Below are 72089 nucleotides of genomic sequence, written 5' to 3'. Positions count from 1 at the left end.
GTCGCAGTGACATAAAAGAAACCGAAGTCTTAAAAAATTTTGTACTCAAAAAAACTCAGGTGTCTCATAATTTTTTTTGTCGCCACGGCTTACCTGGTGTCCGGAATTTGTCTAACCTTGATTTTTACAATAGGTAAAACGCGTCTAGATATTTTGGAATTAACAAATGAAAAAATATAAATGCCAGCACAAACTTAAAATAGAACAAATTATGTGTGCATTCTTTACGAGTCTCTATATATTACAATCAATGACTGTAAACATTTTAACTGTTTCGAATGTTTTTTTTTTCTTTTTGATAAAATATATTCTCTTCTTTCCTATAGACGTACTCGCTACAGAATTTTTCTATTGCAACATTCATTTCCAACCATCTAGCTTAGTTTTGTTTTCGTATGTTCACTGAGCAGCAGCCCTGAACTAAGTTGCGTTGGATGCCGCCGAAAAATACTCTCTACATACCTACACTATTGTGGGTTGTTTAAGTAACCAAGCGTAGCACTCTAGTCATCACTTACGTAATTTCGCAGCTGCTGGCAATCTTTGAATCCACGTAGGCCTATGTCTGCGAACAATTTTGTTCTAAAATGAACTTGTACACGTCTAACGACCCATAATCTTATAACTGCGTTACGTTATGTAGGTCTAGTAATAATATTCATCCTAATATAGACAGACTAATCGTGTTCAAACAGTATACACGATGTAGAGGTTATAAGTGATTATTTATAATGAGTGTTAAGCCATAGTGGTCATTATTATGAATGTTATGTTATGCATTTACTTGATATGAAATGTTAATACAAGAACATGCCACATTAATTTTGTACATTCCTAAACGGAGGGGAAGCCAAATTCATGTAGTTACCCGTTGATGTAAACACAGCAACTACATCCAAAATATTGTGCAAAGAATGAAATCTATAATTTATATCTCTCTTCCCTTATACCTACGTCAGGATTAAAGGGATGACTAAAAGGATAAAAGTAGCTAAAGTGAAGATTTTAAGAGCTGTTGCTGGTTTAACCTATAGACTGGCTCAGAAATAAAGCAATAAAAATATTGTAAAGGCTTGAATAATTTTAACCTCTTATTTTTTAGTAGGTTATTTTACGACGCTTTATCAACATCTACGTATTTAGCCTCTGAATGAGATGAAGGTGATAATGCCGGTGAAATGAGTCCGGGGCCCAGCACCGATAGTTACCCAGCATTTGCTCGTAATGGGTTGAGGGAAAACCCCGGAAAAAATCTCAACCAGGTAACTTGCCCCGGCCGGGAATCGAACCTGGTCCACCTGGTTTTGCGCCCAGACGCGCTAACAGTTACTCCACAGGTGTGGACTTTAGCCTCTTAAAAATATGCGAATTACAGAACAAAGTAGTGGAATCATGTCCATAGAATGAACAAAGAAAGAACTCTGTTACAAGCGATAAGCTAGACTAAAAATCTAGAATCATAGAAGCCGAAAGACCGATTAAAACATGGACTGATTAGCTAGGCCTGTAACTTAAATTGTATTAGGAGCCAGAAGCGATTTTTAAGCCTAATCCTTGATTCGAGGTGGTAATTAGACCCCGATGATGATGATGATGATGATGATGATGATGATGATGATGATGATTTTGGTGGTGGTGGTGGTTGTAATACTGGTTATGGAATCCGTAAATCCTCTTAAAAGTGAATGAAATAAAAATTTATGAAAGAAAAAAACAATGACAATAATATATTCGTATATGCTTGATTCACCATAAAAGCAAATCTAAATTCAGTAGAGAAGACAAGATCTATCCTGTGACCTTATCATGTGCCGTAGCTGTATCACTAATGCTTGTGGAGGGGAAAGACAGGTTTTAGTCTGAGATGAACTTCCATGTCGGTAGATTGGTGTAATATGAACCATCATGAAACAAACTCTCCTTCTGATGGCTCAGTCTTTCCCCTCTCGAACAGCTCAGATGCCAGGTCTTGCCTCCGCATCTATACTCACGATTAGTAAATGTTGGCATTGTCCTTAATAGACTTCACCTTTACAATATTATTCTACGAACAAACTGGCGTAAGACTTTCTACTGCTGAGGTACAACGTAAGAACGGTAAACAGTGTATAGTACACTTGCCGAACAACCTTTAAGTGCAGCGATGCCAGATTTCCCTGACGGTTCCGTCACACTGTAAATGCGTTTTTAGTCAGTTCATTTTATACGTTATTACTAGTGATGAAACCTCTCCTTCCGACACGAGGTTGCCTACGCTTCAACCACACAGTGTGGGTGCTTCTGATCTCTGCACAGAGGTCAGATGTAAAAAAGAGCAGGTTTCAGACATACAGACAGAATATACGGTGGAATATAAACGTTGCGTACTACCTGTTCGGAACATTTGGAGTGAAATATAATCAATGTAAAGTTGTTACTCTTGGAGTGTATACAATTCAACTAAAGCCTACATATTATATTAAAATGACTTATTGTAGCCTATAGGCTAAAGCAGGTATGCTCATTCTCTGACTCCCGATTTACGTTCTGTAATCACAACCTTCCAATGTAGAGCGTGCTGTTCCTCGTTCGAAGCTCGACGGATGGCTGCGGATGGCAGTTCAGTAAACGCACGAACAGTGAGGGACAATGACACAGTCAAAACCTTCTGTAAGCAAACGATCATTCCGTACAGTGTGGGAGGAAGACTATTTTTGTTGTGAAAACGTAAAGTGTTTACTATGTTGTATTGTCAGGAATGCTACTGAGCAACATAAAACATTATACGCTCTGCCATCCAGAACATGCCGAAGTGAGAGGGAAGCTGTTTTCTGTGTTATGTATTCATATATCAACATTATTATTATTATTATTATTATTATTATTATTATTATTATTATTATTATTATTATTACAATTATTGTTATTGTGGTGATTTTATTCCAACAGAATTACGTGTTATTATAAAATAATTTTTCAGGGGTGCAACGTGCACTACAGTTTCAAGAATTGAAAGCATTTCATGATAGGCCAAACATTGAAGAGAGTCTAACAATTCAGAGTCTATGTTTAGGAGTAAGTTATGTAGTATGTTGGGAATTAGCTAAGGTATTAAAAATCCTTCACGGATGGTGAACTTGTAAAGAGATGTATGGTGCCTGAACAAAATATAGTTAATTACATCTCTGTACTGGAACAGCTCAAATGTGAATTCACAGAACATAGGTTTAATGATTTTAGACGTATGGAAAGTGATATTAATCTTTTTGTTAATCCTTTCATAGTAAATTTAGTACAATCCGCGAGAGTGCAGTTCCAGGACGAGTTAATTGATTTGCAAAGTCACGTAGAATTCAGAACTGAATGCGGAGAATATGACTTGCCAAGCATAGAAGTATTCAAAAATGAACAAAACGAAATATCCCAAGATGAGCTTATTCGCTGTCACTCGAAATATGTGTGCAAAGAATTATTTTCGAGAATGAAGGTTGCTAAATCCAAAAATCCAAACATAGATCCCGATTAACAGATGAGAATCTTTTGTGCATTGCAGTAAATTCGTTGGAATATATTTCCGATTACTTGCAGAAAAGAATACACATGTTGAATGTGTAATATGAAAATAACATTATCTATGATATAATAGTATCATAACTATATAAAATATAATAAATAATTAATAACTAAATATTACAGTGTATACTCTTTCCTTTTTAAAATTCAGTTTATTCTCCGTATTTGTAAGACAGAGCGATGCCACAGGGGGTGCTGCAAAGTAGTTGTGGAGCCCAATTCGTACACTGTGTGTGTTATGCAGTGCAGCATCATCCGTGTAATCGGCGCTTTTACAATTTTGAGCATACCTGGGCTGAAGTAATGACAATGAGTACTCACGTGTTAGGTGGTGACTTCATCTTTATCATCTGATGAGTTGCAATGTACAATGAGATATATTTTTTTAAATGTGCCAAAAGTGAATCTTTTTCTTTCCCCGAAACAATATTTATATCTTGAAAAACTTCTCTCGACGTCACATGAAGAAATTGGTGCAAATTTAAAACACAGCACATCATTATTCAATATAGAATGCCTTTTTTGCAACTCTGTAAAACATTTCTTATAGCCTACTACAAATTGCAGAATAAACAGGATTTTTCTCTAAGGCAATTTTTAATTTACGCTGCACTTTATCTAAAACTGGTCCTAAAAACTGTTCTCTTCATTTTTACAGACACCTCATCTACAAGTTTTAGGGCATTTGACAGTAAAATATTTGTTGATTCCAGTTGAGCAATAGTATTCTATAAAATCTGAAAATTATTTGCAACAAATGTAAGATCGTCCTCAAGTTCTTTGGCAACAAGGGATTTTTCGTGTTCCAACTTATTAACTGCACTACAGGTTAGAAGTCGACTCGCTCACTTACTACCGCACTGAACACGTAGCACCACGGTTCAGGACTGCTGCTGTAACAGACGGTACAGAAAACAATTCTAACCCCCTTCCCTCTGACGTCATGTACAATATTTGAGTCAAATATAAGTTGGTATCGTGTTTACGAAGGAGTTGTTTCATCTCTAGTTATTACACAAATGAAGCGTTTTCTGAAGAAATGACAGAGGAATATTTTTTCAGCTTGTTCTTCGCGTTGATATCTTACAGCTCATACGTCTCAATATCCAATAGTTTTACTAAAAGCAGGATTCAAACTTCAGACACAATTCTTTTACGGCTAAACCGTTATTCAAATACCAAATTTGACTTTTAGGTTACTTACAACCTAAAGATTATGTTCTTAAAATTAATGCAGTTATACTTGTTTCACTCTATTGGGATTTCACTGTCTTTGACATCTTCCAATTGGCCTTCTCCATTCTTCTCTATCTCGTCATAGATCATCTTGCAAATTTTGTTGGACAATAATGATTTAGACATAATTTTCCATTTAATAATTCATTTTCCATTTTATATGTTTATTATATTTACCGAAAATATGACGTACGAATCATTATCTCAACAGGTAGGCTATAACTTTAATACGCAGTTCACTGTACCGTGAATCACTCGCTTTTATCTTTCGTCGAATTTGGCAATTATTTCCGAATTCTTGTAACTTACTGCAAGAGACCTCACAATGATGTCTACCTTTCCAGCGAATGATATATCCGCATTCCTCTTGTTTATGTCACAATATCTTATACTATGAAGTTGTACTGAAAACCAGAACTAAAATGATGGAAAGAAAAATGTCGATGAAGAGAGATACAGAATGTTCGAAACGTTTCGCACCGTATAACAAAGCATAGAATGCCTGAACGATAACTTTCCCCTTTGAATGTGATCGCAGAGGTCCCGTCGATTGGGATTCCACGCTCGCCGACTTGAATCTCCTGGACTTTACTTTCTGGGCATATAAAGTCACCCGTCTACAGCGTAAGGGTTAGAGACATGGAATATCGAGCATGAGTGCAACGCCATATCACCCGACTGCATGACCTGTGTTTTATACAAAATGCTGTTTAGCCTCCAGACATGTGTGGGGCTTCACGGAACACAGACAAAACACAAGCTCTGATAGTCTAAGGTGAGAGACTTTTCGGACACTATAGGAATATTTAAAAAAAGGTTACGTCTGCGAATTTCGTGTTCTTACGAATATGGTCTTAACACTGATTCAGTATCAACATAATAAAATACTCGTATATGCAGTAAGCTACATTAATATGTTGGGAATGGGAATATCATGGAAAAAATTGTGGACTTTTACCTGGTATAGGAGTAGTTCGTCCTACTGTATTATTGTTCAAACATAGCCACATTTTTAAACATGTTCAACTGTATATAATTTACTTTGTATAGGCTACATACTGCATTATTGCCACATTTTAACGAAGACGTGGAAGTACTAAGCCTGTGGAAATTGGAAAGGGAATACGGCTGTGGTTTATAACATGTATGTAGGCCTACTTATAGTGTCCCGCGCCGTGGCGTCGTGGTCTAAGGCATCCTGCCTAGGACTCGCGTTACAGAATGCGCGCTGGTTCGGGTTCTCATGGGGGAAGAAATTTTCTCACGAAATTTCGGTCAGTGTATGGGACCGGTGCCCACCCAGCATCGTGATGCACTTGGGGAGCTACGACAGGTAGCGAAATCCGGTTGCGAATGCCAGCTATAACAGCTGGGGGGATCATCGTGCTAACCACACGACACCTCCATTCTGGTTGGATGATCGTCCACCTCTGCTTCACCATGTGAGCGTGAGGCCAGCAGTCGGCTGGTCAGTCTAGGCCTCTCACGGGCTGTAGCGCCACGGATTATTATTATTATTATTATTAGAACGGCCCCGAGATTCACTCAGCCTCCTATAAAATTGAGTACCGGGTCTTTCCCGGGGTTAAAAGGCGGTCAGAGCGTGGTGCCGACCACACCACCTCATTCTAATGCCGAGGTCATGGAAAGCATGGGGCTCTACCTCCATGCCCCCCAAATGCCTTCGTGGCATATTACGGGAATACCTTTACCATTATTATTATTATTATTATTATTATTATTATTATTATTATTATTATTATTATTATTTATTTATAGTTAAGGAGCCAGTGTATGGGACCGGTGCCCAACCAGCATCGTGATGCACTTGGGGAGCTACGATAGGTAGCGAAATCCGGTTACGCAAACCAGCTATAACGGCTGGGGTGCTCATCGTGCTAACCACACGATACCGCCATTCTGGTTGGATAATCGTCCACCTCTGTTTCGACATGTGGGCGTGAGGCCAGCAGCCGGCTGGTCGGTCTTAGCCTTTCGTGGGCCTTAGCGCCACGGATTATTATTATTATTATTATTATTATTATTATTATTATTATTATTATTATTATTATTATTATTATCATTATTATTAAATCCACTGTCACTAACCTGGTCACATATCTAAATAAAATTGTACCAATAATTGAAACGCAGGGACAAACTGATTCAATATATTTTGATTTCAGCAAAGCTTTTGATGTAGTTCCGCACTATATCCTTCTTCATAAGTTAGGAAATATTGGCCTTTCTGTAAGCTACGTAAAGTGGTTCGAAAATTATTTAAGTAATAGAGTTTCATGTGTTAGACTGTTTAATATACACTCTTATTCTTATAATATAAATTGCGGAGTCCCGCAGGGATCTACTTTAGGACCTCTCCTATTTATTATATTCATAGATGATATATGTAAAAGAATAAGTTCTGACTGTTTATTATTTGCAGACGATTTAAGAATTTTTCGCACAATCAAAAGTAGTACTGACTGTCAATCACTTCAATGTGACATTAATTCAGTCGCTAAATGGTCGGAAGACAATGGTATGAAAATTAACGTATCCAAAACTAATGTAATAACCTTTTCTAGAAAAACTTCTTCACTGAAATTTAATTATTATCTAAATAATGTACTAATTAACAGAACAGATTGCGTAAAAGATTTGGGAATATTCTTTGACAGTAAATTGTATTTTCATAGTCACGTTGATTACATTTACAATCACGCAATCAGAATGCTAGGAATAATACGGTCAATAACTTATTCTTTTTCCACGCCCGATTCTCTTTTAATGCTATACTATACATTGGTGCGATCGAAACTCGAATATGCATCTGTAGTTTGGAACTCGATTACAACTACGGACTCGGCTAAATTAGAAAATATACAAAGAAAATTTATATCCTTATGTTCATTCAGATTTCTGCCCATTAATTCCGGGTATAGTTATGAGAGAAAATGTGAATATTTTAATTGTCAAAATCTATATGCTAGACGCCATGAGCTAGATTATCTGTTCTTTTGTAAAGTCCTAAAAGGTGATATATCCTGTGACTCTTTCTTAAACAATATTACCTTACGTATTCCAACAAAAGATATGAGAGCCCACAAACTTTTCTATATTAGAAATTCGAAATTTCTTTCACCAGTCTCCAGATGCATTAAAAATGCCAACATGCGTGGCTGCGAATTCGATCCCTTCAATGTATAGACTTAGTTTGCTCTTGGCAACGATTTATCATTTATGTATTATTTTAGGCATTATACTCAATTAACATTGTCTCATAGTATTCTTAGTTATCCATTCATCGTCATTATTGTAATTAATTGCAATTATATTTATGTGTAATAATTATTTTTGTTTTATGTTTTTGTTATATTTGTGCTGAACTGTAATTGGCCACTGGCTGTTGTGCAGCACATTAAATAAATAAATAAATAAATAAATAAATAAATAAATAAATAAATAAGTAAATAAATAAATAAATTATTATTATTATTATTATTTTTTACTTATAGTTAAGGAAGTCATTGTTTTGCTAATAAATGCTTCGAACCATGTCATGGACACCCCTGATTTACCTGACATGTGTTCCTGAGGTCTGTTGCAAATGTTTTCTCAAAACTAGCAGCACGTATTGCAAACGGGTTGCTTTTTCACGCAAAAGGGTCAAGTTTCTTGCAAATTACCGCAAACGTGATTCCCCACCACCGTCACCTGGGATTGAACATAGATCCTTTCATTACGTAACCAGTTGCTCTGCTAACTGAGCTACCCGGACGTCCAATAAATTTCCTATTATTCCCTGCTTGATATGAGTTACAGATAAGTAGTAGGCTTAATAGAAGCTGGTCATTAACTGATTTGGCGGTGATTTATTACGTCACAAGAGTTGCCTTTCGCATTACGAGTTATAAAAAGAGAGAGATAGAAGGGACGCACAAATACTGCTACCCGGAAACCGTATAATCCGCGGACGAATAGTCGGGAGTTTATTGTATACAGAAGGAGATATCAGTATTGGAGCAGTACAATGTGTTGCAGCTATCGAATGTTACCAGTTACTACAAAAGCAATAAAAGATACGCGATAGGCCTACTGTACGATAAAGATAAAGTAATGTAAGACTTATCGTTACTTTTTTCTTCTAAATCTATAGACGAAATTTAAAAGAACTACCTTAGACTCACTGGACATATACAACAAGTAGGCCTGTAAGTATTTGAATGAATGCATAAGCAAGCATATCATAAACAAAAATTGTATTCTTTTTTATTTATCCCGTTTACACGTCATGACACCCTCGCCGTAGCGTTGTGATATAAGGCACCTGCATAGTGCTATGTACAGTAGGTACTCGTTTTACGAAATGAGCGATAGTTTGAGTACTCATTAAGTTTCGGTCAGTAATTATATGAGATCGGTACCCACCAGCATCGTGATAAATTTGAGAAGGTACGATATGTAGCGAAATCCGGTTTCAAAAACCAGCTGACCACACGTTAATCCCGCTCTGGTTAGGTGATCATTCACCTCTGCTGAGGCATGAGGACATTAAGCCAACAGTATGATCGGCCTTGGTCCTTCCTGGATCGTTGCGCGGATTATTAGCCTATTATAACGAACGAGTGCAGAGATAGCTGAATGAGTGAACACTTTGTATTCACGGCGGAGTCTACTCAATTTTTTATTTAAGGTTTAATTTCACAAACTTACAGTTAGGATGGGTAGCTCCTATTTTACTTTAAATTGTCTATCGGTTGTGCAGATCTTTACGCAGTTTGAGTAACGGTTTTGGCATCAGATCATTAATTGCATAACCGAATGAAAAAAAAAATCTTGTTCGATTATTTTGTATCGTTTTATTATTCGATTATATCGATTATTTAAGGAACCGATTATTTTTCTAATGAAAGAAAACTATTCTTTTTCGGATAAAAGTAAACGAAGAGATTGTGCATAGTGATGGGCTGATAGCTCTTATACTGTGCTTTCATGTCACGCTGTAATCATTCACCTTTAGCACCCGAAAAGTAATAGTTTTCTTTCATTAGGAAAATAATTGGTTCTTTAAATAATTGAGTAGTTTTTTATATAGCCTAACCGATTGTTCATATATAATTATAAAGAATTTTGACTCTTAACTGAAACTGCAAGAATAACCTGATGCGATTTAAGTGACCGCCGGGTAGAGCAACTGTCTACGGCAGTGATGTCAAAGCAAGCGCATTTTTCTGAACTTGACGTCGTGCGCGGGCAGCAAGCGCTAAGCATGGAAAGAGGAAGGGTTGTGTATATGAATAAGCAACCTGTTGGATAAAGAAAACAGTGGGGCACAAACTTCAAACGGAGCGTGAAATTTTATGTCGTTATTTTTATATGGCTTCTTTCTGTTTAATATTATCTATATTGTCTGTAAAACAAAAGTACTAATACTGATTTCTTAATATTGCACTTGTGCTTTAAATCTTAATAACATAATAGAGAGTTAAGAAGGAATATTTACTTAAACTCCATAGTAGTATAATATTATACTGTATTAAGTGGAGAAACACATCATTCATAAAGAAAGTGATATTCTAAAGAAAGAGATTGAGTATGACACGATAAGTTGGAATTTATATTGATGGTATCTTTAGCCTTACAAAAGTAATCAATAAACTTATCAAAACAATATTACAGTACAAAGCAAACTTATCTAGGTATACCTTATTTTATTTCAAGGAGTGCAGTTCGGTGTTCAAATAAGCCACCGAACTGCACTCCTTGAAATAAAATAAGGTATACTGTATCTGTTTTAAGTGTAACTAATATTACATAACAAAACTCTTATCGCATTATGCTTTTAAGGTGATATTTGTGAGCAACTTCCTATCATCAGAATATTAAATTATTTTCTCGAAATGTGCTGAAGCTATAGAGCTGACATTTTTACAACACATGGGCACGTATCTTTTGCTTATGATGTAACAGTAGTTGCTTTGTTAATTCATTTCCTTACAAAGAATTTCCATGCGAATATTTTCAAAATTTTCAATACACTATCTTCAGTAATACGGTAATTAGATTTAAGAAAACATTCTATAAGGCTACTAAATAAATAGGCCTATACCTGAAAATTTCACTTTTCTATACGAAAAGTTGAGAAAATATTTCTTTTGAATAAAAAGATCAAACTTGTGAAAAATGAGCATTAAAATTAAAACTTACATTCTTACAATGCACTTATACTTCTCAGGCAAATATAAAAATTAACATGGATACAGTTTTAATAAGTTCTCTTTCCTTTATCTATTGAATGAGTGCTGGCCATCCCTGAATATAGCTCGACCAAGCGGCATATACCACCTCTTTCGTCTGTCTCTTTCCTTTCCGCTGTAAAGCGCTCAGGCTCTCCTGGACTCTAGAGCGCGCGCTTGCTCCTGTGGGCATCAATTGACATGCCTGGTCTACGGAATGAAAGGGCCGAGATGGTGACGGACCCCGCGCTCTGCAACGTAATTGTGGTACCACTGGATTACGTGATGATTTCGTGATTTCTAAAAAAATTAGTAGGCCTATATAAGAAATGAAAGTGAACTTATAACTTTTGCAGTCGTCACCAGGCTTCGCATGTTTGTCACAAGAGCTATACTGGATGGAGTAGTTTCTCCTGGTACATTAATGATGTCAGTCAAAAGCACAAGCAGGTTACATGACCTCTATGAGTTCTGACTTGTGTTATGTAGAAACGCATGTTGTACGTCGATGAATTCACTGTGATCCCGCTCAGTCATAGAGGAGGTGCACCAGGAGACAAATGCCTCCACCAATAGGCCTATCTACATTGCAGTTGTTTAGGCCTATTTCGAAATTTGGAAATGATTATTTCTGTATAAGGAATGGTAACATATTCTTAGGATGTATAGGCCTATTTTTTGTCATTGTAATAGTAGTTAGTTCAATAAATATGTGCAAATTATCGTTTGTATATATGTATAAAACTTCTGTTGTATATTTATTATCAGATTATTAATTTTGAAATTCAATTGTAGTCAATGGCGTTCAATCATATTTGTTCAAAACGTTTCGATTGTGCAAATCATTAAAATTAAGTTGCAGTGTTGTCATGATATGCTCCATTGTATTTTACATTCACCGTAAGCCTACTGTACCGCCACTTATGCAGTGATTGCCAGACATTTGAACTCTCTCAGTACAAGGCTATATTACTCGATAAATTCAGCGTGACAAAAATGCGAAGCCTGGTGATCACATCTTGACTTTAGAGTGGTGTGCTACAATTCTGTGCTTAATTTCAATTATTTAAGTAGGCCTACTTTCTTTTTTCTCTCATGTGTTGTGCGTAGCGGGATTGAAGATTCATCGAAATGAATCGCATACTTCTTTCCTTAGTTCAGCACTCCCTGTCTACATATAGACCTAGTTTCAAGAGACACTACTGTTACATGTACTGTACATAAATTTTTCTACCACCTTACCGACTACAAATAATTTTACCTCATGACGAAGCGTTGTTAAAAAATCAAGGGAATCACAAATAAACACAAAGTCCTCCGATAACACCAGCGACTTTCAGTGGAGACTGTATAATTTGCGTCATGCATCTGCTTAAGTGGAAAGACCACTTCAGTCTTGTTGACATACCTCTTTGATACGCTTTACTGATCGCTGTACAATGGCTGCTTAAATGCGAGTAATTCCATTTCAACGGCGACACCACGTCTGGTGTTTCGGGTGAGTCCAAGTGCCGGTTTGTTCAGGAGTTCAGAGCAATTCGTATACAAGTGGAATGTGACCAGGGTTGAGAAGTTACGCGTTAAAAGTTAATTACTACACTACACGTGAAATACACGTAAAATGCAGTGGCGGCTCGTGAACTTGTGGATTGGGAGAGCTGCAGTAGATTTTGGTACATACAAATTTCACTTCTTGAAACTATTACTAATAAGTATAGGACAAAAATAAATGCACTACATATCGAAAAACCAAAACTTCCTTACTTAGTTGGGAGATGTCTGTGGCATCATTTGCTTTAAAAAAAAAAAAAAAAATACCATCGATTTCAGTCTGAATTTCAGGTCGGCAGACAATCAACTTGCAATCTACCAGTGAATTTTGAATTGTCATAGAATTACCTTTCAACAGTGGCATATTCCAAATGATTTTTGAGAGGCTCATTTAGATTACTCGCGAACTGTAACAACCCTTGAAATACACCAGGGTTCTTCGAATCGTTTTTTCATCATGTCCCCTAATAGAAAGTTCATATTGGCCACAAAATTTGATACAATCAATATTTTTTAAACATAATTTCACGATTTTTTCTCCCTTCTTGATTATGTTTGAGAATGTTTGTTCTGTTCGTTTCACTTAATTGCACAGTAATATTAGTTTTGCCTAACATAGCCAATGAAACAACATTTTTCAGGTGAGACTGCGAAGGTTCGCGGATTTTGCTTTTTAGGGGCAGATGTCCTAAATGTGTTACACCACTCCTAGTCCATGCAGCATCACCACCGAAGAGAAGGCAAGGAAAACAAAATACAGATTTTTTTTTTTGTTCACATCCACGTAACCACAAATGCTTAGCGTAAATTTCATTGTTATACTTCCTTACATATATGCACTATTTCGGATGGATGAAGCTTGAGTAAGATTTAAGTCGGTTAACGGACGCCCCTTTAATTTCACTTCATTACATCAATCTTCTCCGCAAGGGAAAGTTGAGAAAAATAAAATTAATATTCTGTAATTCACACACACTCATGCTTGCAAATTTGCACTGGTTAAGTTACGGTACTAAGACGTCACACCAAAGCAACCTGATATACTAATGGTCAACAATTTTCTAAAACTGGAAAAGAAGTCTCTTTCGTATTTTACATGTTATATCAAAAGGATTCTACTCGTGCAATCATTTTGAGTTAAGGCAAATATTAGGTTCTGCTGGAGGCTGGATTTATACGTAACAATAAGGCAAAAGAGAATATTAATTTCGTTATATTAACTCGATAAGATTCTACAACAATACGTATGTGAAAAGAAAATAAAAATTTTGTCATTAAGTTTCAAAGGAATAGAGAATCCATTTGGCGCAGCATTACAATAGCGGTGTGGGAAGGGAGGAAAGATCTTCCCTTGTAGCCTGGCTCTGCAAGCCGCTGCAGCGAAATATGCGTTTTAAACAGCGGCAGTTTCCCTCTGCTTCCTTTCACCTCTCTACCCCCTGACCTTCAAGACACACTCTCTACGAGCTGCCCACCCTGCAGATCCCAGGACGACTTTGAATGCAGTGTCAATTCCAATACAGTCGACGCGCAAAAAGATTATGCATAAGATAATAGTACATATTCCCGACCAGATGAAATATAAAGCAACTTACCAATACAAGCTGTACAATTCTTCTACAAATTAAAATAAATATTATTTTTATTTTCCTGTCAAAGCAGGGAGTGCTGCAGCTCCGCAGCTCTTATGGACGAGCCGCCCCTGGTAAAATGTGTAATTTGCCACAAACGTAAAAATGTAATACATTCATAACTTTCTGTAATAATTATACAAACAAAATGTTAAATTGCTAATCCAGTTCCCAGGCTACGTAGGCCTAAGCGTATTACTTGCGATAGGCTAATTCATTCGAGTCCTTCATTTCCTCTATCCTTTAAAAAAAACCCCTGCGGTGGCTGAGTGGTCAGACCTTCATTCTGTCACATATGCGGCTCGGGGTTTCAATAAAAAATCCATAGTGACACTTGTGGCAGACAAGGTCGCAGTTGAGGTTTTTCTCGGGGTTCTCCCGTTTTTTCCCCATATTAGGCATCTACATCTTTCCGTCACAATTTCTCCATTTCGTCATCATTCCATAGCATTCCCCGATTACCGGCTGACCACGCCGTGGGGAGCTGGCCTAGGGACGAGGGGGGTTTCTGTTCGAAACCTGGTATGGGCCGAATCTTAATGTAGTCAGCCTGTGTGGGTTTGTGGATGCGCATAGCTTGAGGGTTAGCGCAATAGATCGAACAAGTCGCAGTGCTGAGCCATAGTGCCCCCCGCCCTTTCGTAAATTCCATTCCATCCTTTGAAAAGAGTCATTTAGCTACTCCTCGCACTGATAGGCCTACATAGGCTATCTCTCCCAGAGTTTACTAGTCATCAAAGTTATATTATTAGGATATGCGTAAAATAATCACTTAGTGATTTAAGACGGCGCTTACTCCGTCGGAACCCGGCCAGTTAGTCACTCATAACGAGTGCACCTCTGCATATGTATGGACATTGTGCCATTGTCATTCATATACAGGGACATCAGTTTATTTTTACCAACATTTTTAACATTAACCTGGCTATACTCGGAAACACTGTTGCCCCCTTCCATTACAGGAGTTTGATGTTGCTAGTGCAATATGTAAACAAATCATTTTACTAGGTATAGGAGGGGAGAAAAGTAGTGTATCCATTTATGTTGTAGGGAAATACGATATTACGATTTTCAGTTTGATCATCACTTTTATGGAATTTATCAAAATACAGTAGAGTAGTAACATTTTTTTTTTTCAAAAACTCAACTTTTCAGGCGGCTATGTTCATTATGTAATATCTACTTTATTTAGTATAATTAATTATTATTAACATACAATATAGAGAGTGCATTTAAATTGAGGGGCTCATAAGTAAAGGGCTGTAAGTGCACTTAAGTTACTTTTGAGAAAATGGGGTTTAAATATTTAAGCTTTCGTAAAATCGGTGAAATCTTTTATTTAAATTTTAATGTGTGATGAGATTTAAATATCCCTTTGCCGCTAAACTCATGTTATTACAAATTTCACTAGCATTCCTTTGCTTCTAGCCACCTCAATTCAAAATAAGCTAATCTGAATTTTTAAACAAGTTGCTGAAAATGATTGCCGTTCATTACAATGCAGGCTTCAATTCTTTACGCATATTATTAAAAACATTTTGAAGCATATTCTCTGAAATTGAATTTATCGTTTCTTGAATATAATTTTTAGTAGGCTACGATATTATTAATATAGGTTCTTTCTTCTAGGGCCTATAGAAAACGCAACCATATTTCTGAAACACACTATACACTGCAGTGTTTACTTCACTGCTTGAAGACTTTGAATGCAACAGCGGCCGTAAGTATGTGTGTCTGACGGGAGCAAGGACATTAGTGAAGGGGTGGGAGTGATGTACATTCAGAAATGCAGGCACAATAAAAATGCAAGTAAAAATAAAATGATGTCCCTGTATATGAAGCAGTGCATGACGTAGGCCACCAGAGATGTAGAACTTAAACTGAGAAGATTCAATCCGTCATCGGGATGGGAATCCGGTGTGACTTAGTGGATAGAGCGTGAGCACGTAGAGCTGAAAACCCGGATTCAAATCCCGGTGCCGGAAAGAATTTTTCTCTGTTCCATTCATCTTTCATCATAGTCATCAAAGGCTGCCAACGGTCTTCATAATTTTGTCATTGTGTTTTCCATGATTCCCACAGGCATGTCTGTCTTTGTATTTTTGCCGAACTCCTTATAGACCCTATAATAAAATTGTGGTAATGGGAAAATTTTTGGTTAAGTTGGGCTGTGAAGGCATGGTTCGGAAATAGTGATCTAGGCCGTGCTTTACGTCGCTAAAAGGTAAACGAAACGCGGAAACGCTCCTGTTTTTAATTAACTAAATTCTAAATTGATCTTGTCCCTTCTTCGAAAATGTTTGGGAAAGCTCAGCTTAGCCTGCCTACCCTGAAGCTTTGCCACTGGGTAATGGATAGTGTCTTTGTGTGTAATACTGACTTCGTTTATTTTCCTTTCTTCGCTGACCGAAAAATTCATGTTCACAAAGGCCAGTGTTGAAAGAGAAAACACAAAATTTGTTGCCATTTTGAGAACTTTATAGGGACACTTCCCATGCCTTCAAGTGCAGTTCGTTTACATGTATGAAGCGCTCGGTAGAACTTTGCATTTATGAGGAACAACACCTTTGACTTTTACTGCACTCTTCTAGATTGTTCGAGATTAGGCCCTATAGATATTGTGAGCTGATAGTCCGGACTGATCGGGACTCGAACCCGGACTGCTGCATGAGAGGCTGAAGGTCTGACCACTCACCCACCGCAGGGTCAATGCCCTGAAGTTCAAACAAATTAATTCAGTGTGACTGAGCTGAAGTAAAAGTGTTCAACCTGTTCAAGCAAAAAGCCTACAAATGAAATAGGTTTTAATGTGACGACATTCAAGCAATATAATTGAAGCATTTTTTTTTCAATATAACAAGGCTCGATCAATAAAACTTGAGTGTGACACGAGTCAAGCATTAACATTGTTTTCAATGTTACTCTAATGATTATCAAGCGACTTAGTTCGTTCGTCTCAGCCACAGTATTTTTGGGCGCATTATTTAACTTAACATTACAACTAGGCAACGTTGTTTAAGTGTGAATGGCTCGTGTTGTTCTAGGCGGATAAAAAGCAGCGACCTCCATGAACTAAGTCACATGAAGTTGGGAATAGGCCCTAGTTTCAAGATATAGAAAGTTATGGCGCAGTTGAAGGAAAACGTTCTCTCTTGTGACGTGAGTCAAGCGATAAAACTTTAATTTCACAGGAATGAAACAAGACACCCTTTAAATGTGACGACGCTTGAGCAATAGCTATAACTTCCACGCGCGCTGTTGATTGAAATGTGACGAGATTCAAGCAATACAGTAAACTTCAGTGTCAGACGGCTGAAGAAAAGAAGCTTTCGCATTAGCGAAGTATAGGCTGAGCAATATAGGGTCTAGTTTGCCTATATGGCAAAGATGGAGAAACATCTCTCAGCGTATCAATGTTAGAGCTAAGGCAACTGGCAGTGTAACTTAATCTTATCTAAGTAATAAGCAATGAATTTTAGATTGATATTATACACTGACGATACCATGAATAATTGTATTTCAACGGGCCCAACGGCTAACAAAAAATCTAATCTAATCTAATCTAATCTAATCTAATCTAATCTAATCTAATCTAATCTAATCTAATCAAAATCTAAACTAATCTAATCTAATCTAAACTAATCAATCTAACCTGATCAAATCAAACAAATCAAATCAAAATCTAATCTAATCTAATCTAAACTAATCAATCTAACCTGATCAAATCAAACAAATCAAATCAAAATCTAATCTAATCTAATTAGTATGAAGGGACGATAGGCCTAGACCTGGTCTGAAAGAATTTCAAGACATGTTAGGTTGAAATGAAACGAAATGTAGCCTATGGAATATTGAAGATTTCAGTTGTTAAGATATTCCAGCGGTTGCGTATTTGCCTGCTTATCCGGAGCTGCACTCGGGCGTGGGTTCGATTCTCGCTTGGGCCGATTACCTGATTGGAATTTTTCCGAGGTTTTCCCCAACTCTAACGCGAATGTAACGTAATAGGCTACTAACGTATGATAAATCCTCGGCATCATCTCGTCAAACACAATCTCACTATTACCAGTTCAATTGATGCTAAATTACTTAATATTTATTCCATACAAGAAGCCTCCTCATGTAAACAAATGCACGTGTCTGAAGCCCTTCCCATTGGCGCCTTGAATGCGACAATAGGCCTAATTAGTTCCCTGTAGGCATATGGAAGCACACCTGTTAGACTATATATTTTCAAAGTATTAGACCTAATGGCACACTTTCTGTTTTTCTAAACATACAGTAAGATGGAAATACGATATCTGAAGCAGTTGGAAAACTAATTAAGGCTGTCATGAAAGAATGTGAATTGTAGGCGGGACCGATAGCTGACCGTTGCAATGAGGCGTGATAACTTAGGAAGGAGATGCGTCACCACTCAAGACACTAACGCAAACAAAGAGATGAAAATGTTGGTCGGTCAATCAGTTTCTGTTAATTTCGCTCCTTGTGCAGTAGATATCGGCGCTGTGCTGTGTTAAATTGCATGTTATTAACGTCCTATATCGTAGTAAAAGCTACAGTATAGGCCTAATGGCTAGCAAATTGCCGGCAATTAATGAGCTCACAAGAGGAAATCCGTTACCTGACGTGGACGCTTTGTAATGTAAGTACATTTTTGTAATTGTTAATTGGCTATTTTACAATGCTTTATCAACGGCTAATTATGGTTATCTAGTATGAGATGACGATGATAATGCCAGCAAAACGAGCCCAGGGTCCAGCGCTGAAAATTATACAGCATTTGCTCTTTTTGGGTTAATGGAAAACCCAGGAAAAACCTCAACCAGATAACTTGTCCCAACCAGAATTTGAACCGGGACCCGCTCGTCTCACGGTCAGGCATGCTAACCGTTAATCCACAGCGGTGGAGACATTCATATAAAAATACCACATACCACATTCGATCCTTTATATTAGGTTGTTAACTTATAACACTTGTCTGTCGTGCCGCGTCATCTGTCATTGTCGATACATGTCTCATTTTCCGGCGCGAACGTAGAACCAATAATGCAGTAGACTATGTTTGTAGATATGCGGAGTCTTCTTGTTTTGAACGAGGATTAGTACTTCATATAAAAAGTAAGATACTTAGACGCCTACGCAGGCTGTCTGGTTTCGAGTTCCGGCGAGACCTTAGATTTTTTATTGAAAAATCCATAGCGCTATTTGTGGCTGACAAAAAGACTTAGTTAGGATTTTTCTCGGGACTCTCCCGTTTCCCCAAGTTAGGCATCAATAGGCCTACCATTTCGTTCAATCTCTTACGACGCTGTTTGAACTAAGAGATTTGTGATAGCGAAAGGTACAATATTTGGCGAAATAAATCCCAGAAATGTCCTTGGAATTGTTTGACATAGGCTATATGCCTTAGGCTACTTGCACTAGGGGAAAAACTCAAGAAAAAACCCAAATAGGCAATCGACCTAAGAAGGGAAGTGCTCCAGTTGTCAGAAAGTTCATTAGTAGGAGCTAATGTCGTAATTATCAAATCTAAAACAAAACAGAGTTAGTGTGCACTCAATGTTGGTTGCTTGACGGTTGTCAGCCCACTTTGAGGTCTGTGGATATAGAGGGAAAAGTTGGATCGGTGTCTGGTTAAAGTTACCGGGTATCTCAGTTGGTACAGCGTTGGTAAGTTTAACCAAAGGTCCCGGGTCTTTCGGTTCACGAGTCCAACATTCAAATTTGGCCCAGAGAACGACTGTAGCATAGACCAGTCTCCTATGACGCATCCTCGGGAACGACTCTGACGGTAAGTTGGAGTATTTAACTGGTTTCATGTGGGTGAATGACGAACAGTTAAATACCCGCCATTATTAAAAAATATATAGGTCTATGTAAGTGTAGACTACTTTATGACAACTGTTACAAATGATGATCTTTGAGATGTTTGGAGTCCTATGTCGAACGCATGAAGGTAAACAAATGGAAATTCTTTATAGCCTATATTGCGATTTATTTCGTAGGATAGGATAATATGACAAGTATGACTTGTTCCACTCATTAAGCCTATCCCAAAACTACGCCGGTGGTGGCCTAGTCTATTTTCACTTCAATATATAGGCCCCTAAAATAATAGAACACGAAATGTTTCAAAGAATGAATCTTTGTTGCGCTGGTGATGAATTAGGCTACATCATACTTAGGCAGGGCTGATCATATTAGGAAGTTTAAATGCAGAAAATAAATAACGGACGTGGCAAATTTTCCTTTGTTAAGAGCACAATAGTAGACTGGAACAGCTTACCTGCGGCAATATTTCAGGGTGGTCCTCTCAAAATCAATATATTTAAGGAAAGATGAGAAGATTAGACTGAAAATTTAATTGTAGGTGCAGTGTAATTATCTAAGTATTGTCATGTCGAGTTGATATGTAATTAATCAAGTAGATATATAATTAATCAAGTTGATATGTAATTAATTAAGGCGACTTGTAATTAAATAAGTTGATAATAGTTGGGTTTAATAGAAGTAGGGCCTACTTATAAGATAGGTTTACTTTTGCTTATGTAGTAGGCCTAGGCATTATTATAGTTTTTATTTATAGTCCTAGAATTATTGCATTTATTTAGGCTATTTATAGTTAGAATTAAATTTAAATTTATTTTATTTTTTGCTGTAATTATTGTAATGTTATTTCTGTGATTATTGTAATGTTATTATTGTATATTATATATCACTGCCACCGGGTGTATACTCAATTGTCGTGTTAATAAATAGCCTACATAACTTACATACAAAACACGGCGTTTCGCAGGTGAGGAGAAAGGAGGAGACAGGCGGTTTCGAAGGTTGGACTTGCCTTCGTTACATTGATGTTGAGCTACAGAATGCATACATTTTTTTTTTTTAGATTAGACGTTTCTGATAAAATTTAAGAGTGATTATGTTTTAGGTTTGGATCTATCTATGTTCCATTGTTTTTTTAAGTAGGCCTAGGCCTAAGTCACTTAACGGCGCGTAGATACAATTGCTCATAGCGAGATGATATTTGCCGATATGATGCCGAGCATTTGTTATGTGATTACTTGACATTCGGCTTATAGTTATGGAAAACATCGGAAAAAGACCAACCCAGTAATCAGTCAAGCTGGAAAAGAACCTACCTCTAAGCGCAGTTCCAAATCAGCAGGCAGACGCGCTACCGTCTGAGCAAAGCCGGTGGCTCGTTCCACTGCAATTTGAGTATTCTTTCAAATTCGTAATGAAAACTCTCGACATGCATTTTCTATCCTTGAGCAACGAAAGGGAAAGTATAACTAGTTCATCCATCGGAACGCCGTGTCTTGTACAACAACGTCCCCAATACAGATTCAATATAAATCTCATCTTCTCAACTGCAGCTGTTTTGCAATTTTTTTTTTGTGGTGTGATGATTACGTATAGGTAGGTCTATATTCTGAGGGATGATAAATGAAAACAAGCAAAAAATGTATAATAAACACTAGACCTAATATTAATATTTTATGAGACATAATCTACTTGTTCATCAACATAACAGGAGATGCTTAATGTAATATCCATAAAAGAAGAGCATTCAACATTCTGGAGTGGTACCCATAGTATTAATAAAAAAAAATGTCTAAAAAACATGGGTTTCAAATTAATATCTTGCGACATTTATGAGCGGACCCTACTTGTTCATCAACATCACAGGAGATGTCTCAATACTCATAAGTTAACGGAGAAAAATTCGTTCTGGCACCGGGACTCGAACCCAGAACTCTCAATTTGGCGCACTGAGTGCTCTTACCATTTGAGCTATGCCGAGACCCGATCCACGGCGCCAGTCTATCTCTCCTCCTTTGTATTGTCAATGGCCTACTACTTGCATTTTAGACATCTAGAGGCTACTAGCCTAAAGTCATAGGCCTATAATATGCCGGAGCGCGTATTTTAATGACTATGACCATTTCAACTACAGTTTTTGAATCACTGTTAACACTGATAGGCTATATATAGGCCTATTTCTATATGAGGACCTCGCCTTCCTCTATTGAATATTGTGCAATCAATAACTTTATGTAGTCATTCACGTAGAAATTTATTAATAAGTATAATCGATTACACAATATTCAATAGAGGACGACGAGGTCCTCGTATAAGAATTTAGGCCTATATAGATGCTCAATGTTATTTCCATTCGATGTAACGCATCTTTCTACCTTACATCTTAGGGAATCACACCCTATTGAACTATAGGCTATTTTTGTTTACTGCATTTCCGATAATATGATACAGTAGGCTACATACAATTAGAAACAAGAAAAAAAGCTATGCTGTTCCTACAGTACCACTTTCAAAGCTCATGTTTCGTACTTACTTACTTATGGCTTTTAAGGTTCATTGCCGCCCTCACATAAGCCCGCCATCGGCCCCTATCCTGTGCAAGATTAATTCATCCTCTGTCATCATATCTCACCTCCCTCAAATCCATTTTAATATTATCCTCCCATCTACGTCTCGGCCTCCCCAAAGGTCTTTTTCCTCCGGCCTCCCAACTAATATGCATTTCTTGATTCGTCCATACGTGCTACATGCCCTGCCCATCTCAAACGTCTGGATTAAATGTTCCTAATTATGACAGGTGAAGAATACAATGCGTGCAGTTCTGCGTTGTGTAACTTTCTCCATTCTCCTGTAACTTCATCCCTCTTGCCCCAAATATTTTTTCTAAGAACCTTATTCTCAGACACCCTTAACCTATGTTCCTCTCTCAAAGTGAGAGTCCAAGTTTCACAACCATACAGAATAACCGGCAAATAGGCCTAACTATTTTATAAATTCTAACTTTCATATTTTTTGACAGCAGACTAAACGACAAAAGCTTCTCAATCGAATAATAACACGCATTTCCAATATTTATTCTGCATTTAAGTTCTTCCTGAGTGTCTTTTATATTTGTTACTGTTGCTCCAAGATATTTGAGTTTTTTCACCTCTTCAAAGGATAAATCTCCAATTTTTATATTTCCATTTCGTACAATATTCTGGTCACGAGACATAATCATATACGTTGTCTTTTCGAGATTTACTTCCGAACCTATCGCTTTACTTGCTTCAAGTAAAATTGCCGTGTTTTTCCTAATAGTTTGTGGATTTTCACCTAACATATTCACGTCATCCGCATTGACAAGAAGCTGATGGAACCCGTTCAATTCCAAACCCTCTGTGTTATCCTGAACTTTTCTAATGGCATATTCTAGAGCAAAGTTAAAAAGTAAAGGTGATAGTGCATCTTCTTGCTTTAGCACGCAGTGAATTGGAAAAGCATCAGACAGAAGCTGGCCTATACGGATTCTGCTGTACGTTCCACTGAGACACATTTTAATTAATCGAACTAGTTTCTTGGGAATACCAAATTCAATAAGAATATTATATAAAACCTCTTTCTTAAACGAGTCATATGCCTTTTTGAATTCTATGAATAACGGATGTATTTTACCCTTATAGTCTACTCCTATTTTTTCTCCAATATCCGTTGAATACAAAAAATCTTATCAACAGTCGATCTATTACGCCTAAAACCGCACTGATGATTTCCAATAATTTCATCTACATATGGAATTAACCTTCTCGTACAAAGTTTAATTTTAGGATCCATGTCTATGAAACTTTTTTCTTGTTTGAATGAATAGGCCTATATTACCGCCTCCCAAAATGTTTAATACTTTTTAACACCCTGTATAATACTCTAAAGGCTTCGATATTACAGGCATTGGAAAATGAAAGGTTTTGGTTAAACCAAGTTTAAACAATGACGCATTCTTATCCGATATTATTAACTGACAAATTCACCTTCAAGAAAGATTTTACCCATGAATTATTATTTTTAATGTGACGTCATACAAACCTTTAGAAGAATGTGACTAAAGCGACTACTATTTGCATCATGACGTGGTTTACTAAATTTGATCTAACAATGGTTTAAATTACGCTTCCTGTGGAAACGGAGTTCCAAGTATAATATAGCTTGCAATTTAACGCAGTTCGCGGAATGTGAGGAACAAGTTTCGTTTGAACTCCCCCCCCCCCTTCCACGTCTGTAGTGTCAGTGGAACTTGACTCCCATTTCGTAACTTCTCGCTGCTGATACATGATAAGTCGATTTGTAATGATCCCTCGTATTACTTCATCAATATCCGCCATTAATCGCCCAATAGTTGAACGCCTGTCCGCTAGATGGATGCATGGTACGGATGGATTAAAGATGGGGCGGAACATAGACTCGCCATCCTCCAATGGCGCGATAGTCCCTCCTTCCAGTAGGGGGCCAGGCGTGGCTACGCGCCTGCGCAACACAGTAGCAGTTCGAGTGACCCGACGCCGCGTCGCCCGGCAGTTCTACTGCGGAGATCGTGGAGACCGTGCGTGTTTTGTTTTTGCTCTTGTTTTGCTGTTCTACACATAGTGTAACCGAACTCGGATAGATGGCAGCAGGCGTTGCGGCAGACGACGGTCAGCAGCATCGCTATGCTCAAGGTACGTACTGTTGGATCACGTGACAAGCAATATAGCAATGTTTTCTCTTATCACTGAAAGTTATCTTGGCTTACGTGAGCCACAATATGTCGTTTGTTAGCCGCTGCTTATCAAATTCTGATTTCTGGCAAGCGTCTTCGTCGTAAAAATGTTTATGCCATGACGTTTTCTCAGGAAAATGTCAGTTGGTATAATTTATCCGCAGCATTTCTTTTTATATTACGAAGTTTAAATAGGAAGTGCTGTGACGCTACAAAAAAACTCAATTCAGAGACTTTCACGAAACATTTTGCTACCGGAATAGTATTTTCAGAATGCTATCTGCCTGTAAAAGTACAGTGATTTTTTTCTAAGTGGACAGATTTCTTTTGTACTGTATGTTGTTAAGTTTAACGTCATGCTCTGTTCTTTACCATGCGAGATTTCAAATTACCAAGAGAGAGCACTGAGAATTAGTGTACAGAGTCTATTAATTCTTAGATGTTATCAAAATAAACTACCAATAAAATAGTTTTTAGCCGATCGTGTTTTTTAACTACTTTATCGATGTTATTGGTAGGCCTTGTAAGTTAAACTTAGAGCACACGTGCGGTAAGTAAATAACAAATGAATAACACATATCAACAAATACGAATAAAAACAAATCACAACTGAGAAACTAGAATGATTAAGCTTAATAAATAATTATTTTTTTATTAAGATCGGCCAAAAAATAGTATGTAATACATGTGTGTTAAGTGTTACAGAAACTCTGAAATTGAAAAGACTCTACTTCGTTTTGTCTTTGAAACTTTACCTCGTTTCTGTAAATCTCATTTACCACACTTGTATCGCAATATAGGCCTACTATGATGTGTTACAAGAAATTTATTTAGCCTGTAAGAAATTTTGAGATCAAGGAGAGAAAGAGATTGCAAAATGAGTGTCACGAGTCATTCGTTGTCATTCCAAACATTACGCAGCAACTAATAGGCTTTATCAAGTAGGCCACAGACTGCTCACTATCGCTCTTAGAGATCCCTTTCTTTTGCAAAGACTCTGATCTCTGCCTCAGGAATTGACAACACACAACAATGAAGACAAATCATTAGCTCAGACGCTTTTAGCTTTCAACGTTCAACCATAAACTTGCTGACAAAGCAAACCTAGAGACTTCTATAGGCCTACTTATTGTTCGTATAGTTTACTGATCGGTGTTAGGTGATGCGAGTAAATCAGCACACACGAAGTTCTCTGTAGACAGTGGCTAGCTTCTGAGTCTAGTGATTAACAACGCTGGCTACTAACTAGGAAGTCTCAGGTTTGATTTTTTACTCTATCAAGGATTTTTCCTTTGTTATGTATTGTTCTTTGATAGACCCATGTTTGGTCTGGGTATTTGCGTTGTTGTTACGTTTTAGAATTTGGTAAATGCATTAGGAGAGGACAGGCGTATCCTACAAAAAATCTGCTGAAAATATCTCGTACGGGATCACTAGGGTGATCGCGATTCAATAAACTTAGGATTTTATAAACAGTAGTGCAAAAGCTGGGTAGTTGCTGTAGTGATTCGAAGGGCGTTTCATTTCCTGGCATCAGAAAAGGACTGTGTGTGTGTGTGTGTGTTTGTTTGTTTGTGCACTTTCCGTGTTCTAATTTCGAAACAAAGACATTTACGTAGCCTATAGTTGTTACAGATCTGATTATTTCAATGTGGCATCCTCATCAATCACCGTACTGTGAAACAAGACACACAATCCTTCACAAGAAGCGTTCTTGCAATTAGTGAATTAGTTTAGCGTTGGAAAATAATAATAATAATAATCCACGGCATGGCGCATCCTCAGGTTGCGGATAGAGGAGACGGCCTCCAGATATGGAGGGTAGCTGCGAATATATTGAATAAGCAGTCGTGGACAGCCGATAAGGGATGGTCCTCCAGCTTGGGGGTTGGGCGGAGGGCTAACAACCCATCACCGTAAAAAAAACAGCTTGTTACTAAACCTAACAATAAGCCTCGGAATGGGACTGATTCTCCGGCACGACCACAAATCTTGCTCAGGATAGGGACCAATGGCGGGCTTATGTGAGGGCGGCAATGAACCTCCGGGTTCCTTAAAAGCCAGTAAGTAACTAATAATAATAATGATGATGATGATAATAATAATAATAATAATAATAATAAATATTAGGCCTAATATTATTAGTGGTATTAGTATGTACCAATAGGTCTACTGCTACTACTGTTACGCTATATTAATTAATGCAACGGTAAAAGAAAACTTAAAAATGGTGTATTGGCAAGCATTCCGTAACGTGATTTCTATTTCCATTTTATGTTTAATAAGTTATTGAATCAACAGTAGCATAATTAATATTAACGTGTAACTGACATGATGCAATAACTCTAACTATTCTCTTTCCACCTCAGAGTATTCGAAAACGTTTTGCTTATTTATCCTGTCCTACGTTTTTCTTAAGGCATATGAACACAAGTGAAACATTTTTCTGCATTTAAATTCTTGGAAAAACTAGTTTTATGATCATTCCGTGTTTTCTACACAGCTGTCCTTGAGTTTTGGGTCAACTTGGAAACAGAAGTCACGTCAACTACAGCGAACACAAAACAACTCTGAACATGGTATAAGCCAATTGAGTGCTGCTAGAGGCGCACTGTTGTCAGACACAGCGAGAGCAACAGAGACGGAAGACAGTACGATAGCTAAGTAGTGATATCTCGTATCTGTTACTTTGCAGGTGAATCAGAAAAATGTTTTAAAAATTAATTTTTCTAAAAACTGACCAACTTTTATATATGTTTCGGCTTTGCAATATCTTCTAGTCTAGAACAAAATATTACTTAACTATCCAATTTTGTGAACGTAGACCTAATAATAACATAGTTATTCTTAATAATAATAATAATAATAATAATAATAATAATAATAATATAGTTAAAATACATTACCATTTTTGTAGATACGAGATATCACTTCTTAGCCATCGACTGTAGCTGCTCTCTGTATATATACAGGGACATCATTTTATTTTTACTTCAATTTTTATTGTACCTGAGTTTTTGAATGTACTTCACTCCCACCCCTTCTACTAGTAAACTTCCAACCGTTCACGAGACAGAGCCGAGGGCGCGTAAGCAGTACTGAGTTAGTGAGTATAGTACGTTCCAGAAATATGTTCGCGTTTTCCAGTGACGAAAGAACTTTCAATATTGAATCATATTTTCGCACAGGCACTGTCGTCCGTTTGCCTACGTCGCATTCCGGTTTCCCCCACCTGCTTCTGTTCGTCCTTCTGTAAAGTCTAGGAGCTGGGCTATCTTAGCTCTTTTCTGAAAACATTAATTTCTGTTAGGAATTGGACGTCTACGTAATATTATACAAGTGTTTAAAATAGCTTAAATAAAAGGATCTCGTTAAGTAAGTAACTGTCACGTGATTCCCCCCCCCCTTTCTACGGCAAAACCATTTGAACGGACAGTAGATAGCATTTCTGAGTAATTTTATCTTTTCGGATCGGGCGAAGTGAAGACTGGATTTACAGTACGTAAGGTACTCTTTTATAGAGTAGGTACAGAATTATTTCAACGTGAGTTACTCGTACGAAGGACGAAACTGGTAATTGGAATTAGGTACAATAGTCTATAGTGTGATAATATGCACAAAAGAACTGAAGCCTGTATCGAAATGAACGGCTACAATTTTAAAAAATGTGTTTAAATATCCATATTATGATTATTTTTCTTTTTAACTTCATTCTCTATATTGTACGCTAATGTGCTGTAACAGTATAATATACATTGCATAATTAATACGTCCGAATGGATAGCTCAGTTCGTGAGTAAAAAAACACTAAGTGTTAATACAGTACTGTATTTTGATTAAACAAAAACTTAATGAAAATGATCAAAACTCAAAATTGCGATATTTCCTAGTTTACACAAATGGATGAACTACTTTTCTTCCCTCCTATATCTAGTAAAGTGATTTGTATTTTACGCCAGTATCATCGAACTCCAGTCTTGGAAGGGGTAGGAAACGGTGTTTCCTTTTTCAATCGTTAATAGAAAGGTATAGCCAGATTAATATTAAAAATGTTAGTAAAAATAAAATTATGTCCCTGTATAACTTATATAAGGGCTTCTTCACAGGGAGCTAGCGCGTTCGTTAATTAACAGACAACGTTGCACCAATCTCAGTGGCTGATTGCAAAATAGCGGCCTCGTCTAGCCCCACCTCATGTTCATGGCTGTTCTCTGTTCACTATAATAGAAGAGGTGCGTTATAGTAATGCAATCTGTATGCAAAACAAACATAACTTACTATTCAGTCTCTAAGTTACAGAACTCTACTTATAATTGGACGGATTTCCGCAATGATAGACCAACCGACAATTTGAAAAAAGAACAAGAGATACTCGCACAAATCTGTTGATGGCAGACTAATTTAACTTGGAAAAAAATAAAGAAAGCGATATCTGAATTCTGCTGATATTTATAGTCTAAGCAAAAATTCATTTAAGTTATTTATTTTGCTTTGAAATATTAATTCAACTGCTGGTCTCTAATTAAAAATCGGTTAGCCTTTTTTGGTATTATTTGTGCTATTTTTTTTGTAATAGTATGAATGTTGTAATAAGCTATTTCTCGCATAAAATGTTTTATAAAAAAAACAGATTTATTTCAATGGCCAATATCTCGAAACAGGTTTTTGGCGCTTGGTCTCTTATTGCGTAACTCCGTCCAATTAGTCTACAGGAAACCAAACATTTTCGGGGCATACGGTCTATATTGTTTCGTTTGACACAAAATGCAGTGAAGAGTGCCGCCTACAACAGCTGACAGGCTTTCAATCTTTTAACCATAGGCGTAGGGGGTAGGTTTACTTAGCGCGGCTACCTATTGCAGATTCGTAGTTAAGGGCAGATTTGGGTCTTAATAAGAATGGTGTTGCAATAGCCCTCCAGCTCCACAACTGGCGCGTACACACACAACACTTGCAAATAGGGCTGCCAGGTGTCCTGTATTTGAGACCCGAAAATCTCGTCCTGTATGAAATCCATAGGCTTACTGGTCACTAAACTCCCATATTATAAACAGTGAACGGATTGTTTAAAATTTTGTTCATTTTATTATTTTACTGTTCGTATGGATATCGTGTTGTAGAATTGCGATAAGTAGGGCTGGCGGTTTCGGAACCCAAACAAAAAAACAAGTTATGTGCACATAGGGTTGTGACTTCTGGTCTACGTCATGCAGTCCCTCTTTACATTGAGCATAACACAACCACCGATTACAGTGATCTTAAGGAGGCGGTGTTATATGAATGTACCGAGAGTTCAGTCGTTCAGTGCATATAGCGGAAACAATATGTTCCAACGAATAAATATTAAGTAAAATATTGTGACTAATGTTGTATGCAAAATAAATTTTATCATTATTATTATTATTATTATTATTATTATTATTATTATTATTATTATTACGTATGGGAGAATCCAGAAATGCATACAGAGTGTTAGTTGGAAGACCTAAGGGGGAAAAGACTTTTGGGGAGGTCGAGTCGTAGATGGGAGGATAATATTGAAGTGGACTTGAGGAAGGTAGGCTATGATGCTTGGGACTGGATTAATCTTGCTCAAGATAGGGACCGATGACTGGCTTATGTGCAATAAAACTCCGAGGTTCTTAAAAGTAATTTGTAAGTAGGCTAACTACTGTTATTATTATTATTATTATTATTATTACTGTTATTATTATTATTATTATTATTATTACTACTACTACTACTATTATGCATACAGTAGTTATTGACGCAATAATAATAGTAGGCCTAATGATCTAATGAATTATGTAAAATATTGCTTAACCAAAGAAAAACAAGAGTTGACATTGTAAAAGAAAATATATAAACTGCAATAATTATCAAAAAGTATAATAAAATAAATATGACAGCATTTTTATATATCTAGTCGGTGAGATTCGTATCCCTTGAGACAAATCCACGTACCCCACACACTGCTATAGACAGATTTACCCTGGACCATAGCGAAGAAAGAGAGACTCATCCTGTACCGAAGAAAGGAGTACTTTCCCGCGTAGTGCCACATCATGAAGGTACCACTGGGTTACGTGATCATTGTGTGTGAAAATGTCCGAGAAAATCATCGATCGGGTATAGGCCTTTAAGAAATGAATTTATTTGAGGCGGGTTATGTGAGTTCATAGCTTTCGCTGTAATTAGGCGTACATCTTGTCTCTAGAGTGGTGTGCTACAATTCTGATCTTATTTTGAATGATTTAAATGAGTTTTTGCCTTCCATATGTGGTGCGTAACGGTTTCGAATTTCTCCCCGCTTTTACATTGCTCCGGATTATTTTTAATTTGGTTTGCAGAGCTGTAGATATAATGAAACGAATTTGAACTTAAACCTCACATAAATATGTTACGTCATAACATTATAAGTTACTTATACTTTTTATTCGAGAAATACAGAAAAATTCCAATTACGAGGTCGTGAAAGACTGTTTTCACCTAGCAAATATGAAAATTACGTCAAAACGTCGGAGTATATGTTTCAAACTAGTAAGTTATATCAGCAGAAGAACGAATAACTTTGGCCTACTAGTCAATTTATAATTTAACTTGACGTTCTTTGTATGGCACATAAAAGTATCACGGGGAACTTGGGTGAGATTTACCGAGAAATTACGCTACGTGATAATACGGATGCGTGATATTTCGTTAGGGCTGTTAGTAAATTCTGAATACCGTGAGCTGTCTTGACAGTTTTATAAGATAATGAATTGAGTCGTGAGATTTTATAGGATTCATTCTCGAAAAGGTTGAGTTATGTGTTAATATGACTACGTAATAATTCTTGGGCGTTCTTCAGAATAACAGAGGTACGAACTTATTTCAAAATAAGTAGATGGTAATGAAGTTAATGAGATATCGCCATGTTTTCTTATTCTTCTACTTCTGCTGCTGCTCCTCCTCCTCCTTCTCCACCACCTCCTCCTCCTCCTCCTCCTCCTCCTCCTCCAATCCCTAGACGTCAATATGTTCCATCCCTTATATGGTTGCCTAACAGGCCTTTTATTGGGCATTTATTTCATTATTTTCAGTGGTAATACAGTATGTTTCTAGCCTATGGAAGTTGTCCAGCTAATAATAATAATAATAATAATAATAATAATAATATTAATAATAATAATAATAATAAAAATAAAATAATAATAATAATAATAATAATAATAATCGTAGCACGGCAGCTCATAAAGAGCCAAGGCCGACCAGCCGTGTGCTGTCCTCACGTCCATAAGTATTAAAAGAGGTGAACGATCATTCAACCAGGGTGTAATATAGCCTCGGACCTTCGTTACAAGCAAACGTGAAAGCGGAAAAGAATATGTACTGTACTCCAACCACGAGAAAGTCTCCAGGGAATGAGACGGAGCTGAGTGATGCGGTAAATGAATGATGATGTCATAATATGTCATAAGGTCACACACGTGGGTACTCGTATCTCTATTGGCTATCTCTCAAAGCACAAACAATAACACTGATATATACATTTTTATACTACCCTAGTTACAAAATTAGATCACTGTTAATATCCTGGTCTTTTAATCCCTCCATACAGGAAATAGCATATGCAGGAAAGCGCATGATTTTTAAACTGACGTTATAACTCTAATATTAGACTATCTATCTACTTCGCTCCAATAGATGACGCAATAGTAAGCACATTCCTTTCACGGTTTATCTCCTGGTTGGAGAACAGTAGGCTTAGGCCTATGTCGTTTAATACTTAACCTAGACCTAAGCCTACTCTAATTTGGTGATAAAATTTAGCACATTGCAAGGCAGTGAATTTTAAAGAAATTGTTACATAAAAAGATTCATGTTGATAAAAATTTAATAATAATAATAATAATAATAATAATAATAATAATAAATTTATTGCTAGAACAAAGATACTGTGAGTAACTTATATAATTTTTTTATATAAAAATCTCTCTAGCACACCCAGAAAGACTAACTTAGTTTACATACACGTACTCAAGGGACATTCCACAAAATTTTAACACAATTTTTATTAATAAACAGAATAAAAACACATAACTTACATCACATTAATTGGAACTATACATTTTCTCTTGAAACAATAATTTAATTAAAATAAGGAGCATAGCAAATTGTATATTTTGGAATTTAGCTGTCATCTTGTTGTAAAGCATTGGACCGAAGTTGCTACTCTGATTATAAGCTACAGTTGTGGTACATTTAGATTCTGTCAAGCATATGTTGACTGATCTTTTACTTTCATATTAATGTGAATACAAATTAAACATATTTCGGTTTTTGTGTACGAAATTTAATACGACATTGTTATAAATTTGATGGATATCAAATACTTTAAATTCGTAATACAACAGTTCTGAGAGATAATCAAGAGACTTATTAAGGTAACTTATATTTTTATTATTCTTTTCTGTATCAATGTTATTGGCATGAGGAGGTACTAAAAGCACAACCTCATTCTATAGGCTAACGCCATATTGTAACATACTAGCATACATTGTAACATTGTAGCTTGTATTAATGCGAGGTAAATCAGTCGTAAAGTGTGGATAAACAAGTAATTTCGCAGGTTAACAAAATAGTGAATACTATTTCTTAATCTAATTCAAAGAGAAAGAACAATAATGGTCGATGATGAAGTACTTATTTTTGAAAGTGTTGTCCGACAAGAAAATTTATGCGGATATATGGTGGATGCATTAAGGGTTGTTGGGATGTTCACCACGAGAAAAAATTGGGTCACGAAATTTAAGATAGGAAGAACAGAGATGAAAGATGAACATCATGTGAGCACTCCATAAAATATCGACGATGTCTGGCGAGGTAAATCCAAGGACTAGCCATGGAATTACCTGACATTCCTTACAGTTGGGGGGGAAACCCTCAGAGATAACCAATCAGATAATCTGCTCAAGAGGAATTCGAAACTCACGTCCTGGCACATCCTCGAATTGCAGCAGAGTTCACCGTGGTATAGGCCTAGTCTAATGATAATGCAATCCATGACTCTATCATTTCAAGACCGACCAACCTGCTGCTGGTCTCACGTCCACGTGACTCAACAGAGGTGAACGATCATCTAGCTAGAACAGAGGTAGGCTACCCTATCCTGTGGCCAGCACTATAATCCCTCCAACCGTTACAACTGGTTTTCGTAACCGGATTTTCCTAGCTCCCAAATTCATCACGATGCTGGGTGGGCTCCGGTTCCATACACTGGCCGAAATGTCATGAGAAATTTCTTCCCCTATGAGGACCCGAGTCAGGGCTCACTCCGTATCGCAAATTCTACACTCACACACAGCAAAGAATGGTATAATGATATTATTATTATTATTATTATTATTATTATTATTATTATTATTATTATTATTACGCTGAAGTTCTCGTTTATAAGAAGTCCTATAATTCATCGACAGTAGAGCTAATAATATTTCAAGGATAGGTGAGTTGGTGAGTAATGAATTTAGGTTATGTTGTTCAAATGGCGAGTGCAAAGAAAGTCATGGTGTGGTGTATTACTGGGACCACGTGTGAAAGATAAAATATCTGTGCGTATGTAGATGACCGGGTGATAATGGTGAGATTACAAGGGAAGAAGATGGACTTACTGCTACTGCAAGTTTATAGCAAACGGGGAAGTAGAAGAAAGCTATGACAAGATAGAAAAGATAGTTGAGAAGAAGAAAGGACCATGCTTAATCCTAATGGGCGACTGGAACGCAGTTATAGGAGAAGGTCAAGAGGGAAGAACAGTTGGAAAATATGGATTGGGAAGAAGAAATGATAGAGGAGAATCTTTGGTAAATTTCTGTAAAAGAAATGCATTGATTGTTGGAAAGTTCTAGAGAATATCTATATAGCGGCAGGACGTTCGTCCGCCTAGTCTGTAGGAGACTCTGAAATTCCTAATAACATACTAATTGTTCCTACCTATGGGTATTGAAAAACTGGAGACCAGGAGCCTTCCTCTCCTTGACTGCTTACAATTAGTTGTAGTTAAAGATGGAGAGGAGAGGCTGAAAAAAAAAACTTGGAGAAATTCTCTAAAAGAATGCATGACAATGTACCAGAAACATAGTGGTCTAATTGTAAGTCATTTGCAGAAAGTGACATCTGTGTTGAGGCAGATGGACTCTGGGCTAAGTACTGCGACCTTGTACCAGAAGTAATAAGGTTTTCCCTAAGTTGTAACGAGGTTTAATCTTGTGAAACATTCTAGGAAAAGGCCTAATCTTTATCTGTCGTCAGCAATGACAGGTACAGGTAGTCAATGTTTTCCTTCCAGAAATAACTGTATATCGGAAGACTTTCGAGGAATTGAAAAATTTCCTTGTCGTAAATCTAATGCTACCTACTCGTATATTTGATAATGATAACTCAAGTATCGTATTAAAAACTCTGCGCTGTGCCAACGGATACAGCGGAACGTACAGTACAATACGTCGGCAAAGAAGTTACAACAATGTTGGTTTGAATGTTTTAATTTTGTTTCGGTTTACAAGTGGACAATATGCCTCTGATGGCGGCCCGTTTTCGATCCCCGGCCAAGTCGTAATGGGATGTGGTGGACAACACAGACGTTGGGAAGGGTTTTCTCGTGGTACTCCTGTTTCCTTCTATCGTTCCACCAACACTCTTCACTTCTCCCTAATTTCATCTATCACCTGCAACAGTAAATATAGGCTGGGATGAAGTCTTGGGGGGGGGGGGGAGGTAGCACGGGTTTCCAAATGCTAATGTAGGAAGGGCTTGGGACTTCGGACTCTTGGGGCTTATCAGCAGGCTTCGGCCTGGGGACACAGAGTAACCAGTATGAGGTTTAGAGTACACGGAGTATAAATGACGTCATGACCCGTGTGCAGTCACCCGACTGCAACAGCACAGGTGGGTCCGTAATGTGCATTACCGTTGTGTGTAGGCCTATTGCTGCTTGGCTGCGGTACGTGTAACAGGCTTCGGCGTAGGGACACCTGATTGAAGGTTACAACTCACGTTAATACTTTAATGGTAGACATTTATTGTCTACACTAGGAATGTACTGTATATACTGCATCTGCACAGGGTGAAATATATTTTGTACCGTTTACATGTTGAGACACGAAGTAAAGACGCGCTCCATCTCCCACTTCACTTGACCAACACAATAATATCGTCCGTGCGTTCTGAACTTCATGCGTTTCTGTGCCCAGGACCGAAGCCTGCTTATCAGGCAACTCGTGTGCGGATGGAACCTGGCCCTATCAGGGCCTGAGGCAGGATGGCTCACCTGACATTGTCGACTGATTAGAAAGATTTTTATTTTATTGGGTTATTTTACGACGCTGTATCAACATCTAGGTTATTTAGCGTCTGAATGATATGAAGGTGATAATGCCGGTGAAATGAGTCCGGGGTCCAGCACCGAAAGTTACCCAGCATTTGCTCATATTGGGTTGAGGGAAAACCCCGGAAAAAAACCTCATCCAGGTAACTGGCCCCGAACGGAATTCGAATCCGGGCCACCTGGTTTCGCGGCCAGACGCGCTGACCGTTAGTCCACAGTGTGGACGATCAGGAAGAGCTTGGGGCTCCGGTACCAGGGGCTTCTCAGGCTAATCGTCCTGGAAATGGAACCTGACTCTATCAGGGACTGAGACGAGATGTGCCACTTGTCAGCTTTAGATTCACGAATGCCACCCGGACCACCTGTCGGACTTGGACAATCATCGCATATAGTCTACAGGATGATTCAGGAGGAAATGGCTATACTACGTTGGAAGGTGTTAGTATGGGTGATTCTAAAGACAAAGCAGTGTATAAATATATGAATTACCCTCAGCGGTTTTGGAGGAACGGAAACAGTGCAGGCGATAGTAAATTAAGAGATCGCTACCTATAGTCTATGTTGTGTTTAATTGTCCATTTCTCTTTACACAACATGCTTTAAAAAATGTGATTGTCAACCTCGATGCATTTTGCAATTCTTTTAGCCAGATACCGTGTTTCTAATCTGAACTGCTTCGGACATTCCTTAATGTGATCACAAGCATTTAAAACGCGGGCAAGCAAGTAATTGGTCCCTTGTTTCCACTTCGCGCTTGTAGAATTCGCTCTTTAGCACTCCCTTTCCTTTTGCCTCTAAATATGCATCTATACAATAACATTTTTTTTATAACTAAACACTTTATTAATAATATTTGACTAAACTTTTCTACAGTAATTTACAAATTGTTATTGGTGATTAGTATTAATAGATTCATTTTCATCGCGAGAATCCAAATTTTTTACGCAAATTATGCAAACTGTGCCTACAGAATTAAATTTTTACTTAAAAACGAGAATTGTTTACATCAACAATACACTTTTACTGACGCCTTCTGGAACCATATTTTACAATATAGTAAGCGTGTTTTGAGATAAAATATAAAGACTGTCATTTCGATACGTAAGTAATAAATTTGTTCATGGTCTATTCATTTTGTCACTGTCTCAGAAAAAATAGCTTGCAACACATTGTCGAAATGGTAATTGCAAAATTCGTATGAATGGAGGACTCGCTTCGCTTGTGCTCCAACTTCCATAATTAGGCTACTCGTTTTGCAGTGGAGCCCTTTCCGCACTTGTATTATAATAAGAACCTACTTACTTAGGCTATGGCTTTTAGAGAACCCGGAGGTTCATTTCCGCCCTCAAATAAGCCTGCCACCGGTCTCTATCCTGACCAAGATTAACACTTTACACACGTATTATATGTTTTAAAGACGAATAAACTTAAATATAAATTAGCATTAGGATATTGTATTATTAGGAAAATGAGCAATGCTTATGGCCACATAATATAACAGAGCAGTTTGATCTAACTAGGCCAGTACTAGGTTATTAACCCTAGTAACCTTTTATGGAGTAGTGAACGGTGATAGTAACATAACGAATTACTGACAATGCAAATTCACCATATCAACTAATGAAAGAAGCCAAGAGTTTCGTCTACACACAACATAAGCGCTGTGCACGCATTCATAGTTTAAAGCACTCGCTTTTTTTTTTAATTTTTTACCGACGGTTTGAGAAAACATGTATCGAACACGTAAAGAAAAACAGAAAAGATGCGTAAAAATAAAAATCTCTGCCCTGCGGGCTTCCTTGCCCCCCCCCTCAAAATTCAATTCAATTACTCTTAACCAACTAGAAAATTAATAATTTCTTTGTTAGTTACGAAATACTGTATTTTATAAACGCAATACATGTTGCAGGTTCACCAATCATGCTAACAGAAGAAGAGAGCACGTCGCCGTTATTAACCCCACCGCATACCCCAACAGCACCTCCCGTACAATGTGTAAACAGTCGCTTCCCTTTCAACGAAGACGCGATCAGCGAGATTGTTGGCCCCGAGAGATGGGGGCTTCCGCCTGCAATCCTGCAGAACGCCATCAGGAAGGAGGACGTGACGTCTTCAGCCTTCAGGCCGTTCTGCAGTCCGGTGATGCCCTGCCTGCCGCCAGAGCCCGCTAGTTACCCCGCCCTGCTGTGGCTGTACGGCCAGGCGGCGGCGGCGCGCTGCTACGCCCCAGCCGTGCAGGAGCCCAGGCCGGCGCCCGCCGCCGTCACCAAGACGGGGCGCAGCGGGGGCGGAGGAGGCGGTGTGCGCACAGCGTCCACGCGCCCCAAGAAGCAGTTCATCTGCAAGTTCTGCAGCCGGCAGTTCACCAAGTCGTACAACCTGCTGATCCACGAGCGCACGCACACGGACGAGCGGCCCTACTCGTGCGACATCTGCGGCAAGGCGTTCAGGCGGCAGGACCACCTCAGGGACCACAGGTACGTTGACACACACAATACAAAATGCTCGCCAACTTTAATAGGAATCGGTATTAATACTCGTGGGACTAATGTGGTTATTATTATGTTGTTGTCTGCTATTGTGCACTCACTCGCATATTAAACCTTGTCATAACATTCTTATTTGTAGTACCAGTACAGTTAATCATGCTTGATCCTACTTTATGCTAATAATAAAATATTTTAAAAGTTAAGCTCATTTATGAAGGAATTGAAATAACGAAAATATTCTGTTCTGATAAAATTGTGGTGAAGCTTAAAATGTAGGTCTATAGGTTGGTGTGCGCCAAGTGTGTTTATTTACAATGTTTCTTCTGAACTTATTGGAAAATAACGGAGATTTCAGAAGAATATGTATCCTATTAATTAATAATTTCATTGCGTACAAATTTGACATCACTATTTCAAACTTTACGCACTAATCACTACTGAAATAAGCGGATAGTGAAATTTAAAACTTTTTTCCTTAGGCTATTAGTATAATCAAACAATATTTTGTGGGTAAACATATGCCTTAAATGCTACATTTACACAGGTTAACGTATTTAAAAATGTTTTGGGTGTCTGTTTATGACCCCCTTGTAGTATAATGCAGTGGTTTACCCGACACTTTGTATCTATCGTAATTTTTATGATAGGCCTACACCAAAATTTCTGACATCAAAATTATCACAAGAGATTGTTCTACAAAATTTGATAATTTAATTGTATGGGCAGAATTTTAATGGACCTATTTATATTGGAAGTAAAGGGTACTTTTAACTGAAATACATACATAACCTACATATTCAAATTTAAATTAAAAACATCATAACTCTGCATTATTGCATGTATAAAAATTCTACGCAGTAAATTTTTTTCATGATCTTTTCGGAATGTGCTGTAAAAATTTCATATATATCTAATAATGCTTGAGATATTAAACTTTAAGCTTACAAATGCGCGAAAAAAAATGTACATGCAGAAAAAGCTCTCAAAGTTTTACATGCAATTAACCATTCCATCGCCGAACACTTAAAAATGGCGTCTCTAAAGTTGTTGAAAGTCAGTTAAGGGTATACAGCAATGAATATAACTTTCTTCAGAATCAAAGAATTATTTTAATCATTAAGTTTATTAGTATTTTTTCACTATTCTGTACCCTTAAAAGAAATAAGTCAGTTTACAGTAACATCACCAATCATACGCGTAGCCAGAATTTTACATATGGGTGTGCCAAACCACGCTCCAAAGGACACGAGTGTAACATTAGCAAAAATAGAGGCTTATGCCTAGATATAAAAGAAAACAGGTGAACTTTTGCTGACTTAGTCTACTAGAGTACTCAGTCTACTAGAGTGTGCACAGGCACACCCGGCATATCCTGCAGCTACACCTGTGACTGCCCGCTGTTACAGCTTCGTACGCACATTTCAAAACTACCCCCTACCCTGATATTTTAAAGTGTATTTGAAACTTCCGCTCCACAAAGGTTTGCTGATCTTAAAACAGTTATACCGATACTCTCTATGAGGGCTGGTAGCGAATTAGCTCTTATGCCAAGATAAACGTACAAAAAATAGCATTTTCGCATATCATTAATTAGGCCGACTTCAGGATAATTCTCTCTCATTAAGTTAATTGTCAAAAATATAAATTAGGCGTAATATGAAAGCTCTAATCAGGTGGGACTATGCCCCTTTAGCCCTTAATGACGAAAGGCCTCTGTATATTGGCGTTGCCAATCCTAGCATAACCGTAAATAATGTTATTAATTTCAGGATGTTATTCTTTGAGATATTTTAAGCAAAAAGAGTTTGACACAGTTTTTGTTACCTTTTCGAGATAAAAATTGTTTTATATGCAACATTTGATAGCGCGTTTTGGGAAAAACCATTCCCAATATGCTCAGTCAATTTAAGAAAGCGTGAATTACTGTAGTAAATGACAGAATTTTAGTTTTGTCCTTCAAATATGCTAAAATTTCATCCGAGCAAATGTAATATTTTTAAATTCCTTTTTAGAACGAAAAGTTACATTTGTTCGGATGAAATTTCTATACATTTGAGGGACAAAACTAAAGTTATTTCAATCGTTTATTATCACAATACATTGCTCTCTTAAACTGACTGAGAGCATATTTGGGAATTAAATTAATGGCTTTCCCAAAACACGTTATGAAATGTTTCATATAAAACTATTTTAATCTCTGAAAGGAAGCAAAAACCAGCAAAATTGTAAGTATTCAACTTTTTGTTTGAAATAGGCCTATCTCAAAGAAAATCCCCTGAAATTACAATTACCGATAGTATTTACGGTTCACCTGTGTAAGTGACATGAACAAGGCGGCAACTAAGTCAAGAGATAATAGGATAAGGTAGCCATTGCAGGTAGCATCCCTTCCATTGCATACATCGCTGACTAGTAACAGTTCACTAATCAGACTTGAGATGTGTGCAACAAATGTTCTTCCTCTGATACATACGCCAAGTAAGATGTACTGCCTGATAATAGATATATCGGTCAAAACCTCAATCAGAGGTAAAATCCTACCATAACTACATTTTTTTTAATTTGTCTTTTATGGCGCTATTCCTGAAAGATGCATCGGCACAAACTGCAGGTGTTTCGGTGGTTCCATGGTCCCATAGATCCCACAGAATTGGTCGTCTAGAGAAGGAAGTAGGCTGTAGTAGTCTTGTTTGCTGTCTGTAGAGTAATAAGGATTATTGTAAATTGGGTTGTGGAGTAAATAATGAAAGGAAAACATTGGAGTATTTCGAGAAAATCTGCCCAATGAGTTTTATCAACAGTAATCTCACTAGAGGTTTTGCGAGTGGAACACGAGCAGATTTATCTAGAGAAAATCAAAACTCGAGTGGGATTTAATTGACTATTACACGATTAGAAGAAAGTATATAAAGATTAGAAGTAACGAAGTACCTCAATACAGTAAAATATTAATTGACTTACGAAAATACAAAACTGTCTTCAAATTTGTACCATCTTAACATTATAAATATTACGCTAGTAGATGGCAGTAGTGTGTTATTAATTAGTTATTTTCTTGTTATCAGTTGTGCCAACTATGGAATCTTCATTGAACTGTGTGGAAGGTTACTGATCAAGAAGGCTTTGTTGATTCAGTTTCATTTTTATTAAAACAGTTGCATTTCAATTCAATTATCCCGATCCCAGTAATCAACGCCACTTGACACATGATTTTCAATAAATCTTAGTATTAAACAATATTTGATACGTGACTATTCATAATATCGTATAGCAGAAGCTATAACAAACATAACCTAAATAATATAAACGAGTGTTAGAAAAGTTTTAATTAGGGATGATGAAATAAACAAGAAACGTTTTAATTAACGATGATGAAATAAAAAATAAACATGAATAATTTTAAAAGAAACAATTATTGAAAGTACAATTTTCAAATTTGAATTTTTCAGTGGTTGGTGGTTCAGTTGATGTTATATTGGACGTGTGCGTAAAAGAAGTGAACTCGTTGATGTACATGGTGTATCCCTCAACGTATTCAGGATTTCCGAATGGTGCTCTTCATTTATTTGTAAATAGGGTTTCAAGGAAGATGCATAGCTATGACCAATGATCTTTATTAATTCTTGTTCTTGAATGCCAATCCGAGTCATATTTGAAAGTGCTGTGCATCGACTGGAGTGGTTTGTAATTTTCTGTTTTTTGACGTCCAGACCAGTGCAGTTTGAAATGTTGGCAAACAAAGAAACAAATACTAGGGTAGTGATAAAAATAAACAAATGCTAGGGACGCTATAAAATTGTGCGATAAGCAGCCATGATTTGTTGAAAGACGTCCTTTCGTACCGTTTTATTGGTCAAAAGTAGTGTGACGTAGCATAAGTGTAATAGTCCATCGCAAATTTCGTGTCGATTAGCCGAGATTTAAACTTGTATCTTAAGCATAGAAAGCTGAAAATTTAGTTTTTTATACATGAAGTCATAACTTGATACGGTAAACGGTTGCTTGTTTAAAGCTGTCAAATAATAGCATACTTCTCATTTTCAGTTTCTTCATTGTTACTCATCACGTCCTGGTGTCCGCAGGTGGCGTTTAGCATTCAATCCATGTAGCCTACCTGCCTCATTTAACATTGTTAAAGTCTTTGTATGAGCAATACCCACAGACAGTCTTTGTGTTAGGAGGCGTTGAGGTTCTTTCCAATTCCTACAATAAGCAACCAACTGTAAAAGCGGAGACGTTATTAAGGGTTCATGCTCTCGAATATAGACCAGTCAAACCTCTTAAAGGACATGTAGGCCTACGTATCACAAAGAAAACATTCTTGTCCCATTTTCTGCTGTTATTGTATTTGTAACAGCGCGGTGTTATGTCAGGTTATGTCTACGTTAAAAATCAAGGAGTTTATCAGAAAGGTTGAGGTGATTGTTAGAATCGGTAAGGAAGAATTTCATATCAGAGTACGAGAGGCAACGATAAATCTTGTTCATGCACTGCCGATAGGACTAGAAATCGTATGGAATTGCATATTTTTACTGGCCAGATGAAAGTCATCAAACATTTTATACGCGGTTTGAACGCCTGTGATGAATAATGAAAAATTAATAGTGCATATTTTTATATAGTTAAGATATTACTGCATATAATATGCAAACTAAGGCCCGTTACACAGTCATCCCTATGCAGCATGTTTTCAGTCACGCGTAGCAAATCCGTAGCACATAAATTATATCATTCGGCTTGTTTGTTTCAAAATGAGGGTGCTTCAAGGATAAAATTTGGCTGCACGTTATTTGTATTAAAAAGAGTGTATAATAGACAATATGATGTTCGCCCGCTACTAAACGACATTTCATAAAAGTTGAGAGGATGCGAAGGCATTTCTTTCCCCTTCTCCTTGCCCTGAGTCCTTCAGTAACAGGCCGGTAGCTGTTACCTCTTATACCTGCACCCCCTAAACTGTACACACTAGAAAATAAATATTAAATAAAGTACGTTAGTGAATATAGAAATACAGTGACACAGATGTTTGACAATTACATGGTTGAGTATATTTTAATGTCGTTCTTATAATATTAATATTAAATATTAATTAAATTAAGGAATGTTAATTTGTTTTATGAAGTCAGGGGGGAGTGACACAGTGCAGATTGTCACATTGTGTATGCTGTAGAGTAGCAACTAGCGGTGAAGAAAACATTTATCTTCTGTTGTCAGTAGCTTTTTAATCTGCCAGTTGATATAAACAGCAATAACATGAAATATAAACGTTTAGTATAGACTTTCGAAATATAGATTACCGGTAAACACTTTCAATAATAAAATTTGTCACTATATTGAAAGTGATTTAGTCGAACGTTAGTAAGATGGACAGTAGCATCTTCCCGTTCACTGATGATAGAGTGTGTGAGTAGAGGGGAAAACCTATCAACTAAACTGAAATGGGGAATAGTTCTAAGAATCCTGAAGGGAGCATTTATAAATCTATACTGCGATTTGCGCGTAGACGAAAGAAAGTTCCTTAACTAATTCCGCATGTTCATTCAATCGTTTGATGAACACTTTGAAAGAATACAATAAACGCATCTTGAGCTGGACTTACATAATTATGCCCTACCGAGCGGTTTGGTGTTAACATAAGGTGATAAAAATTTTACTCAGTGTAATAAATTATTGATAATAATAAAATTGATACTTTATTATTGTTCACTATAACAAAACCATGAATTATTTTTCTTATAATCCATATAGCCTAGATCAGTGTTCCTCAATCTTTCCCTCACTTTACTTCAATGCGCCCACCAGTCTAAGGTGCAGAATATACGGTAGGGTTTTTCTATGGTGGGGTCTCTCATTTCCTCACTTTATTTTAATGCGGCCCCCTAGTCTAAGGTGTAGATTGTGTAGACTGTACTGCAGCGTTTCCCAATCTTTTTGGTTTTGTGGCTTCGTTTTTCCTCACATTACTTTAGTGCGGACCCCTGGCCTGAGGTGTAGCCTATACAAAATAGTAATATGAAATTTGGTATCAATTCAAAAAGAAAACAATTTAATTAGTCTGTGCTTTAATTCAAAGAACACCTTTTAAAATAATAATAATAATAATAATAATAATAATCATCATCATCATCCGTCACGAATTAGGTCTGTGTAGACCTGTTTCGACCCCATCTAGCAGTCTTATAAAGGGTCTTCCTAACCGTCGATGTCCTCTGGGTTGATATTGCATCATCAAACTTTTAAGAGTAGCCAATATAAATATTTCCTCAGTGTAATTAGAACAGATACCTACTTTAAATCAGTGATTCTCAACCAGGGACTTGCGACCCTCTGGGTGGACGACCAACTGGTAGTGGGGAGAAATGAACAAAATAGATAATAATTATAATAATAATTTTAAAAGTTATTATTATTATTATTATTATTATTATTATTATTATTATTTCGACATTGTTTCGCTGTTTGATTTCGTAAACTATATTTATTTACTTATTTATGTATTTATTTATGTCCATAACAGAGCAAGCCCCCAATTACAATAGACAGTACAGATAAAAAAAAAATATTGCATACAACACGAAAAAAGAGGTAAAACAGATACAAGTGTAATTACAAATTAAAAATGGAAAAGGGAAGGAAAAAACAAACAAATAGATACCAACTAAATAAAAAAGACAGATACAGATATAAATGAAAAATACCAAATAAAAACAAATCAAAAAGAGTCAAGTACAGACATCACAGCCAAAAATGCAAAATGTAGGCGTATCTATAATTGGCAAATTGCAGAGCAAATACAACACCATATACAGCACTACACAGCAGGCCCAATAGGCTCAATTAATTTATTAAAAAACTCATCAACACAGGACATGTGTTTCAAGTAAGTAATGCTTTAAATAACTTTTTCTTGTACATATTGTACGATAACGAAAAATCTAAATCCTCTTTATTTGATAGATGATTGTATATCAGTATATAGGTATTATTTCACTTATAGGCTAAAAGTGCTTTCTTTCTTTAATATCCTGAAGGCGGCATCGCAGAATAGAGGGAAATAACCAAATATACAGAACTTTACCTTTAGGCAGAATTCATGCGACAGTAACTTACATGCGCAGAAACGTTTTAAACTGGGCCACCTTCGTACCTGACGGTTACTATAGATTGTGAAATGGGTTGTTACTCATGTGAATGATGTATTATAACGATTTGTTTTGTGTGTGCAGGTACATCCACTCCAAGGAGAAGCCCTTCAAGTGCGGCGAGTGCGGGAAAGGTTTCTGCCAGTCGCGGACGCTGGCCGTGCACAAGATCCTGCACATGGAGGAGTCGCCGCACAAGTGCCCCGTGTGCAGCCGCAGCTTCAACCAGCGCTCCAACCTCAAGACGCACCTGCTCACGCACACGGACCACAAGCCCTACGAGTGCACCGGCTGCACCAAGCTGTTCCGCCGCAACTGCGACCTGCGGCGCCACGAGATGACGCACTGCGACGCCGCGCTGCTCGACCTGTCGGTGCGGTCGCCGCCGCCCGCGAGGAAGCCGCTGGGCTTCACGATCGCGGACATCATGCGGCGGTAACCTGGATCACACGTGCTCTTGGTGTTCTGTACATATTTGTATTTGAGTTACCAACTGCGCGCAAGGCCTTCTGGGAATGCGCACAGTCCGTTCTGAGAAATTGCAGTCATTTTTCCTTGTACAGGGTGTTACATATACAAAATGTGTTTAATTTATAAATCGTGTACCGTAAAATATTCTCGTTGTTTAGTTGTAAAGATGGGATGCAATGGTGGTTTATTACCAGGAATGATTTATTTCGACTGTTTCTATTGCTCTCTTGTAGGCTAAATATATTTCGGCTCAGCTTCACAAGTTTTATTTTAGCGAAAAGAATGCAGGAATTCTTGCGTCGCTATCAGCTTGTGTGATATTTGTAGTCAGACGATAAATTTTTTCTTAGAGTAACGGTCGCTCTGACAGATTAATATGAAGATGTAGATCATAAAAATTGGTTAGCTGTAGAGAATACGAAGTTCCAGCAGACTGTGGACTTTAAAGGGAATTCGAGATGAAAACTCGACATTTTCGGCAAATTATTAGTTTTTCACTTTCATGCTTAAACTACTCCAATAGTTTTTTTTTCTTTCATAAGAAATAATACATTTTGTCTTGCGACCATTTTAAAGTCCATGAAGTGTAACATATAGTGCAGGGCTATGCCAAGGTCAGTAGGCCTACATGGTGTTATGTTTGTATGCTGTTTTCTCATTTTCCATTTTTTTAATTTCCTAAGCATAAAATGCTCCTTGTGTCACATATTTTGCTTTATCACCTTGAAGATTTTGGAAATGCTCATAAATGTGTGAGTAATTGAATTTTCCCTGAGTTTTAGTGTGAATATTATACACTTATTGGTAAATTTTTGGTGTTAGAGTTATAAAAAAGTGAAATAAAATACTCAAAAGTTTAAAGAAATGTTGCTATAAATAGCCTATACTAATCACACAACAAAGCCCAGAGAAATTCTCAATTGTCTAATTATGTAATAACTACCGACAAAGTTTCAGTTCAAAAACATGAAAATTGCAACAGAAGGAGCATTACGTATGTGACAATAGGAAAAACAATTGAATAATTAATAAATATTAACCTATTTGACCATGGTTATGATAGCACATAACTGTGTGTATGATTAAAGACTGCTTAAAAATATAAAGATGAAAATTTCAGCCCTATCTCTCTAATAGGCTTTTACTATCTTCGGTCCTCTCTAGAGTTTTAGGTATACAGTAACGAAAAATAAAGTACGTTGAATAGTTTACTGAGCGCAGAAACTCAAAATTCTCCTCGTTATTTACAATTTCTTTTATTTGTAAGAAGCGGATGTAGCCTACACTAAAGAGAACGACTCATACTGAGCTGGCTCACTAAGATTGTAGTCAGTGCACGAGAGTACAAAAGTATATCCGTTTTATTTATTCTTTATGAAGAATTCGTATACCAGTAGACCTAAGCACACGACGTGCTATTTTTCCGGTCCTTTGTTGCTGTTTGTCTGTTTGGTATTTGTTTTTGTATGCGTATGTGCATAGCTAACTTGGTGAAAATATTGTAGGCATACTAAGTTTAGCCGTAAAACTGGAGAACTACAGCATCACTGCGCTAGTAAAGATTCAGTGTATTCTGAACTCCGAATTGTCTATAGACCTAGTATAAGCAAATTTCTTTTTATGCTTAAGGGAAGATAGTTGTTATAGTGTGTGAAAAATCAGGAAAAAAATTTTTGTGCTGTGAAGTTAACCTATAATGGTTGTTACTTATTGCATTGTAAGGTAGAAATTAATTCTGATATCTTTCTCCCGGAAAGTTACTTTTTTTTTTTTTTCACTTTATTAGTACATTTTTTTAGAAAATAATTTTAGGGCCATGAAATTTTCAATCTTTATAATATACTGTATAAGACTCTCAATAACACAGTTAAGACTATTTTAAATATCTAAAAAAGTTCTGATTCGTGTTCATTTTTCTAGATGGGAAAAGGTAATTTTTTGAACAACGAATATTCATTTGGTCACTAGTACAAAAACAATGCAAATTAAAAAGATGCTATAATTATGGTTTTACTTTAGTGTTTTTTGATAATAAGTGGTTGAAATTTCATTACGAACAGAATAACAGAAAAGGAATAAAGAGCACCATTGTACAGTGCTGTAATAGTATTAAAAATACCTTTCAAATTTAAAAATTATTTTCTAGCTTACAACGTGGTAGACATTGTAGGTTAATTCAAGAGCAAAACGATTCCTACGTTCCGTTGTTCGGCACAAAAAAATTTAAGGACCAAAACTATCCATCTTCCCTTTAGGAAGAAATACAGCCTTTGAATTGATAGGATAGACTAAGAAAGTAGTCAGTCTTTTAAAGTTCTTCCCGTCGTCTTTCTCTTGTTCTTATGTTTTCTACTATATCATCTTTGGTTCTCTCTAATTTGTTTCTTTTATTCTTTCTCCTTTTTTCTTTCGACTTTTTCTCTTTATTTTTCTTCCTCTCTCAATTTCTGTTTCTTTCTCAATTTCTCTTCCTCTTTTTATTTACTTCTTTTCCTCTCTTTCTCCTTGCCTCTCTCTCTAGCGAGAGGAGGGGAACCAGGGAATAAACGGATATAATTAGTATTTCTTTTAATATAATACAAATATGTTTGGTATTGTTGAAGGAATTAAATAACTCTACAACACGAGACAGTGTCTGAATATTATACAATATTGAATAAGATACTGCTACTTTAAATGAATTGCCTTGTGCATAATGATATGTAAGCTGTACCTTGGGTTCTAGGGAACAACTAACCTAAGCACAATATAAATGGTCGAAATAAAAGCTATTCCTTATAGTGCTTGTTACTTGCTCCTTTCCAGCCCCATCCAGCCCACTCTTTTCAGAACTGTCAGGTATGGAGTGAAAGGGGCGCGAAGAAATATACAGATGTCGTATAAGTTGGCACCGAATTTCGATTTACGACATTGACCGTCCTGACAGAGTTTTTTTTTAAGCTTCCTTTGAAACCCAGGTAAAATTTTCAGTAGTCTCCTATATGTTAAAAGTGACAAGGAGTATTCTTACAAGTCGCCTGTTACTCGCTCACGCAATTTCCGATTTCACCGACGCTAAATATGTTCAGCAGTTGATAACTAGGGCCTGGAAGTTCATGTCCTAAAAACAACTAAATGTGCATGAAAATATGCCTTAAAGAGTACAAAATATGCCAATAAATATGCACTAATAAATGAAAACACATTACATTTCTGTAACAACACGAGTCCACACCTGTGAAGTAACTGTCAGCGGGTCTCACCGCGAAACCAGGTGGACCGGGTTCGAATCCCGGTCGTGACAAGTTACCTGGTTGAGGTTTCTTCCGGAGTTTTCCCTCGACCAAATATGAGCAAATGCTGGATAACTATCGGTGCTGGACCCCGGACTCATTTCATCAGCGTTATCATCTTCATTTCATTCAGACGCTAAATAACCTGAGATGTTGATACAGTGTCGTAAAATAACTCAATAAAAACACGAATGCTAATGCGCTGTACTAATGTTTCTTCATCGTCGACTGGTGTCCTGTAAACTGAGTCCTTCATGGCACCCAAAGGAAAAAAATCGAGCATATTGCATTAAGATGATCTCTGGCATCACGAGGAAAATGTACAGGTTCGCCGTCATGCTGAAACCAAAGGTTTGCCCTATCGTGAAGTGGCACATTTTCCAGCAATTCAGGTAACACGCCTTGTAAAACCACGCGATAGATTCTCCTATTCAATCTTGGGGGCAACATGCTGTGCAGTAAATATGTTTTCTTTCCATTTGACTAGACGCAAAAGCATAATTGCATATTTGAAGTTAAAGCATTTTAACGTACGTAGCGCCTAAATGAAGTGTCTGGGATACTTAGTTTGGTATCCTCTGTGTACTGTAGAAGTTTCTGTATAGTTCTAAGCACTTCGTATTCCACTGTTGTGCTTCTTTTGACGTGAATACGTCTTAAATTTGGTCCAGTACTAGGCTACCATCCACAGAAAGTCGACGAACACATTTCCAGGCGAGTTTTATCGCCCCTATAATATTGAAGACTTCGGGGGTAAATAACGATAACCTATATATATAGAAATGGCATATAGCCTATCTTAATTTTTACTGCAAACACCAGAGGACTACCATATTTTTCAAGCAGTATAATCCAATATTTGTTAACATATTTACATAATTGTTTAACCAGATCAAAGATAATGTGACTTATAGGCTGTTAAAAACAAAAAAACTGTCAATCTCAATTTTGAGGATTATCACTATTTAGCCCCGACGTATTCAATTTCCAAACTACACGACATGAGGGGTTCACAACCTGAGTGGACCAAGTCCATCCGGAATAGTTCTGAGATATTGAGTCTTAAAGTTCCTGGCTCACGCTTAGCAACCTTCACTTTCCATAGGAAATGCTGCCCACTGTGGAGTAACAAATGAGTTATGGAATTTGTTTGTTATGGCAATGAATAAATCTAAGTTTTCTTCATCCGAAATTGTATTAATCCACAAACTGACAACTGGTGGACTTGGTCCACTCTGGTTGTGAGTCCCTCACATGTCCAGTGAAGTAGCCTAAACTGCTATCGACGGACCTTGAGTTGGGCCGGCTGATTTCATCTAGCGATACTCGGAAGGGAGAATTTTAGGCACGAATTGGCGGGTAGCGCGGATCAGAGACAGTAACTCGAGAATTCAAATCGATAGAACGTTCGAAGTGGTGTCAAACGATTTATAACTAACCAGGCTATAATCTCAATTGAGCAACAAACAGCAATCGACGAGTTAAGCTGGAAAAAAATCGCGAGTTAAAGTTCAGTGAAGATAGAAAATTCACAATGTCAAGGCATATGCAGAGCAAATGGGAGCGGAAGTAGGAGCAATGGGTAGAAGCGATAGAGCAACGATGGTTACTATAGCAACCGAAATATTGACTCACGAAGCATACACGATGGATACTCCCAAGCAGTCCCAGCACAGCGAAGATGTACCGGGTTTTCAGGGCGACTGGACAACAATTCTATCAGCGACGTATTCATGCACAAAACTTGTGGCTGTCTCTCCGATACAACCTACCCCGATTTTTTTAGTGAATCTTCTGCCACTTCTTGCATATGACATTACTGCTTGGTCACCGTCTTTAAATCTTATTGCGTACACCAGAACGACGGTTAGAAAGTTGTGAAACACCCGTCAGCCCTATTAGTAGAGAAATACGAGACGAGGTTGAGGGTGCGATGTATCAGTTTACTTTCGCTGACCTCTGACCTCCAGACTGATAGTAATTTCGTGCACAGTCATCAATAACTCTCTGCAGAGATTTTGAGCCATTTGCTCGGATGTCCCGAAGACACCGGACACCGGGGGGCGTGTCCCCTGGCAGTAATTAAGACGGGACGGATACAAATGGTAGCGCGGTCAGCGCCGCTATCAATATCGGGGTGACGCAACGAGCGGACGCCAGGTAGTTCCCACAGCTGCGGGTCAGACAGGCGCCGAGGGCGTCAGCGCGTACCTGGTTATTACCACTTTGCTACCACCTGAACATAGGCTGCTGTTGCAGGCAGGCACAAAATTACAGCGCGGAGAAACGCCCAGCCCGCCGCTGTGGGAACCTCCGTGAACTATGCGACCGGACCCCAGGTAACGGTCACACGGCTTCGGCTTTACGACGCCCTATCAACTGGAGACGATAGTGGCACACAGAAAGTACGTGACACTTCGGAGAGAACAGGCCTACTACAGCTGCAAGAACAAAAATGTATCTAGTTGTCGAAGGTTTTTGACACCCTAGTGTATTTCACTCTTAAAATTAGTAAGAAAGCAATAGTGAATTATTTAGAAATGTAGCTTGACCTTTCTCCACTGCTGGTCAAGTAGGCTATAAAAAACTCAACATTTCGAAGTAGGTTATAGATTACCCATTCATGAGGATGAGGAATTCTTGTAACAACCACAGAGTGGAATTCTCCTATCACCAATTTTTCATCCGAAGATGAAGATATACCCAGCTTTGGAAACATTTCGTCGTTTTTGTATATTTAAAGTCTTAAAGCAAATAAGTGCCATTTTGTGAAAATTGTGTTTTTACTATAATAACAATTTATAACAAAATAACAGTCCAGACTCTTTCCTTTATCGTTTTATTAGGCGTTCACAGATAGCGGGACGTGTATGTGCCAATAGCTTCAACACATGTTAAGATCCTTTTATCTCGAATGTTTTAAAATGGCACTTAGATCCTTATTTACTTCAAGTCTTCATTTCGCCAAGTTCAGTTTACATTTCTTTTGGTTTACCGTGAACTGTGATGAAGAGAGAATTGGTTTTAACGTGAAATGTTTATGCTTTTGACATTCGAGACTTCTAGTCACATTTTATGTCTTCAATTACACTAGCCATTTGAAATTATGATTCAGTCAGTAGTGATAAAACAAAGGGGTAAACAAACTAATGTGATATAATGTATTAATTTTGTAGTGTGTAAAAGCTTAACGTAATATTCAACTTAAAAGTTTAATAAAAAATATTATTCTCACACAAGTGGAGGTGAGTAATAAATGCGGATAGTATAAAAACAGAAATAGTTAATTTAAAATAGGCCAAGTCTAATTATTTTAAAGTACTTAACTGTGGAATTAATTTTCAAAAGATTCAATTCTATGGTAAGGATATATTTATCATTTATCACAATTTCAAACAACTCACAGGCGTCATATTTATGTGTGAATCGTTTCGACTACAAATTGCATTGTTGTCTCGAGAAGGTCTCGTATGACGAGGAAGCAATTATTAAGTAATTAACCAGAAGATTCTGTCTTGTTAAATATAAATGAGGAGAGTATAAAGACAGAAGCGAAAAGAAATTTCAAACTTTTATTACAAATCCCGAACATCCTTACAATCCCAACCACGCTCACAACAACAATCACGAACAGCAGGAAAGTTTTACGCTATTTTAAGGATTCCATGAGTCCCCGACACATTGCTCCTCTTAATTTTAAAAGGTCGTGACTCACTTTTTGCTTATAACATCATTTTTTTGCTACTTTAATTATTAGAAATTAATCAGCAGGTTTCGCTATCTATCGTCATATATACGTCAAACTAACAACGGTTAATTTTTAGCAGAATAACCGTTTCATAAACACCGGCCTATAAAATCGATATTTGACCAGTTTGAGGATTACGTAGTTTTTCCATTCATAGTGTTCTGCCCAAGGTCTTTCACTGCAAACTCAGTTTTCTCCAGTCTTTTCTATTTTCTGCCTTCTTCTTTGTTTTCTCATATGATCCATAGCCTATATATTAATATCGTGAATTATTTGACATCTTTTTCTGCCCCAAACTTTTCTCCCGTTCACCATTTCTTCCAGTGCACCCTTTTGTAGACAGTTTCTTCTCAACCAGTGACCCAACAAAATCCTTTTTCTCTTCTTGATGAGCTTCAGCATCATTCTTTCTTCACCCACTCTTTCGAACACAGGTTAGTTTCTTATTCTGTTTGTTCATTTCACACGTTCCATTCTTCTCCATATCCACATTTCAAATGCTTCTAGTCGCTTCTATTCAATTCGTCATAACATCCATCTTTCTGACACATACAATGCCAACTTCCACACAAAGCACTTCACTATTCCCTTCCTTAGTTCTTTATCCAGATGTCCGCAGAAGATGCTCCTTTTTCTATTAAAAGCTTCCTTTGCCATTGCTATCCTTTTCACTTCCTGGCAGCTTAGGAATCCATTTTGTGTTTAAATTAAGAGTTATAGAGCCATGTAACAACCAACTAAATAGGCCTACCTTTGAAATACCTTTGTAGGTTACTCAAATAGGATTGGAAACTGGTTATGAGTTTTATAAATTGGTGTGAATGGTATAGTCTAATTCGGAGTATGTGTAAGGTATGAAACAGGTATTTAGCTATAATTCCCAGACGTTCGAAAAGATTAGTGTTATATCTCTTAAACAATCACAGACGTATTTCTATCTTATTAGTGTTCCCTTAGTAGAAATAGGTTTTTCTGGAATAGATGTTTCTGGAACTAGTAAAGATCCGAGTGTTTACAAATTAAGAGGTTCTAGGCTTATACGAAAAAAGCACATTATAGCTTAAATTAGACCTACAACTTAAGAATTAATCTTCAATTTGGTTTAATTATAAATGTGATAATTATCATCATTAAGGATTTACGAGTAACTTGTTAGAAATTATGCTTTATGTAGTTACAAAATTGTCCAATTATGTAATTTTCATTGTTGGAGTGGGTTTTATTTTATTTTCATTCTCAGCTATCACTTGGTTAAACGTTCAAATTACCAATATTACTATAATTTTGTATTTAGGCCAACATTTTTAAAGTGGCTGAGGGGCTCATCGTGCTAACCATTCTGGTGGATGTTCGTCCACCTCTGCTTCGGCATGTGGCCATGAGGCCAACAGCCGGTTGGTCGGTCTTGGCCCTTCGTGGGCTGCAACGCCACGTTTAAGAAACATTTTAAAGCAATAACTGAAAGTGTTCAGTTGCCATTGCATTAGGCCTATGGTAAATCGATACGCAATGTTTGCAATTAAGTTTCTTGTTGTTGATAGTTTCTGTATTATACAATTCCCACACTTCAGACATAGGACGCATTCTGACAACCTTTACTTGAACACTCAGTGTTCCTGCCTACAGAAATCCTTTATTATACACCCACTTAGCTTCTAGACTTTTACGAGTGAAAGTATTAAATAGTCTCATTAAGAATAAATTTCCATCTTCAGGACGAGAATCGAACCCGGGACTTGTAGTTATGAATGCTGACCATTAGACCACGAAGTCGAACGAGTAAGCCTATGTAACAGGATTTGCTATTATACTGTCATTTTTAATAGCATTGACAGTATCGCCTGTTGTTTATGCAACTAAGAGAGCCTTGGTGCATCTAAAGGTTGCATTGTATTCTACGACTGCTAACATATTAGGAAATCACAGTCTAGCATATAGGCTACAGTCACGAAGTTTGAGAGTACTAGGAACAATAGACTGTGCCGGTACTATTTCGCATTGTCTGTGATGAGGCGATAGTGACGATCCTAGTGGTTAGCAACTACCTATGGATGCGTATTCCCTACTTATTGAGCTTCGTGACTGTATATACTAGACTGTGAGGAAAACTATCATATTCTACACTGCCATTTCGTATTCTATGGTAGCCTATAGCAGCTAATTCAAAAGTGGGATATCCCACTGAAATACTCTGTGGTTCTCAACATCATATCCTTAGTCATACATAAACAAATGCACACTCTGATTGCAAATATTTAGTCTACAACAGCATTTCAAAATTTTTAATGTCATTATTGTTATTGCAACTTTTAATAGCCTAAAAACTTAGACTTCTTGTCATAATACCATGACATAGGCCTAGTTGCCTTAATATAATTTTTTTTCTTAACAAGCGATCTTCACATTCTGGTGAAGTTTTTGATTCTGATAAACTGTGTAGTAATAGGCTTTCACAAGAACGTAATTTATTATTATCAGTAACGTTTCGCGTTAAAGCAGTATTAACGAGGCAACCAATCTCAAATCTTGCACTTGTAATCCACCAAAACCATCAGTCTTGGAATCTGGAGAATTTAATGAATCCTGATGGGTTTTCTGACGACTTCAGCAATGCCTTAATGAAAGTGCAATACCTTCGATAAACTCATCGATGACTTACAGAAAGAGTCCACTTCGCTAGGCATAAGTGGTATCTATGATTGTTAGAGATGGTAGTGCTTAGCAACTTAAAATTAAAAATTATGTAGCACTTTAGAAACCAAATTTAGGATTTTATAAGCCTAGCACTTTCAATGTCGGAATTTACCATTTTGTAGCGTGAGTGGAACATTTTTTGATGGAAAGTTTGGAGGTACAAATTAAACTTTATCAGTGTGTTTACAGGTGCATTTTATAGATTTTCCAGTTACAAATCTTGTAATACCACCGCGAGGGGTGACTTTGTGCCATTCGCGAAAAACGTATGGAAGTATTCTTTAAGACCGTGACAAGGGTTTAAAGTCTACTTCCTTACGTTTTTTATGAAATGCGCGAATGACACAAAGTCACCCTCCTGGCACAAAGTCACCCCGCGCGACGGTAATAAATAAATAGGCCTAAAGGGACGTAAAAATTACAGTGAAATTGTGAACTTTAAAGAACATGTCAAAAAACATGGTGTGATTTTATCTCGATCCATCTTGTTACTCAATCATAATCAATCTCTACCACATAAGACATACACTGGACCAAAGAAATCGTATAGATAGCCAATATTCTACCACCGTCACCAGACATTAATTTGAAAACTCGAGATAATGGGGGATCAAGTAGATCATATTTCTATGTTATTCGTGCTATGAAAGGTAACATGGGGAAGGGGTGATCCAACTATCTGAAGAAATCTAGTCAAAGAACCTGTATATGATGGGGCCTTTAGTTAGATTCTTATTTTTTTTTCTTTCTTTTTTTTTTTTGCATTTTATCGAGGATGAAACAACTACAGTAATAGGCTATAGCAGTGTTTCTCAAACTTTTTTGAAGTTGGGACCACTTTTTAAAGTCAGAACAGTTCCGCGAACCACCTTACTCTTGTTTCCTTCGAGAGCAAATTTATCATTTTCGTAGCATATTTTAATACCAATAGGCCTATATTTATATTTTAAAATTGGATTAAGGTTCGTTACTTTGGTCTTCTGTTATGAATTCGAGTGGTCCCTGGCTGGGTTACAGGCGCGGCGCCAGATGTGCAGGGAAAAGATGTCGAGAAACACCACGTATATAGTGCTTTAAATCACTCTTTTGTTGCTGAGAGCAGAGTGGGAAGTCGATAGGCGAGTAGGGTAATAAATTTTATAAAATGTCAATACTGGGAGAAAAAGTGAAATTCGATTGCCATGTGTCATTTCCAAACTCTTAGATTTTAAACTATAGTGTGATACGCAATTCGTTTGAATTTTATTTTTTCTTCTGTCTTTTTTGAAGGACCACAAGGACAGACCTCGAGGACCACAGGTTGTCCGCGGACCATAGTTTGAGAAATGCCTCCCAGTTATCGTGATTGCGAAAATCTACCATCTATAGGCCTAGTTCTTGTCACCAAAGCGCAGTGACTCTTTTGTAAACTAACGACAAGTCAAAATACCTGGTAGCTTCTCGAAATCCAGCTTCATTCAGTTTCCTACACATTAACAAAATACATTTGAAAAAATGTATGATTTTAGATATTTAAGAGTATAAATAAATTCAATAAAAGGTAAAAGAAGAAATCTGAACTAGAATTCAGAATGCAAATCGAAGTTATTATGCTTTATTAAACATTTTGAAAAGTAAATTAATTTCAAGAAAGAGTATATTGCATAAGTTAGACCCTCTAAATAAATCAATGATTGCTCGCGTACAGGCTTATGCCTCTGATACCTACAATAACGAAAAGAGATGAACAGAAACTGAAAGTCTCTGAATGTAAAAGATATGATGCACCATTTGACCCAGTCAGTTTAGAACAGGAAACAGGAAACAAGTTAAATTTAGCCTCTACAGGAAACCCAACATAGGAGTGTAGTAAGAGCCAAAGAAGGAAATAAAATTAAGGGAGATTTGGAATAACTACTACATGGACGCAGCCACTGAGGAGAACAACACTTCGGTATTTAGATAATTTAGAAAAAGACATGAAAATGTTAAAAATTTGTGAATGGAAGAAGATCTGTACAAACAGAATACAACCGAATTTTATTGCTAGTAAAGAGGTATCATAGGTTGGTAACCTAAAATTAAATACATAAATACTCTTTTACATATCCCACATGAAGGATTCATATATTTTTGAAAAAAAAAAATTACGGACACTTTCAGTTTGAATAAACCAACCAAATTTTATTGCTTTTCTTATTTATGAACATCAGCAAAGGGAAAAAGAACAGACACTAATTACAGAGTAGGCTATACTTAGTCTATTATTGTTTACAAATAGCCTTTAAGGAACCCGGAGGTTCATTGCTACCCTCACATAAGCCCACCATAAGTCCCTATCCTGAGCAAAATTAATCCAGTCTGTACCATCATATTCTACCTCACTCAAATCCATTTTAATATTATCCTCCCATCTACGTCTCGGCCTCCCCAAAGGCCTTTTCCCCCTCGGGTTCTTCCAACTAACACTCTATATGCATTTCTGTATTCACCCAGAAATTATAAGGTATAGCAATCTTAAAATTTAACTTTAAACAATGCTAAATAATTGGTCTTTCCCTGTGATATGCTTCTCAGAGGAATGTACAGTATTTTCTCAAGTAAGGAATGATTATGTTGTACCAAGTTATGAAATTCCACACAGTTCTTATTGAAAAACACTTTAATAATGAGCATAGCTTTCACAGTTACTGCAGAGAACGTATTCTTTTCATTTGCCCAAAAGGAGTTCATCGGGAAAAACAGTTGTTTTTAAAAATAGAATAGTTATTACCACGCCCGCTAGTGGCACTGTTCTCGCAACATGACAGCTGGCCTATTGCCAATTGGTAAGACTTTTTATGAACAAGAATTGTCGATTTATTGGAAATTACATGTTTTAAGTTTAAGAACAAGAATGTTAAATACAAATCCACAAAATACAGGACAATTCTGCGTCCCTAAGAAGTTTATCGGGACGCCGGGACATAATAAGGGACGATCCAGTAAAATACGGGACATATAGGCTACGAACCCTACCTACATGATGCTTCAGTTTTCGCGTATAGTTCAATCAGAGGTCACAGGTATAGATAGACCCGTGCGTTCAAGAACAATGAAATATCCATAGCTGAAAGATCAAAGAGAGCCCCATATTTCTCTGGCTGACTGTACAGAGACACAGTTCAAGGTCTGTCCTATAGATGTCCTCAGCTTGTCACGAAAGCTCCGGTCCGCGTCATTTGACGCTGTATAGCGTGAACATTTTCTTGAGTCTCGAGGTCGAACCCCTCTCCCCCCGCGAAGACGTGATCAAGCGCCAGTCTCGGCTACATCCCGTCTAGAGCGCTGCGATCGCTTTGCACGATGCTGCCATCTGGTTTTGGCTCGCGTTTGTGCACACGCTCGTCGGCTGGCATGCACGCTTTTCGGCGCATGCGCGTTTCTCACGAGTGTCTTTTGTTTCTTATTGGAGGGCGGAGCCTATCGGACATGTCATGGTGTAACACGGGAGTCGCGTGCCGCTGCCCTCCCCCCCAACCCGGTCGGTCGCGGGCCTGTGACAACTTTCCTCAGGCACTCCCTCGCCGCATTTTTAAGTCATTAACGCGTCGCGGTCGCGCTAATTGTTGCGGGGATGTTGGTAACGCTCCGCGGTTATCATTACAATTACTGCTATCACCGTTGTGGCTAATTTAAACGTCTGCTCGCGCCGCCCGCCTGCAGACCGTGGGAACGGGCCGGCTGCCCGCGGCGGGACGTGCGATGCTGCGGCCCACGCGAGGGCAGATAACACTCAGCACGAGACACGGTACAGTGCGCGCAGGCACCTTGTAGCCATCTTCAGAGCAACCAGCTTTCCGTAACTTATGCGATCGATGTAGCCTATTCAGGTTCTACCACAAGTTTAAGGACACCCTTCGAAAGAGATGTTTCCTTCCTGTCCTTATACTTATGTGAAATCCTCTCATGTTTATGACTGTGAAACATGAAGTTATTTTACTGCAAACCCAATCTCTCTATCTTTCAAACTGTGGATTGTATAGCCTAACAATTTTTCTGTCATGAAAACTTACCGAAAAATTACATTTGTGCGAGATCGTGCGTATTTGCTTGGTTTCCGCACAAAACCAATCCACGGAAAGTCTAAAATTCCACATTCAGTATTCCCAACCTAACACACATAACAATTTCCCTCTTCTTACCGCTTAAGTGACATTTTGATTTTACTGCTTTAGGCTTTTAACATATTATTTTTAGAGACGTTCAATATAGTAATAATTATAAATTGGAAACTTACCACTGCAATTTCACCTAAATTGCACTGTTAATTATTGTTTTTAAATATTTGCAAAAATTAAGTAAACTCTACAACTCCACTAAAATTACTGCATTCGTGATGCAAGTAACATTAAGGAAGCCGTGAAAAAATCAACAAGTTTCCAGATTCATCATAGACTGGGGGGAAAAAAAGACAGACGTATATCACGGCCTGCTGGAGTATAGTAAACACAGAAAACATTTTAAAGCAACAATGTTGAAGATAGATATTTTTGTTTTGCAAATTTGCTGTCATTGAACAGAAACCAAGATGGAGATTTCATTGCAACTAATTAGAAATTTCTCTTTCAGGTAGGCCTATGTAATAAACGATCTTCGCACAAAATAATGTGCGATACACGAGCGGTAGGTCTATGTTTTCTTTCAATTCTCGGAAATTAAAAAAGCTCAACTACGTTTCGCTTTTTCAAACTTTTCCTCGTACATGAAAACTCCAACATACCGCTCTTATAACGCATATTACTATTCTGTAGGAAGAAAATTAATTACAGTACTCCAGAATGGATATAGATCTATTTAGATAAATGAATTTTGAGATAGGGTTTGATATTTTCTCAAGTCATTCTTTCATATCCCAATAATCTGCCACTTCACGTCCACACTTCTGAATTTCGACCAATTTTTCACTTTTTTTCAAGAAAGAAATCTAGGCCTAACCTTTCCACACTCGTAGTAAACTCCGCAACTAAATTAAAGTAAAGTAAAGTAAAGTAAAGTAAAGTAAAATCCATTGCGCTACAGTCCTTTCAAGGGCCAAGACCGACCAGCCGGTTGCTGGTCTCATGTCCACATGCTGAAGCAGAGGTGGACGATTACCCAACCAGAAGTACTTTTACTAAAATAGAGGGAATAAGCTGATTGACCAGTATTAACGACTCTCAATGTTTTGATGTAAGTGGCAGTGACGGTCCCGGGTCAATTTGCTGCGAATTTCAAACTCAAGAGAATTTTAGAAAACGGAATTTTTCCTGAAGAAAATAAAGAAAAAATCTGGAGTTTAATATGTGAATGAGATGTCACAATTTGTTTACACAAAACGTTATATTTGCACAAGAAGCCTTTCAGATATTTGTAATTCTATCTCAAAATTCATTGATCTAAGTAGGCTACATTCATTCTGTAGTAATCAATTTTTCTCCTATAAAAATTCAATTTTCAAACAAGTTTCCGTAGTAGAAATATTGTTATTCAATCCGCAGTTTGAAAGATAGAGAGACTGGGTTTGCAGTAAAATTCCCTCCCCCCCACAGGCATTAGGTCCCTATATAAACATCATGGGCTTTCATATTAATATAAGGACAGGAGTGAAACCACAGTCTAGTAGCTATATACAGTCACGAAGCTTCAGTTTTGAGGGTACTAGGAACAATAGACTGTACAGGTACTATTTCGCATTGTCTGTAATGAGGCGATAGTAGCGATCCTAGTGGATAGCAACTATCTATGGATGCATATTTACACCGTATTGAGCTTCGTGACTGTATATACTAGACTGTGGTGAAACTTCACTTTTGAAGAGGCGTTCTTAAACATTTGGAGAAACTATAAATTAATATTTTCTTGAAACTGGTTATTATAGCTAGGCCTATATAGACTATATTTCTTACCCGTAAACACTTTTAAAACAGTGTCTCCAGACACAATCTCCTGGAAGTTTTCTCTAAGCATAGACGATGTGCAAAAATACATTTTTAAAGGTAAGCCTATCTTTAATAACAAACGACGTGCTAAATTACTCTTCGGAAGTTTTCTCCAACATATAGGCAATGTACGAAAATACATTTTCAAACCTATCTTCAATCACAGACGAGGTGCATAGGCCTAGGCCTAAATAATCTTCAAAGCTTGTCTTGAAGAACAACCCATGACAGCGCTCATTCCGTCGGATCCCGGCCACTTAGTCACTCGTAATGAGTGCATCTCTGTACATAGTGTTGGACATTGTGCAACTGTCACATATTCTGTGACACAGGACATGAAGGTAGGCCATCAAAGGGGAACACAGAGGTGAACTTAAACTGAGAAGGATTCAATCCGGCATCGGAGTTTGAATTGGGTGTGGCTTAGTAAGGCGTAAGGAATCACACACTCTTTGAAACTTGTTTTAATACGTTAATAAGAATGTCCTGATAACGATCCCCAGTTAATCTCTGTGGTAGCACGTATGGCCCTATTAGCCTATCACCAAGAACGCCTGCCCATAAGTTGATTGAGAATCGATGCTGATGCCTTGTTTCTTCAACTGTATGGAGATTTTCATCAGCCTACACATGCTGATTACGAAAATTCACAACACCATCTCTGCTGAACCCCGCTCATATCCGCAACCAGAATTTTGTTTTCAGTATTCCTTGCGACGTATCATTATTCCATGCCAGGGGTGTCAACTGCGGTATGATTAGTCTGATAGTCTGCTGTATTGTAGGTCAGAGAAATGCACTGCCATGAATGGACGTCACATTGAGCACCTCCTATGAACAAGTGTTCAGATCTCAGAAAGTATGTGTTGTAGGATCCATGTTTATTAGACATTATTTTCTTGTTTTGATGCATATGCCTACTATCACCTCCTAAAATATTTTGGGTATTTTTTAATATCCTGTATTTATGTGAATACAAATTAAATATATTTCCGTTTTTATGTACGAAATTCAATAAGACACTGTTATAAATTTGATAGATATAAAATAGCCTACTTTAAATTCTGAATACAACAGTTCTGAAGGATAATCAAGAGGTTTATTAAGGCATATTTTTGTTATTATTTTCTGTAGCAGTGTTATTGGCATAAGGGAGGTAGGCCCTACTATAAGCACAATATTGGGATGAATAAAATATACGTGTGCTGTCAGCATGGATCAGCACAAGCAATGCAGATCCTCTTTGTGTATCATAACTTTCTTCACACCGTCCTCAGTTCATTTCTTTCAGATGAGAATCTGCTCTCCAGCGCTCGCTTAAAAAAAACTCTAGTCATATCATAACAGTACTTTGCGCAGAATAAAGACCGTGCAGCTCCTCGTATAATTTTCTGCAGTCTGTTGTCGGTTCATCTCGGGTGAGAACATTCTCCTTCGCGATTTGTTCGAGGGCTTGCGGCTATGTTATGCCCCCCCCCCAGAACGGAGGACCTCGTTACGCTTATAATACAACTGATGTTCTGTCACTCACACCCTTCTTCCCGCAGTTTCTCCGTTTTCGGCAGCAAAGAAACGACCATTTTAAGAGGTACCTTAAGTTTTTCTCCCATTAATCACTTTAGCAACAGTAGTTTCACTGCGTCCCGCCTTTCTGAAAGTCATCCACTGACCACCACAGACCTCAAAATAACTTAAAACCCCGGCAGGCCTATCCGTCCGGTTGCATTTTCGCTCCTGACTTATTGTAGGGTAAACTACGGTCTATTCAAAAGTCAGGATACTTTTAAAATCGCTGAAATTAGCAATGTTATAAAATAAGGTTCACATAAAATGAAAACGCTCTTTCACTTGCAAAGAAGAAGATGTATTTATGTGAAAGGCGACTAACATAACACTCAAGTGTGCCTCTTTCCATTTTTCCAAGTTTTGAAAAAAACTTATATTACAATGTCCACAGTGCTCACACTCCAAACCAGTTTTAGAACTAAAACTTCTCAGGACATCATAAATGTTTGTAGCATTTAAAATGACAACAAATAACACTAATTCGCATTTGCATAGATAAGTAGATTATTTCGATTAATACATTTGTGAAATAAAAATGCTGTAGTACTGCCAACACACGACTGATCTGAATACCTCTGATGTGTTACATTTCGAAATGAATGTTGACATATCTACCGGAATTAATTGATAACAAGTATCGTAAAGTTAAACAGCATAAATGATATGTTTTCATTTTTATGTGAACCCTGTTTTTGACAAAATTTGAATTATTTCAAGTGTTCTGAGTGGAAAATAAATGTAGATTTATGAATTTGGAGTTGTGAAAGATCGAATTAAAGAAAACGATGAATATTGTAAGTCAAATCAAGAGTTTATAGGCCTATAGCCCACCTGCACATCGCTGCAGTGCTGTAACAGTGTAGCACCTATAAACACATATACTATGAGGTTAAAAAAATCAACAGTGCTATTCTTGTCATGGAGGCAAGAACGATATTCTCTTCTATAAAAACTCAATTTGCAGAACGTTGTATATTTTTGGAAAAATAATATTTACTTTATTTATTTATAATTTTCATTATTTTCGTAAAAATACCAATGTAGGCCTATTTATTAACATGTAAAACTATTGTAAAATTCTAAAAGCAACCAATAGATACATAAAATCATTAAGATATAGGCTTGAAATACTTAGAACCAGATTTTTTACGACGTGATTTATAAAAAAAGTCTGAAATGTTAAAATAAATAAATAAACAGGTAAATAAATAAATAAATAAACCAATAAATAAACAAACATAAATAAATAGGCCTAAATAAAAATAGGTAACGATGTAAATAAATGAAATATACAAAAACGGAAGGTATTTTTACTAAACATTTAGGTCTACGCATTCTAAAAGAGCTATGTAACGTAGCCTATGTTTGGTCAACAGTCCGAAGATGAGTTGAAACATACGTTAAGTGGCATCAGTAAGGCAACACTCATGAGATAGGCTAACTAAGCCAGTAATAGGGTGGCCAGTTCCTTTCCCCTTTATTGCATATAGCCTACATAGCTTAACAGTAATATATTTCACTAATCAGACTTGAGGTGTATGCAATAAAATGTTCTTCCTCTGGCAGATATCAAGTGAGATGTACTGCTTGATAATAGATTCATCAGCCGTAACCTCAATCAGAGGTACTATATAATATTATATATAAAAATAAGAAAGGTAGGCCTAATCTATAACATGGCCTATATTCAAATTAAAACATGCAACTTTCTTTTTAGTTTTCATAACCAGATTTAAAATGTAGCCCTATATTAGACCTACTTTGAATAACTGAAGTGAATAAGAATGTCAAAGCATTTTTAAATGACCAGAAAAAAATGCAGTTTAGTCTTTCAAGGCATTACAAGAAGCTAGCGGAAGAAAAGACCTACCTTATCGAACTACTACCAGATGCGTAGAGGAAGAAAGAATTGTGAACGCAAACCTTCGCTAAAAGACATGTAAGTTAATGTGGAATTGGAAACTACAGTAGGCTACTCTAACACCCAGCAAATACACCAGATATGAGCCTTTGTGATGTGACTTATTCTACTCGTAGAAACGAAGGGTTTTAATGAAGCACTTTTGTTCAGAGTTACTGAACATCCTTTTAGAGAGACATTAGACTCTACTTATTGCATGTAAGAAAATAGTCACTGTATTCACAACGTATATTATTTAATTTATTTAACTATTATTATTATTATTATTATTATTATTATTATTATTATTATTAGTTATGTATTTTAAAGTCATCCATTAGTTATCCATTCATCGTCATTATTGTCATTAATTGTAATTGTATTTACGTGTAATAATTATTTTTGTGCACTTTTTTATTACTTTGTCATTATGCTTTGTGCTGAACTGTTATTGGCCTGGCTGTTGTACAGCAGAATAAATAATAGTAAATTAAATAAATAAATAAATAAATATTAGGGTTATTATTATTAAGCCCATTATTATTATTATTAGACTATTATTATTATTATTATTATTATTATTATTATTATTATTATTATTATTCTTAGTTATGTATTTTGAAGTCATCCATTATTTATCCATTCATCGTCATTATTGTCATTAATTGTAATTGTATTTATGTGTAATAATTATTTTTGTGCACTTTTTTATTATTTTGTCATTATGCTTTGTGCTGAACTGTTATTGGCCTCTGGCTGTTGAACAGCACAATAAATAATATTAAATAAATAACAAATAATTATTAGGCCCATTATTATTATTATTATTATTATTATTATTATTATTATTATTATTATTATTATGAGAATTTCAATATGGTTGATTTATTTAGCCTAACATGCTATAATCTTCAAATTATTTTCACTAGGAACGCCGATTTATAGTATTTTTGTTATTATTTTCGAGTATCGCAGTAATTATCCATAAAAATATAATAATATATTACAGAATTATGCAATTTTTGTGTAGGCCCTAGGGAAGATGAAATCGAACAACCTTTCAAGATGATAAATTACGACACTGAAGATGATAAAATCTAACGACGACGACGCTGCTGCTGCTGCTGCTGTTGTTGTTGATGATGATGATGATGACAACGATGATTATGATTGTGGTGATCATGATGACGGTGATGAAGAACAGCATGTGCAGTAAATATGTGAAGGCAAGTTGCTTTGTCAGTTCCATCCAGTGCCCATGCTGTGCAGGATGCGTCCACGATAGAGATGAAGAAGAGCACTTTGCTAAATCACGACGGCGCGGCGACGGTACGAGGACTGAGGGTCGCTGTACGTGTGTCCTGCGCCATTGTATCATTGCTTTGTGTTCATGTCCGCTTCCACAAAAGCGTGGCCGTAGTTCCCACAGCGGCGGGTCGGGTCAGAGGTCAAGAAGCTGTCACTACGTGAGTAATGGGGTTCGGCGCGAAACTGGAATGGAATGTTAACAGCCTCTACCTGAGTAAAACCGCGGCGGCATCGCATTCCTGCGTGACGTAAGGTGATGACGTCACAATCTTCTCGTGATCGGAGCCGCGCGGGGTCAGACGCATTCCTGGCCTCCTCCCACCTTTATCATCAGCAAGTCTTTATTCGGCTAAACAGCGCTACACTTGGGTACAGTCGCGGCCGCGGCTACTGAGCCTGCGCGCGTGCTGGCGTGACGTCTGCGCGTGTTGGCGTGACGCGCCGCGAGCTTTGGCTTGCTCACGTGCTGGCGTGACGGCGTGGCGTGGCGCTGGCGTCACGTTGCAACGGGCCTGCACTGGAGGGCGTTACGGCAGATTTCACATCTGTACGTGATGGTATGACGCCAATTCTGGCGTCAGTTTACTGAACTACAGTTGGCGTAAACTGAGACGTGATGTCGCAACGACACAAACTATGTGACTGCTGCCGCTATTGGCCTGTAGTTCTGCGAGCCTTAAACTTCCTGACATGACGTGGCGTGATTTGAGACAAGTTTTAGGCTTCATAATTTTATTGCTGTCGCGACGAATCCTAAACATTTTGATTATTAGTGTGACTTATGACTAGAGATAGGCAAAATATGAAATTCCATATTAAATCATTCCTGCTAGCAAAGATTTTCACGATTCACGATGCATACGATTAATTAAAGCTAAAAAAGTTCCATATTTCTTAATATTTTGGTAAAATCTTCTTTTTTTTTTTACAAAAATCTTCAAATGTTTAATATTTTGCATGATTTTTTCCTCTGTTTATAACTCTATAAATTAACTATCAATGAATCGAACTTTCCAGATATTATAAGGATACAATAGAGATGTTTATCATAAATACTTGCAAAATCTAAACCATCAATTCCATTAACATTCAGGGATTCGCAAGGGAAAGTGAAATCTTCAAATTCTCCTTCAGAGTCACTGAATTCGTAGCGTCAATGAATTCGAGAATACAAAACAAAATAAGTTGTTCTTATTCCAGCATTGCTCATTTCTTTCGAATCCAATGAAATTGTATTCAGTGTCACCATGCATACTCGTAGGCCTATACATGTAAATGAATGTTTTAAACGAGTTTTTAACCATTAGGCTAGTTTTGCTGCCTACTTAATTTCTCCCCTCTTTGCAACTTCATGCGTTTTTTTAACGTACAAAACAATATTAACTGAGAGATGGTGGGCTTATATTCTTTTATCGGAAAATACAGAAAAATTACTTGTGTTGTTTTGTAACCAGTGTTCAGTCCAGCTAATGTAAGAACAATTTTTTTGCTTCTCTTCAGTGCAAAAAGTTGAGTTACCTAGTTCTTGCATTCAGGTAAGGATATGATGATGCTGAAAAACAGTTTAATTATGCAGATTTATTGTACTTTATTTTATAACATACCCATTAAATAAAGAGACAAAACTATTAGGCCTAATCTCTAAATGCATATTTTGTAAACCTGCTCCAAATGGTTTAGAAAATAAGTAAGTGTTTTAGCTCTGAAATATTAATTTCGTATTTTCATATTTCTCCATCAACTTAGGCCTATAAATTTCATGTTTTGGCAAAATGTTTCTTAATAGTATGCTTGTCTCTATTTATGACGATCTTTAAACTTTGTAATTATTGTTGACATGATGTGATGAATGTTGGTGCGTTAAGTGATATGTGACATGTTTCAGAATTATATTCGTAACTACATAAACCCCAAATTTCGTGATTGTTGGTGTCATTTGTGACAAGTCTGAAACTTGTTGACTTGAAGTCGTTGTAACTTAGGCTAAGTTGATGTGACATGCACCGAGTCTCAGATTTCATAATTGTTGACTCGATGAAGCCTAAACGTCGTGGTTGTTGGTATGAACTTCAGGCAACACTCAAACATCGTAACTCTATTGACGAGACGTCTTGGTAGCTTAAGCAACGTGCGACTAGTTTCAGACCTCAGAATTGCTGTTACGACAATCCCTTAATTTTTTCTTGATATGTTTTGTGACAAGCCTGAAACAATGCAATTTTTTACATTACGTCATGAATGTTGGTGTAGAATGCGACATTTTTCAGACTTTATAAATGTCCTCGATGAACCCTAAATTCAATGGTTATTGGTGTGTCTTGTTACGAGCACTAAACTTCGCAATTGTTGAAAGACGTCGTGATAGTTGGTTCTACAAGAAACAATTATTCTCAGATGTCGTATTTGTTGTTACGACGAACATTAAACTTCCTGACTTTTAGCCTTACCTGTGACGATGCTGAAATTTCGTAATTGTTCGTAATATGTCACAACAAAGTAAATCATAAACATCGTGACTATTGACGTAGGCTATAAGCTTCGTGATATATAGCCTATTGAAGTCGAGACGAACTTAAGTGTCATGGTCTAAGACGTGCCTTGCGACGTGACGTTATGACGAATCATAATTTTTCCGATCGTTCTACCGACTCGTAATAATAGGCCTCAAATTCAGGATGTGCTGGAGTAATATAACGGTTGATTTCAGTTCCCTATTTGATAAGAGAGTGAAATTTTGGTGTGAGTTGTACAGAATATCATAACACAAATGACGTGATGTCTTGGCATAACGAGACTTTAAAAAAATCCTCAAATTTCGTAATCGCAGCGACACTTAAAGATTCTATCGCCAACGTCACTTGCAATTAGCCTGAAACTTCGCAGTTGTTGGCGTGACGTGACAATTCTGTAATTTCGTCATCGTTGGAGTGACTTGTTTCAAGAGTGATTGTGAATTTCAGAATTCTTGGTATGAACGTTGGAATAAGGGCGGGACAAGACTGCAACTTCGTGATTCTGTGTGACGTCAGGATGAATCCTATGTTTCAAGATCGCTTGCGTGAGATGTAACGAGCCTACAAGTCGTAGTTGCTGATGCGACGTCGCAACAAGACTGTAGTTTCTGGACGGATTGTAGGCTACGGTTTGTTAAGTAGTCTTGTATTTGTTTACGTGAAATTTTGACAATTATTCTGCAGTATCTATCGTGATTATTGATGTAAAGTCGCGGCCAGCCGTAAGATTGTGATCGGTGCCATATCGAAGCGACAGGGCTGATCATCACGATGAACCTGTAGAGCTAGTCTTATCTTGTTACAATAGATTTCATTACTTTCGAAGAGCTTCACACTTTCTAATTGTTTGAAAAACTATAGATAAGCCTAAAAAATATACAGCTTTGTGATAATTGCATAGCGAGCAATGAGACTCTTGTGACGAACCCCAATCTTCGTGACTATTGGAATATGAAACTTGAGATGAGCTCCAAACGTCAGAATTTTAAATGTATCGAACAGCACTAAAACTTCATGATTATGTGACGTTGCAACGAAACTGAAGCTTCATGATTATGTGTGACGTCGCTTGACAATGTATCTTTGCAATTATGTGTATGCTTAATGATTAACTGCTTAATTGGTGGCTTAATTCAATCGCGACGAACACGAACTTCGTGAATCTTTGCGAATGTTGACGTGATGTCGTAGAAGTTGTTGGCGCGGCGGGTGCCAAGTTGCTCGCGCACCGACTGTTGCAGTACAGAACAGACGCAACTTAACTAATGTTTAGTAAACCGTGAGAAGAAAAAAAACGCGGCGCTTGCTCGGAATGCCGGGTAATTACTGGGTGCACGTGGCGGCCAGCGGGTGGCGCGCCGGCCAGCGCATCGGCACGTCTCGAGTAATTAAAACCCGCTTCATGCAGCACTTGACATGGCGAGCGCCGCGACACTCCCCCTCGTGTAGCAGGGACGATTGTTTCTGGGAACATTGCCTCGGTAACACCGGGAGGTCCGGTGGGCGGGACGGGCATTTTGTGTCCTGGCAGCATAAGAATGCCGCGGCTCGCTCTGAGACCTCATGGAGTCACCAGTTTTTGGAATTGCTAATCTGACCACATGGGGCTACCGAGCAGGTAGCCGGGCCTCAATTTTCATAATTCTTCGGCTCGATTTCCGATGGTCGTCACCGCCGCGCGTTATGGCCAGGACCCCGAACCCCAGCTAATAACATCTGTGCCTGCGCGTCCTCGTATGTTATTGTTATTCTGAGTTATGTACCCCATACTACGACTCGTTTCAACACAGCTCCACGTTCCGACCCATTTATTCTCTGTATCAAATGTCATGTCGTCCGTTAGCTCACTGACTTGTGACTTGTGCACTGACTTTTTATGCAGAAGATCCGGATTCAGATCGTGGCAGATTCAGGTGAAATTTGTGGCGGAGAAGAATAGTGATGTGTCTGATTCTCTGGACGCTCAAGCTTCGTCTGCTTAAAACCACAAATCCTCAAAAATTCATTGCCACGGGAAATACATGGACACTACTGAAGTGTTTCATATTACCATGACAACGACACCGTAATCAGATAGCCAAAGGCACTGGAAGAAGCAGAACAATAAAAAGTATAAGAAACAAAGACGAGAAAAAGAACAAGAAGGTGAAAAGTAGAAAGTGGGGGAGAAAGAGGAGACGGAAATAAGAAGGAAGCAGAAAAATAGGAAGGAGGAAAAGGATGAGAAGGAAGAACGAGAGAAACGGAAGAGGAGAAGGTAAAAATAAACTGGAGGAGGAGAAAAACGAGAGGAGAAGGAAAATAAAAACGATGGGAAAGAGAAGAATGGAGGGGAGTAGGAGAAGAAGAGGAGAACAAGGGCGAGAAGGAGGATGAGAACGAGAAATAGGAGAAGGACGAGGAAAAAGAGAAAAATGTAGGAGAATAAAAACAAGGTCGAAAAGGAGAACAAGGACGAAGAGGAGAAGAAGGGAAGATGAGCGAGGAGTAGAAGGAGGGGAAAGAAGGCAAGGAGGACGAGAAAGAGGAGAAGAATGATGAATAGAAAAAGGGCGAGGAGAAAAAGAGAAGGTTGAGAAAAACAAGGGGAAGAACGAAAAAGAGGAGAAGAAGAGAGAAGGACGAGAAGGAGGGGAACGAAGAGAAGGAGAAGAAGGAGGGAAAAAGGTAAGGACGGAGAAGAGAAAAGAAGACGAGGAGAAGAAGGGCGAAGAGGACAAGAAAGAGAAGAAAAAGAAGAAAGACGAAGAGGAGAAGGACGAAGAGCAGAAGAACGAAGAGGAGAAGGACGAAGAGCAGAAGGACGAAGAGGAGAGGACAAGAAGGACGAAGAGCAGAAGGACGAAGAGGAGAAGAAGGACGAAGAGCAGAAGGACGAAAAGAAGAGGGACGAAGAGCAGAAGAAGGAC

At 37.5% G+C, this 72089-nt stretch overlaps 1 protein-coding gene across 2 annotated transcripts; it reads left to right on the top strand.

Moving 5' to 3' along the window:
• Window positions 1–18716: 18716 nt before the first annotated feature.
• On the top strand, window positions 18717–46350 carry LOC138712264 (protein sister of odd and bowel-like). 2 transcript variants are annotated; one of them, XM_069843844.1, is made up of 3 exons: window positions 18717–18851; window positions 38048–38615; window positions 45854–46350. In XM_069843844.1, the coding sequence occupies exons 2-3, from the start codon at window positions 38059–38061 to the stop codon at window positions 46206–46208; spliced, it is 912 nt and encodes a 303-aa protein (XP_069699945.1). In that variant the 5' UTR covers window positions 18717–18851; window positions 38048–38058; the 3' UTR covers window positions 46209–46350. The 2 variants fall into 2 exon arrangements, with proteins under 2 accessions (XP_069699945.1, XP_069699944.1); XM_069843843.1 differs by lacking the exon at window positions 18717–18851 and adding an exon at window positions 24578–24729.
• The last annotated feature ends 25739 nt before the right edge of the window (window positions 46351–72089 follow it).

Source organism: Periplaneta americana, chromosome 13 (genome assembly GCF_040183065.1).
Source record: "Periplaneta americana isolate PAMFEO1 chromosome 13, P.americana_PAMFEO1_priV1, whole genome shotgun sequence".
Classification (NCBI taxonomy): domain Eukaryota; kingdom Metazoa; phylum Arthropoda; class Insecta; order Blattodea; family Blattidae; genus Periplaneta; species Periplaneta americana.
This window is presented reverse-complemented; position numbering and strand designations above follow the sequence as displayed.

Bases quoted from the DNA above. Each gene is read 5' to 3' on its own strand.
- LOC138712264 (XM_069843843.1), top strand. From the start codon at position 24,678: ATGGCAGCAGGCGTTGCGGCAGACGACGGTCAGCAGCATCGCTATGCT. The intron at 24,730-38,047 runs GTACGTACTGTT...TACATGTTGCAG, and splicing joins GCAGCATCGCTATGCTCAAG to GTTCACCAATCATGCTAACA. The intron at 38,616-45,853 runs GTACGTTGACAC...TTGTGTGTGCAG, and splicing joins GACCACCTCAGGGACCACAG to GTACATCCACTCCAAGGAGA.